General features: G+C 34.5%; 1 protein-coding gene across 6 annotated transcripts; it reads left to right on the top strand.

Moving 5' to 3' along the window:
- Positions 1-13429: 13429 nt before the first annotated feature.
- On the top strand, positions 13430-70816 carry LOC117329520 (transcription factor 7-like 2). Of its 6 annotated transcripts, none has more exons than XM_033887536.1 (11): positions 13430-13670; positions 13802-13865; positions 40792-40883; positions 54081-54204; positions 59783-59870; positions 62564-62767; positions 63157-63334; positions 63883-64045; positions 64524-64596; positions 65498-65574; positions 66739-67028. In XM_033887536.1, exons 1-11 carry the CDS (start codon positions 13527-13529, stop codon positions 66789-66791), a joined length of 1260 nt encoding a protein of 419 aa, XP_033743427.1. In that variant the 5' UTR covers positions 13430-13526; the 3' UTR covers positions 66792-67028. The 6 variants fall into 6 exon arrangements, with proteins under 6 accessions (XP_033743427.1, XP_033743419.1, XP_033743433.1 ...); XM_033887528.1 differs by lacking the exon at positions 63883-64045 and adding an exon at positions 63682-63844; XM_033887542.1 differs by having other exon boundaries at positions 65498-65564; positions 66739-66976.
- Positions 70817-72089: the final 1273 nt, after the last annotated feature.

Raw genomic sequence — 72089 nt, 5'->3', positions numbered from 1 at the left:
TCTTTTTCTGATTTGACAAATCAAAACACTGCTTACAAACGACAATGGGGGAAAATTGAGATGTTATATGACGTCATAATGCAAGACAGAATACATTTCGTCTCGTTTTGGCGTACATTTGAGAGCCGTTGACATGGGACCGTAATGAATTCCGGGAGAGACTGAGCTGCCTCGGCCAATTGGGCATGTTGTCTTAGATCTACTAGGCCTATAATATCGTCGAGTGTTGACGTTGTGGTATATTTGGCCATGTTGTCTGAGGTTTCCTATAATATCGTCGAGTGTTGACGTTGTGGTATATTTGGTCATGTTGCCTTAGATTTCCTATAATATCGTCGAGTGTTGACGTTGTGGTATATTTGGTCATGTTGTCTAAGGTTTCCTATAATATCGTCGAGTGTTGACGTTGTGGTATATTTAGGCCATGTTGTCCTAGATCTACTATAATATCGTCGAGTGTTGACGTTGTGGTATATTTGGCCATGTTGTCTAAGGTTTCCCTATAATATCGTCGAGTGTTGACGTTGTGGTATAATTAGGCCATGTTGTCTGAGGTTTCCTATAATATCGTCGAGTGTTGACGTTGTGGTATATTTGGCCATGTTGTCTAAGGTTTCCTATAATATCGTCGAGTGTTGACGTTGTGGTATAATTAGCCATGTTGCCTTAGATTTCCTATAATATCGTCGAGTGTTGACGTTGTGGTATATTTGGCCATGTTGTCTAAGGTTTCCTATAATATCGTCGAGTGTTGACGTTGTGGTATATTTTGCCATGTTGTCTAAGGTTCCCTATAATATCGTCGAGTGTTGACATTGTGGTATAATTGGCCATGTTGTCGGAGGTTTCCTATAATATCGTCGAGTGTTGACGTTGTGGTATATTTGGCCATGTTGTCTAAGGTTCCTATAATATCGTCGAGTGTTGACGTTGTGGTATATTTGGCCATGTTGTCTAAGGTTTCCTATAATATCGTCGAGTGTTGACGTTGTGGTATATTTGGCCATGTTATCTAAGGTTTCCTATAATATTGTCGAGTGTTGACGTTGTGGTATAATTAGCCATGTTGTCTAAGGTTTTTCTATAATATCGTCGAGTGTTGACATTGTGTTTATTTGGCCATGTTGTCTTAGGTTTCCTATAATATTGTCGAGTGTTGACATTGTGGTATAATTAGCCATGTTGTCTAAGGTTTCCTATAATATCGTCGAGTGTTGACGTTGTGGTATATTTGGCCATGTTGTCTAAGGTTTCCTATAAATATTTGGTCATGTTGTCTTAGAGATCCCACAGTTGTGTATTGACGTTTTGTTAGATATCTGATACTATTCGACAGTTGATATGACTGGTGATGGAAATTGACAGTTGATATGACTGGTGATGGAAATCGACAGTTGATATGACTGGTGATGGAAATCGACAGTTGATATGGCTGGTAATGAAAATCGACAGTTGATATGACTGGTGATGGAAATCGACAGTTGATATGACTGGTGATGGAAATCGACAGTTGATATGACTGGTGATGGAAATCGACAGTTGATATGACTGGTGATGGAAATCGACAGTTGATATGACTGGTGATGGAAATCGACAGTTGATATGACTGGTGATGGAAATCGACAGTTGATATGACTGGTGATGAAATCGACAGTTGATATGACTGGTGATGGAAATGTATGTGTCTGCTATGTTTATGATATATCAGGAGTATGCATGTTAATTATCTGAGAAATGAAGATACGTATAAAGATGGCTAGTTTTAGAGTAATCGTAATGTAACGTAGTGTGTGATCGCACTGAAAATAGTCGCTAACACTGAGCCCAGTCTGTCGTTATATATCATATACATAGATTTCATTTATTTTACTTTTTGCTGCATATAATGTCAATATACATACATATATCATCGTTTTTTTCTTGGATTTCCCAGAGACATATAATATATATGTCCCTGGATTTCCATAACTCCAGAAGAAACATATATAACACATGTTTCTGATTCAGGTCCTTTCATCACTGGTCAATAGATAAGCTGTATAATACAGTTAAAATCATATTTAGGATTATGATGTTTCTTTCACTAAATTCATATTAATCATAATTATATCTATTGACTTTTGTGTTGTAAATCATTTTAGCAATCCTTTGTTCCCCTTGTTTAATAGCAAGGTGGTAATATCTGTATTTCATATAATTGTTATTTATTTTAAAAATTGATATTCGTCTCTCCTTGTTATAACATGTGATAGCTAAACGTTCGGCTGCTTTATACTCTATACGTATCTCTTATAGTTACCTGTTATACTTACCTGTGGATTATCTGTTGTAACCATGTTTCATTTTTGCATTCATAACATTCACTCAACTATGCAGCAATTAAGCTATGTTTGGCTACTTGTGTAATTATATGATGCGTAATATAGCTTTATCTGTTCTTAATTCATTCAAACATTTAGCTATGCTATTTTTCCTGCTTTATCACATGATGTGCAATATTCAAATTTTCAGCTGTTTTATCCTGCATTCGTGACAATTATTTTTAATACATACATCTACTGAGTTATATAACCACCCTTTTCATATGTATGCTATGTAATACCAAACTGTTTAAAGGAATTACAAGTCTTCAGCTGTTTAACTTCTTATGCACTCTTTATTTTATTTTATTTATTTTTTAAAGTTTGGGCAATATAATTGAAATATTTATGATTTATTCATTCCAACGTCTAGCTATTATATATAAACATAAGTTACTTTATGTACTCTAAAATGCGAACATAAGTTAGGATATATGTTTAATTCATGCTATTCAAACGTTAAGCTGTGATTTGTAAACATTATTTGGTAATATTGTGTATTATGTAATGTAAACAAAAGTTAAATTATGTACTTATGTAATGTAAACATAAGTTGAATTATGTTCTATGTAATGTAAACATAAGTTGAATTATGTTCTATGTAATGTAAACATAAGTTAAATTATGTTCTATGTAATGTAAACATAAGTTGAATTATGTTCTATGTAATGTAAACATAAGTTGAATTATGTTCTATGTAATGTAAACATAAGTTAAATTATGTACTTATATAATGTAAACATAAGTTGAATTATGTTCTATGTAATGTAAACATAAGTTGAATTATGTTCTATGTAATGTAAACATAAGTTGAATTATGTTCTATGTAATGTAAACATAAGTTAAATTATGTACTTATTTAATGTAAACATAAGTTGAATTATGTTCTATGTAATGTAAACATAAGTTGAATTATGTTCTATGTAATGTAAACATAAGTTAAATCATGTTCTATGCAATGTAAGCATAAGTTGTATAATTTATGTTACACAAACATTTATCTGTTATATGTAAAGTTGCATTATGCATAATTTGTATCATTGATATGTTTAGCTATGCCGTTTCATTTCGGTTCATGTCATGCGGAATATTACAATCTATAGCTTAGATTTATCTCTTTTATTAATATGACATCGTAATACATGTATTAATTACAAGTCATCCGTCTAATTATATCATTTCAACACTCAAACAATACGTTTATCATCAACATGTATGCCGACTTCGTTTATCTCTGTTGATGTCGCATTAATGTCATATGTTTTATTTACATATCCGTCTAATTATGTTTTGTTGCCCCATAATTATCATCCTGTATATGTTTTATTTATGAATCCGTCGGATTAGTTAGTTATGTGTTATTCATGTATTCATGTCATCACGTAACATAAATTGTAATGTTTTGTGTACTATTTATTGTTCCAATTTATTATGTATGGTTATCCCATGACTTTTATCATTTTATATGTATTGTTTTATATGTATTGTTTTATATGTATTGTTTTATATTCTTTTACTTGTGGTGTACTATAATATCATTACGTCTGTATGCCTTATCTATGCATCTATCTGCTTAATCATAAAAAAGCTGACTGTTTCTAAGTCAAAAGTATTCAAAATTTTCAAATAGTATCATTGATTTTTTTCATTCTAATGAAATTCTAGCCATTCATAGTCTAAGCAACAAAGTTCTTGGATAATACTTGAAATAATAGGATAAGCGAGGATACCTTTCATAATCTTTTCTCGTCTCCGAAGGAAAATCTCAGCGCAATATAATCTGTAATCTTTGTCAACGATATTCTCTGTATATCAGTATCTTTATTCGGGGTATTGTCTATTAATATAAACAATTACCTTTCTTTATTATCTTCTCTGTGCAATACAATGTTTATCTTACTTTGGGATATTTTCTGTGTAACATAATTAGTCTCATCACGTACCATCTTTTCTGTGTACCCTAATGTATTATTTTTCTTTGAGATCTCCTTTGTGTAACATAATTTATTATCCGGGTGATATTCTCTGTGTAACATAATTTATCATCTGGGTGATATTCTCTGTGTGACATAATTTATCATCTGAGTGATATTCTCTTTGTAACATAATTTATCATCTGGGTGATATTCTCTGTGTAACACAATTTATCATCTGGGTGATATTCTCTGTGTAACATAATTTATCATCTGGGTGATATTCTCTGTGTAACATAATTTATCATCTGGGTGATATTCTCTGTGTAATCTAACTTATTATCCTTGTCTACCATATTCTCTGTGTAACACAATTTATTACCTGGGTGATATTCTCTGTGTAACATAATTTATGATCCTTGTCTACCATATTCTCTGTGTAATATAATTTATTATCTTTATTAAGGATAGAAATAAACTTGTGTATATTTGGTATGCTGTTGTAGAAAACACTAGTCAATACATCACTGTGTATATTGGAAAAGTTTAAATTACATTTAAAACATTATTCAATTTTCTATTTCTTGCTAAATTAGTATGAGTGTTATCGTAAAATACAATGTGTAAAGACTCGGTTCCAAATAGTGTTTTATATCAATATATAAAATAGTATCAATACAGTAGCATTAGTAAAGTAGTAATCCGCGCTAGTTATTTTGAACAATAAATAATTAGTCCAGTACTACAAGTACACAACGCGACGATTTAACGCCATGTCTGGAGACCAAACGTTTAAGCACAAGTTTCGACTTTCCACACAGAAAAGCCTGCTACGGTATATTGTTCATTCTTTTTATCTGTATAAAGTTGTAGTGTATGAAGTGGTAATAAATATGTGTTTGAAGAACGTTGAGTCATAGGACTTCTCGATGTGATTGTCTTTGAAACATTCGACAATATTACTTTCATGTTTGACTGGTGTTAAATGTGACGTAACACAGGCTTCCTGACAGGATATCATATTAACACGACAAATCGTCATGCAATGAACGAAATATTATTTTGACCGACTCTGAATATGTTCGCTTTGTAAACTTCCATAACATTTCGATAACGAACACTTTCATCACAACTATTATACATGAAAATGTATTTAAGTTACTTTTATTGTAGGCACAAGTTATTACATCAATTTTAATCTCCGCCATATTTTTACACAGTAAAAATTATCAGACTTAATTACATAACAATACATCAGACATAATAACATAACAATTATCAGACATAATAACACGATAACAATACGTCAGACATAATAACATAACAATACGTCAGACATAATAACATAACAATACGTCAGACATAATAACATAACAATACGTCAGACATAATAACATAACAATACGTCAGACATAATAACATAACAATACGTCAGACATAATAACATAACAATACGTCAGACATAATAACATAACAATACGTCAGACATGATAATATAACAATACGTCAGACATAATAACATAACAATTATCAGACATAATAACATGATAACAATATGTTAGACATAATAATATAACAATACATCTGGTATGATAACATGATAACAATATATCAGACATAATAATATAATAATATACAATATTCATAAAATAATCTACCTTGTGAATAATTGATATCATCGATATAATACTGTTCACTCAGTAAAATAATATACCAATGTTCTCTCAGTAAAATAATACACCAATGTTCACTCAGTAAAATAATATACCAATGTTCTCTCAGTAAAATAATACAACAATGTTCTCTCAGTAAAATAATACAACAATGTTCTCTCAGTAAAATAATACAACAATGTTCTCTCTGTAAAATAATACACCAATGTTCTCTCTGTAAAATAATACACCAATGTTCTCTCTGTAAAATAATACACCAATGTTCTCTCTGTGAAATACACCAATGTTCTCTCAGTAAAATAATACACCAATGTTCTCTCTGTAAAATAATACACCAATGTTATCTAAGTAAAATAATACACCAATGTTCTCTCTGTAAAATAATACACCAATGTTCTCTCAGTAAAATAATACACCAATGTTCTCTCTGTGAAATACACCAATGTTCTCTCTGTAAAATAATACACCAATGTTCTCTCAGTAAAATAATACACCAATGTTCTCTCTGTGAAATACACCAATGTTCTCTCAGTAAAATAATACACCAATGTTCTCTCTGTGAAATACACCAATGTTCTCTCAGTAAAATAATACACCAATGTTCTCTCTGTAAAATAATACACCAATGTTCTCTCAGTAAAATAATACACCAATGTTCTCTCTGTGAAATACACCAATGTTCTCTCTGTGAAATAATACACCAATGTTATCTCTGTGAAATACACCAATGTTATCTTAGTAAAATAATACACCAATGTTCTCTCTGTGAAATACACCAATGTTATCTTAGTAAAATAATACACCAATGTTCTCTCAGTAAAATAATACACCAATGTTCTCTTAGTAAAATAATACACCAATGTTCTCTCAGTGAACTAATTCACCAGTGTTCTCTCAGTAAAATAATACACCAATGTTCCCTCTGTGAAATACACCAATGTTCTCTCAGAAAAATAGTACATCAATTGCATCTTTGTAAAGCAATACATGTATAGCAATATTCTCTAGGGTAAAATGATACAGCATTGTTCTCTCAGATACATCAATGTTCTCTGAGGAAAATGATATATCAATGTATTTGACAAATATTACATCATCATTCTATTAAACTATTTACGAATGTTCTCTTACAAATATTCTCTTATATGTGTTGCATTATACAAAATAGATCAACGTTCTCTCATAAACAGTATATTTTAGTGTTCCTTGTAGAAATTACATTAATATTCTCTTATAAACTGTACATCAGTGTTCCCTTTTAATAATAAATCAATGTCCTCTTTAAAATAAAACATATTTGTCTCCTTCAATTAAAACAACATAGTTTCTTATAAATGATCAGTTAATATTTTCTTTTATATAAACATCATTGGTCCCTTTCATATAAAACATAAGTGTTCCCTTTCCAATAAAACATCAGTGTTCACCTTTAAATAAAAACATCAGTTCCTGTTACATCAAACATCATTGTGTCCTTTTATATCAAACATCATTTCCTTTATATCATTGTTTCCTTTTAAACAAAATTTTATTGTTCCTTTTAGATAAAAAATGTTCCTTTTCAAATAAAACACCATTGTCTCTTTTCAAATAAAACACCATTGTCTCTTTTCAAATAAAACACCATTGTTCCCTTTCAAATGAGACATCGTTGTTCCGTTTTAAACAAAACGCCATTGTATCCTTTCAAACAAAACATCATTGTTCCCTTTTAAATATAACATCATTGTTTCCTTTCAACAAGACATCATTGTTCCATTTTAAATAAACTATCATTGTTCCATTTCAAACAAAAAATAATTGTTCCGTTTCAAATAAAACATTGTTTCCTTTTAAATAAAACATCGTTGTTTCCATTCAAACAAAACATCATTGTTCCCTTTCAAACAAAACATCATTGTACCCTTTCAAACAAAACATCATTGTTCCCTTTCAAACAAAACATCATTGTTCCCTTTCAAACAAAACATCATTGTTCCCTTATATCAATTGTTTCCCCTTTTAAATAAAACATCAGTGTTCCATTATAAAAACATCAGTGTTCACCTTTAAATAAAAACATAAGTTCCTGTTACATCAAACATCATTGTTCCCTTTTATGTAAAACATAATTTCCCTTTATATCATTTTTTCCTTTTAAACAAAACATGATTGTTCCCTTTTAAACAAAACATTATTGTTCCTTTACATAAATATTTCCTTTTCAATAAAACATCGGTGTTCCCCTTTGAATAACACACAATTATTTCTAAATATAACATCATTGTTCCCTTTTAAATAAAACATCAGTGTCTCCTATAAAGGATAAGACAATATCCCCTTATAAACAAAACATGATTATCCCTGATGAATAGCATACATACAATTATCTTGTAAATTATATGCTAAATTTCTACAAGCCACTTACAAAAATACGTAGTGTTCCTCTAATATAACAATTAACATAGCGATCACACAAATTATGGTACAGTTTGTGCTTGTTTCTGAATCCTTCATGTTGTATATAATGTATGTACAATATCAATTTACAATAATAAAATAAAGTTTAAATTAATTTATGGTCGTGATACACACTAAACATTGTTACTTACATCAACCTACAATTTTCTGTCAATTACACAAATCTTTTTTTTTCAAACTAACTTTGGAACACTCTTCATATATTATTGTTCAGGTCCAAGAATGAAGTCATAATAAAACTGGAGTTATCATAATTACGTAATTCCAAATACATGTTCATTAAAAAAGTTTTCTTGCTCATAGAACTTAATTGCAATAAAAAGTCGAAAAATAACAATTAGCATTACTAACAACAGAATATATAGAATTTTCCAAAACATAAATAAAACAAATAATTTTTATCAACAATAATTACCTCTGTATGCATTATACAGCTAATGAAAATAATCTGAATGTTTACTGTATATATTAAAAACCTTAAGGAATTATCAGAAAACAATCGCTTGAAAGTGACATTGATATAGCCAAAGACTTTATAAAAAAGAAATACATTTGTAGGTAATAATAAATGTTATTAAATTTTAAATGTCACGACAAGATTGTGTTTCCCTATATTAACAATGATAATTAAACGCCCATTCCTGCTGCACGTCAGTCATGCAGAACCGACACGCTTTTAGAAATTATCAATTTAGCAATACTAAGATGAGTAAATAATATATATTAGAGAATATTTATTTATGCTGGTACTAGGTCTATGTTGAATGACCTTCGTCTAGTAGTTTGTGTTCCAGTCCATATTGTAACTGTACCTATGATGTAGACATCATGTTTTACATTGAGTCGTTATCCCTTCTCCAGTATAACCAAGAGTGTGTAACAGATAAAGTACATAAACAGTACTGGTCTGGTGTCCCCAGCCGTAGACTTTAATTGTTGAAGAAGGCATTTAAGATAATTAAATATAAATAATGTTTTTTTATGTCGGCGAATCAAAATCAGTCTTTGTACATCCGTAGCCGTTATAAAAGGTGATATTTCGGGGTCTAATGCGACCCAGTGTTCGTCTCTCATTTGATATTACAACATGTGTTTTTCATATTGTTTTATGAATTAGCTGTTCACGCCTCCGTTTCCTACTCGGCAGGCGTGGGAAGCGACCAGGCTGGCTATCATTTGAACGTGTGTATTTCTAGTAGTCATCATACAAGTATTTTAAGCACATCGCATAGATGTGACTAAAGAAATCTCATTGTCCAGAATATTATAAAATATATCCAAGGTTTTGGAGATTAAAATTGGACTACGATATTAATTGGTATAGGATATTTTAAATGATAACTGTAATACATTTAATAGGTTTTTATATACGTACAAATTACACGCAGTTATCGGCGTTAATCAATCCTGGTTTGGGCGATGTGTCACCATGAAGTGAACTTGATTAACCGAGAATGAGGGAGTGGTCTTTATTACACATTGTCCGGTCAAGTCGCTTTATAAAAGCGCCGTCGAGAGGCTTCCTCTGTCTAGATGTGTAGTATAGGGTGTGATACCTCTTCATCTGTTAACTTATAGTATCACGTGATATCCACTTAGACGACGAGTTTTACGATGTTATCGATGAAAATTATGCGATCTTTTTGCGCTCACATCCTTTAATATATGCTTTGTGCCTTATCCTCGTTATTGGCAATAAAAGTAAAACTATCTAAATTGAATATATGATTTGTCGACATTACTAGGTTCTTAGACTGTATCACTGGTCACATCAGTGACATTAATAGCGCGGCGAGATGCACGGGGCGTTACAAGCGACAAAGAGATGCTCTCAGAGTTTGTGTCGGTTACATTGTATTCAACAACATTCACCACATTCACGTTATCTAAGCGACATAAACTGTAATGATGCTGTCTGAAGAAGAAGTACCCCGTGTAAGATACATTACTTGGCTACTAGTGCTCAGCATCAGTCATGCAAGCATGGTGTGTAGAGTTCCACCCGACCGAGTGTCGATGCTACAACTAACCAACTCTGCCTCGGGCTAGCTTCATGCGATCCCACCTGCACAAGGCCATTATGTTACTTAGGAACTCATTTTCCGGGTAATAAACATTCTATTCCAAATTACAGATTAAAATTCTTCGCTTTAGAAAATATAAATACGATTGCAATGAGGACGCCAAAGGCAGTCTACCGTAACTTGGAAGATCATACACAGTATATTCGAGAACATCAAAGGCGAAATCTCGGAAAAGGATATTGTGACGGCGGTTTGTGATACATGTATGTCGAACTGACTAGATTAAAACATAAACGCCCCTTTTCTTACTTGTTCTTTAAAAACTTATTTCGATGATTAACTGCGAGATACCTCGGATTAAAAAGAACAAAGCTGACAAGGACAAATTTATTGGAAATCAACCATATTAATATATATTAGAATTAACAAATTATAACATTATTAAATTAAAATTTTGTTTCAATAACTTTTGCAAGAAAAAAGACTTTTATCTTCATTACATATTTTTAGTGAAATTATTTATTAAGTTTCAAATAATCGATTGAATTAAATATATATAAATATGTGCGATAATTATAATAACATGCTTGAATTTAAATTATGATGTACCTCCCCCAATCGTGGGACACATCTCCCGATAATGTCTCATTATATATCCCTGGTGTCTGGTCTTTATACCACGGCTAATTGGTTGTAATATATACCAACAAGGTGAGTAAGTGGACAGGAATGCCCCGAGCTGGTCAGCCCCCGTCACCGACTCCTCTTCAAGATAATTAAAACCCACAGGTAAGATTCAATATTGACCCTTTCAATGGACTGTCTTGTGTGTGAATACGCGCCAATTAAATACCTTGTAAAATAGTTGTGGACGAATATAAGGAGGAAATTAAACAGTAATAAACTTACTACATAGGTATCTGATATATAAGACAATCTACTCCGTTATAAAAATTGACATTCAATCCAGATTTCGAAGTTTAAAATATTAATACAATCACAATAATAGTAATATAATAATTAATGATAATAATGATAATAAGTCTAAATATATCCGGTGAATTCTCGGTCCCAGAATAAATGAATGACCATGTCTGATGTTGTCGGACAGGTGCGATACATACGACGATACGGTTAAACCGTGTGATTGTCCTCGGGTTATGAAACTATAAATCACGCGCTAGTAAGAAGGAACTCGGAGACAATGACTCATAACCATATCACGAATGTCAAAACTTAATTTGTACCCACAGTGACATAACCCCACCATAACTAGCGACTAGTAACACAAACTCTCTGGTATTAATATCAAATAGCTGTTAGTGCGTATTTAAAACAAATTTATGTGGAAGAGACAGAAAATAAAAAAAACCAAGATAATTATTTCAAGAAAGAAACAAATCAAATTTAAAGAAGACAATAAATAAATGATGTAATTAAACGGAAAAATAAATGTTTTAAAATTTATATGATAAAGTTTCTAGAGCTTTTCAGAACTTATCAATCCACGTTTCTTTATTGGCGAGCGTTCAATAATTTGATCATTTATTTGGCGCAACTACACATTCGATTCTATATATTAATCTGAAATGTGTTGCAGAAATAATTTAGAAAGGCAATTATAAAAAATGACCAAGTAAAACAGACTATGAACAAGCTCTCTGGTTTCAACTGAGAAACCAAAATGAAGAGATGCAGTGCTAGTGGACATGCAGTCAAAGTGTTCGGATAACTTACCGGCGAAAATATATAATATCTGCCATTGTTCACAAGCTTATGATATCATGTCTTTCTTTTAAAGCCAATGTAGATCTCTTGTGACCGAGGGTGGCGAGAAAAACCTATTTTGCAGGTCATATCCACTAGGTGGCGATAGCTACAAAGGGAAATGGAGTGTAAACAAATCTAGACTCATTGCTCAGCCTGTACTGCCATATAAGGTATCACAAAGGCTTGCCGACAGATCAAAGGAAGCCGACAAATACTTGTTCTATATGGAAATTACTAATTCCCAATATAGCGCACATTGATGAAATACACAGGTTCGATGCTATGATTTCTACCGCTTGTTTCAAGAAGAGATTGAAGCTAGTAAAAAGACAATATGTGCCATAGGAACGAATTTCTCTTCCAACCCACTTGACCTTTGCAAGCGGGCCGGTCTATCGGATCGCTGAGATTCGAGATAGGCGGCAACATCAAAGGGGTCCTAGTTAAAAACATTATAGTCGAGACGCATAACAGGAATGTTTTAACCGTTGCTGCTTGTCCTAACTCTGGTGGATTTCAGTTAAAACAAACAGACTAAAATTGATTTAACGATAAATGATTAAATTATTCTTAGCTGTGGCTGCAATATAAACTTCAATAAAAAGACGATGTATAAAGAATGGCCTAAGACACATTAAAAACATAGAATTTTTCTCTCTCTCTCTCTCTCTCTTTTTAATTTGTATTCTATTTATATTCCTAGGTTCGGTGATTGCAAATCTATTCTATAAATGATACATTTACTAGCTCTTCGGAAAGACAACATTATCATAAATGTGAAAAAGCAAATCATGATATTGTAAATGTAATCATATTACAAAAATGTAATACTACCACATCCTTTTTATACGACTTGCACGCATTTACTCCTTCAGATGTTGTTTTCCAACATCAAAGGGAAGGCTTCTAAAGGAAAAATCCTCTGTGGTGTCCTACATTTTTTAAAATGTAAATATTGGCATTGTGATCCGCCGTTTTCGTTAATTATACAGTGTTAGGCCACTTCAATGGTGGCATCGCGTAGTATTGAATCTCTAAAATTTTACCCTTACGTTATATCACTCCTCATAAATCCAGAAAATATATAAATTTGTGGAAATTCATCGACATTTTATTGATATACCGCCCTCTGGCGGGCCTCATTGTGCCTGGAACCTTTTTGTAACGACGTTTTTGATTGGTCGGCTGGTTAAGTGCTTGCTGCCAATTGGGCGCTTCCCATCTGAATGTCTTCACAGAGAGTATATTCATGGCGGATTCAAAACGTGTGTGTGAGAGACAGTACATCAAAAAGTAAAGGATTGGATTGTATTTTGTGTTTTTACAATGCCGCATGTGAACTCTGGCGGCTCCGAAGACTTTTTCTCGAACGATGAAGTGAAAGTTTATAAAGATGAAGGCGAGGAAGAAAAGAGATCGTCCGAAAATTTATCTGAGGATAAACTGGGTTTGGTTACCGAAACGGAGGAGGTAGGTACTTGTGTTTAGTTTAATTAGGGCATCAATAGGCACTCTGGCCTGTTGGATTCCTCTATGTCGTTTAGTATATGCCACCATCGTGGCATGGACAATTCCGTGACTAATATGTCTGTCCATTTCAGGGCAAAAACAATAACCTTGGTGGCAGCTACGCTGGGAACGACAAGGAGGGTGTGCGAGAGGACGGTAAGTTTTCAAATTCATGTCGCTTGCTGGTCACCACTGACCACTAGGTCACGGAGTTTTAACACCAGCTTTTTCTGTTTGATTTGGATTTACCGGGATTCATTCTGGCTATTTCTGTATCGTCTGTGAGGTAAGGAGATCGTGAAACGGGACCTGTTTATGTCGTGTGTATAGGAAGTGATCGAGTGTGTAAAATTATGCACCTTTTGTTGTGGGGTCCTTTGTGTCCTCATAAGCATATGAATGGCCCAGTGGCCCGGTTGACATGCCTTCGCTTCACAAAGGACTTGAATGCTATCGTATGACAAATGTGTCGGTATTTATCTTCCAATTCGAAGAAGTTTTCCTTTGAATTTATCATTATTTAATGATACCTTATGGAATTGTTGTAATAAACGTCTTGTTGCCTGTGTGGATATTTTTAGTAACAGAAATCTGGCCAAATGTGCAGAGGCAGTGGTCAGCGATACATGTGCTAAGGATCCAGTTTGAATTTGAATAGCAGCCTAAGGATTGGATTACAGGATGGCATCATTATCTACTGACCCTGAAGGATACAGACTGTTTGAAGTAATCACTGCTTGAGCAAGCAACCAGTCTGCAGAACAAGAATCGCCTGGTCACCTTTCATCTTTGATCAATGTGCATTAAAGATGTAAATTTACAGTTTTAATTATAATAAATCAGATAATCATCCCCACGACCCAGCATATAAGTTTTACCAGTACTTGGGGGAATTAATTCAAATATTATATGCTGATATACACAAGCAGATAAAAGATAGAAAAATACACATATCGCTTACAATATCTAGTAAAACAGTAGTCGAAATATAAATAAACAGAAGAATCAACACATTAATTGATGGTCATTTTTAAGTTCCATTAAAATAAGTAATAAAAAAGTCATGCCTGACACAGTATTGTTTACATAGTTTTTGGAGATCAATATCACTTCATTATAGTGTAGATGTTATTTGATAACTATATCTTTATCCCTCTTTATTTATTCCTCATTGTTTTAAGAAGTTACATGTATTTATGAGTGTGACTGACAAATCATATTGATACAAATGTATGAATATTTTTCCTTTTACCAATATTTTTATCACTGTAGATTTATTATTTAATGGAAATATCAAACTTAACTGTGACATGTGTAGAATAATTAGGACTTTATTAAATCGCTCTCCACTATGCATACGAATATTGCCACCATATAATATCCTACAGCCTAAAATGACATTACATGAATATAACTTATGAATGGTATCCTAGATATAAGAGTTCTTACAGTCTACTTTTCCTAGTTCTAATAAAATACATTTTGTGTAAATAGACAAATTAGTATGGAGTTGAAAAGATAAGTTTGATCGATAAAAACTAAGGTATTGGTCCTAATTATATTGAGCACATAGTGATATTTTCAATGTAGCCAATGGTTTAACACTGTCAGTGATATATTTTGTCAGATATTCCCCCCATTGTAAGCGAATCAGACTTAGAGACAGATTCAAATCTATTTATTGTCCTCATTTTGAGGTGTGTTAGGTGTTTGTATACATCAAAGGTATGGTGAATTCAGAATGATCAGTCTCACTTAAACAGGGTGTATAATGGCCTCAGATTATCTGTCTTGTACAATCAACAGCCACTTTGGTAGATAAAAAGAGATAATAGTTAAGAAGATGACAGAATATTTTTGCACTGAAAATACATAGTTTTGCAAGGTAAATATGATTTCAAATTCAATCTGATATTTTGTGAAATAGTTGTCACATAGTCCTAGATTAAGAAGTATATAGGTACAAATGCAATGGTAATGCTGAAGTTTTCAGGTGAATGTGTTATGATGATATTTATGTTTGGATATATTTTTTAAACAGAAATGTTTGGGCATGCATGGATGATAAATAAGGGTCATCTGGATATGTTAAAATGTGGTAGTAATTAGGAGAAATATAAAGAGCAGTAGGACACCAAGTAGGCAGCAATTGATACAAATATACCAATGTTAAACATACTAAGAAAATGGGAAACAAATCTTGTAAATGGTCTATACTGTTTGTATTGGTTCAAAATGTTTTACGGAAAGTGAACATTTTCACAGACTGATAATATAGTAATTAACTGGAATACTCAATAGTTTATTCCTGGTCTCTTGTGGTTTTGCAATATTGATGTGCTGATGATGACACCATGAAATTGTGACATCACAATTGAAGAAAAACCAAAGCCTTAAATAAAATTCATGTAATAGATATCATGGCAGAGTTTAGGTAATCACATGATAGACATGAAAAGCTATGTACATGTGAGACAAAAATAAACACAACTAAAGACAAGTTTAGACTTTAAACACAGTTTTTATGATTTCACATTCTTGTAAAGCCAAGGTCATATAAAGACAGTGTTTACATATGATGGGGCCACTATGATTTTAAAAGTGCGATCACACTGAAATGCTGTACTGGGACAAAGGACACATTATACTGGTGCTATTCTAACTTTTTTTTGACACAAATGTTAATTGGAGAGCTATAGGTACCAATAATAAAGATTTTTGTTTGCCTTATTCATTGGACACAACCAGTGTCTTCTTCATATAGACAGATGTTCAACATGAAGGCCAAAAGACAGGTGTTCCTAAGAAAGGCAATAGAAAATAGAAAGGTTGTTTAGGAATAGAAAGAGCAGATCTGAAAATGATCAATCATTGAGCAGATAAGTGTAGACAATGGTGTGAAAGTTAAAGCAAATGTAGACAACAACACACACAAATTAGGACAAGTGTAGACATTAATTAGACAAGAAGCAAACACAAGTTACGAGAATTGTGGATATGGCAAATAAGCAGCAAATTATTAAATTGTAGACTAAACAAATCAGGACAACTGGAGATAACACAAACTAGGAGACATGGAAAGAACACAAATAAGGACAAGTGAGGCAAAACATAAATTAGGACATATGGAGACAACACAAATTAGGACAAGTGAGGCAAAACATAAATTAGGACATATGGAGACAACACAAATTAGGACACGTGAGGCAAATCATAAATAAGGACAAATGGAGACAACACAAATTAGGGCATATCGAGACAACACAAATTAGTGTGGACAATGATAAGCACAAGTTAGGACAATTTTTTAATCATAGATACAAATTAGGCCTAGTGTAGACAGCAACAAACAATTGGAAAAGATTAGACAACAAAAAGAAATAAGGGATAATTCTTGGTCATTCATTTTATGAGAAAATTAAAGGATTTCATAGAGAAAGTAAGCGGGATTTTACTTTAAATAACAGCACATTCTAATAATTCCAATGAGATTTTCAACAAGACATCCTGGGTATCCTCTTATATCTCACCCCAGAGTGAGTCCTCAAAATTTGGACAATTGTTGACAAATAATGGGTGTGGACAACCAGATAAAATATTAGGAAAGTGTATAGCCATAGCTATGGGACTTGTGTAGACACAAGTGAGGGCACAGATTTATCTATAAAGTAAACACAGGACACAGACACTTCATGCAACTTAGGAATAAGGACACAATAAACACATGTTAGGACACATTTGGAAATTTACATGCCTACAAAAAGTACTATGTCTGACAGTGGTGGAACAAAAAATTGTCATCACACAGGAAATGACATTATCTTATTATGTAATTGTTTTAAAAAAATCAGTGTTTTTATTTACATTGGTTATTATGTTTTAATTTTCATTCCGTGATGTGCGAGGCAAAAATAATATTATGTGTGTGTAGTTTGACATGTATGCAGCACATCAGTTGTTTACCAGCCCTGTATACCAAATAGCATAGCTATCTTGATTTTAACTTTTGCAACATCAAATGAACCATGAAAACAATTATATCAAAAGGTGGTTTAAATTCTACCGTCTGATAAAATCTCTGCATTAGTCTTTGTTTTAAATGTGACACTTATCAATGACTTTAAAAGCCATGCGTATTTCAATTCTTGTGAGATATTCAGAGGGAAACCATTCAATTTCCTATTTATTTCAAACTTTTTTTTTTTTTATCAAAATTAGAAAAATATCTTAAGTGTTGAAAAGCACAGGAACTGGTAGCATAATTTGTGATGCTGTTAACTTATGACACTATGCTTCACAACAAGAAAACACCATTTTGATTGGTCTGTTCAATGCAGTTTTAATGTTTCATCACAGTGATGATATATGATATACTTTTTGAAGAATCACATTGTACCTATTATTTTTTGTTAACATAAATAGGACAGGACACCATTTTGATTATAAATAAATGCTTTTTGGAAATGTTGCTTAGGTAGATAAATGCTACAGAAAATATGCAGTATTTTTGTAAAGATAAGGTATGCATATATTTTGTATGTAAAAATCCATATGTGGTGTGTTAGTATAATGGTAGCAGACCTGGACACCTGTACTTACACATCTGGAGGCCACTAATCAGCCACTGGCTCTACTGCCTGGCCTGATATTACATTGCTAATCAAACTTTCCTCCAGCATCTTATTACTTAATGTATTATATCCCTTTTACTGAAGAAAGAAGTGGCAAGTTGAAATATTTATCATCTGACGTAACCTATGTAACATGAAACTCCATAGCCTCTGCAATAGGCCATGATAATTAACACTCAAGATAGCAGTATACTTTCAGGAGTCCAAAACAAGATAAGTTACCCAGCTGGTTCACTAAACCTAAACTCAGCTGTACTTTGAATGGTTTGCTTTGTCTTTTTGTATGATGAATATTGATGATGTAATACCCATTATAAAGGTAATTGACACTTTATATTATAATACCGTTATACTTTAATAGTAAAACAGTAAGATTTCGCCTATATTCTACCTATTATAGACAAAGGATAGGAATTGTTGATGTATATAATGTATATATTTATACATTCTAACAATGTAAATGACAAACATTCTGTTAGAATCTAGTTTACATATACAAGATTGGGTTAAATTAGGTTGTATTTATAATGATTTCTCACCAATTAGAATAAGTTTTCAGACATGTTAAAAAAATGTATCAGACACATTGAGAATATCATAAGAAACATTTACAATGGGGGAAGTGACATGGCGATTAAGTAAGAAATTAGATTTATCCCTACAGTCTTTGATCAAGTGATACTGCCTTGCTGTACCTAAACATCAAAGGGACTTGAGAGTTGGTTCCCAGGCTGTTTCTCAGAGCAATAGCAGCACACTGAGTTTGAAGTAGTAAGGGTAGATCATTAAACAAAAAAATGACCACACAAAATCAAGTTATACACCTGATGCATAGTCATTGAAATCTATTTTTTATACAGTTTTACTTTATTGCCAATAATAACTTCGATTTCATGCCATACTGTTTGTTTACCAACCACATGTTCACATTCAACTATAAAGTGAAAAAATTATCTCTTCCATATCATGTGCATACATTGTTGAGTTTTATTGGTATGAATAATAATTAAACATTTGTTAATGTAGAATATTTATGAACGGTAAATTGTCTTTGATAAATTCATTAATGTATTGTAATGAACAGAATAAGTACTTGTGAATGTGTTGTTTTGGGCAACAATAAATAAAGTTGTTTTAGGACGACCAGCATTAAAACAATGGTGACCTTTAAACTCTGATGATGTAGTCGTTTAATAAGGACATCTATGATCCTCTACTCCTGTAGTTGTTATTTAGGATGACATATAAACTCTGATATAATCGTTTTAGGGCAAATTCTAAATCCTGCTGTAGTTGTTATTAAGATGACCTGTAAATCTAGTCTCATTATCATCAGTAGACTGTAGATATTATTTAGGATGACCTGTAAATGTAGACTAGATATTATTTAGGATGACCTGTAAATGTAGACTGTATATATTATTTAGGATGACTAGTAAATGTAGACTAGATATTATTTAGGATGACTTGTAAATGTAGCCTGTAGATATTATTTAGGATGACCTGTAAATGTAGACTAGATATTATTTAGGATGACCCATAAATGTAGCCTGTAGATATTATTTAGGATGACCTGTAAATGGAGACTGTAGATATTATTTAGGATGACCTGTAAATGTAGACTGTAGATATTATTTAGGATGACCCATAAATGTAGCCTGTAGATATTATTTAGGATGACCTGTAAATGTAGCCTGTAGATATTATTTAGGATGACTAGTAAATGTAGACTGTAGATATTATTTAGGATGACCTGTAAATGTAGTCTGTAGATATTATTTAGGATGACTAGTAAATGTAGACTAGATATTATTTAGGATGACCTGTAAATGTAGACTGTAGATATTATTTAGGATGACCTGTAAATGTAGACTATAGATATTATTTAGGATGACCTGTAAATGTAGACTATAGATATTATTTAGGATGACCTGTAAATGTAGCCTGTAGATATTATTTAGGATGACCTGTAAATGTAGACTAGATATTATTTAGGATGACCTGTAAATGTAGACTGTAGATATTATTTAGGATGACCTGTAAATCTAGTGTGTAGATATTATTTAGGATGACCAATAAATGTAGCCTGTAGATATTATTTAGGATGACCTGTAAATGTAGACTAGATATTATTTAGGATGACCTGTAAATGTAGACTGTAGATATTATTTAGGATGACCTGTAAATGTAGCCTGTAGATATTATTTAGGATGACCTGTAAATGTAGCCTGTAGATATTATTTAGGATGACCTGTAAATGTAGCCTGTAGATATTATTTAGGATGACCTGTAAATGTAGACTGTAGATATTATTTAGGATGACCTGTAAATGTAGACTGTAGATATTATTTAGGATGACCTGTAATGTAGACTGTAGATATTATTTAGGATGACTAGTAAATGTAGACTGTAGATATTACCTTAGGATGACCTGTAAATGTAGACTGTAGATATGATTTAGGATGACCTGTAAATGTAGACTGTAGATATGATTTAGGATGACTGGTAAACACTGATGCATGCCTTATTGATTGATGTGGTACTTCATGTAATGGCAATGTGATTAATTACAGAAGTGTTGCCTTCTGTGATATGTACCCAATGTAAATACATGTATAGTTTTTGTCTCGCCTAAGTCGCGAAAGTCAGACTATACTGCTACTTTTCTGGCAGCAGCATCAGCCTTGTCAACATTTCACCTTTAGAGTTCTGCTTTTAGATTTCTTGCTCAATAAGTAAAAACACAACTTTAACCAAACTTGGTACATCATTAGATCACAAAATGGACATCTCAACAAACCCTACATTTACAGCATATATCATCCAGAATGTTTCGTCCAGTGACACTGGAAATTATGGATGTTGGGAATCTGAACTTTAAAGTTTTGTGTTTAGCTCAGTTTCTCAAAATTGTAGCACAGCTATTTCAACACACCTTGTAGATTAGACTAGATAAGCTTAGCTGAATTTTGGGAATTAGTGATTTGGTATATTTGTCAATATTTTTGCAGTGCATCAAAATATACACATGTCTATACATATCATATATGGGTGGTTCAATACTATCGAATTATCATTGTGGAAGTTAAGTTACCAGAGTTGTTGGTTTTAGAAAAAAAAAACAAGTCAAATTTTAGTGAATTTTGGAGTTTGCTAAAAATTACTGACAGCCAGGCAAATAAGACATAAAGACAAATTATTCTTGTTATTTCTAAAACGTCATGTTGATCAAGATACATTTATACTATTGAGAGGAAGGTAAAATCATGCGGGATGTTGAATGTAAGATGCTTTTAGTGGGTATATTATGGGAAATTGTGTCTGGTAGAGTGTAACATTATACATCAAACTATCGATATATTGGGATTGTTTCTGTCTGGATTGGATTAATTGATGGTAAATTCATAAACAAAATTAGATAATAATCACCAATAGTGTGTTGAGCTACAATAGTTTCAATTGTCATGGTCTTTGGATGATTTAATCAGTAGCAGGACTAGCCCATCCTGTACTGTTGATTAAGAGCAATGATAATTCAGTCGCTATCACAATGCTTAGTTGCATATATACATACATAGTGTCAAGTGCGGTAATCCATGCAGATTTACTGTCGGTTGTGTGTGTGCGTTTTACCTCTAGCTGACAATATGGCAGCTTACAACACATGAGAGATGAAAATTATTTAATATTCTTTAAAAATGGGAGATGATATAGACAAGAAAATGATATTTATTTCTTTAAAGTTGCATATGCAAGATTAGTGTTCAGCAAGTTCTTGATTTTTATTGATGATAGATGACTTTCTGCCTTGTTAACAACTAGAGTCAGTTATAAGGGAGGTTATTAAAGGAAAGAAATTAAATCCATATAATGTTCTAGAAATAAGTATCTTGGCTGCACAAAAACATGCTGTTTTTGGTGCAGAACTGCAAATATTCGTCACTTCAGATAAAAGGAAGTCAAACAATTTGAATACACAGATGAAGACAAATTCAAAATGGGCTAAGTAAACAAAATGGATGACACATGACAGAGAGAAGTAAAGCGGATCTACGCCTATGGGTATATTTTGGATTTTAAGATATGAAAGATCAAGTAAGAAAAACATGGATCTTATATTATGAACAGATTGAACACATACTTGCTAAATATATACCTGTTACTATGACACTTTGTGTATTGTTTATTTCAAATGTTATGTTTGAAATGAATGGCATTTCATTCTACATGACTTAGATTCAGTCATTCTTTTTCCTTTTTTTACTCATTCTTCATCAACTTCTATATTCTTTATTTCTATTTTATCATTAAAAGATGTGATTTCACAAAAGAAAATTGATCAGGCTAATGCATGGTTAATGTAGAAGTATTAAAAATGGCAAATACATCACAATTTTATCTGAAAATGGTCACAAACTGATAATAAGTAAGTTGCTTTCAACCGATTATCGATTCTAATTTTGCAACCAATTCCAACACTTACTAATAATGATAATGCAGGACACAAAACTACTTCTTACAAATGAACCAACAGTCAATTGCCATATAAGCTAATTGCAATACTACATTCTGTATAGTAAGTCACAATAGCTTTAGCAAGTGTACCCCTATAGTAAAAGTATTGCCAAAAAAAAAAAAATAGGCTACAGTGGCTGTCCCAACACTTTTTCACTAGCCCTTCACCTTAGGGTCGCGAGTTTGAAACCTATGTGGGGCAGTTGCAGGGTACTGACATTAGACCGGTTGTTTTTCTCCGGTTGCTCCGCCTTTCCTCCACCTCCAAAACCTAGTATATCTGTACATCCTTAAATGATCCTGGCTGTTAATAGGACGTTACAAAAAATAAATAAAATATTGCAATAGTGAAAAATCTCTGCCATAGTCAGGCTTATAAAAAATATAACCTATGAGCTGAAGTGTGTAGCGTTGTGAATAATCTGTTTATATATTGTATTAGGTGTTGCCTGGGATGGTTGTTAGTCATCATATTCAGAGCAAGCTGTTTTATCCAAAAAGTGTGGTGCTGAAAATGACCGAGGCAATCATCTGGTTTATCCTAAGAAAGATATTCATCTCCATACCCTTTATCCTTGGAATCAGATATATTGATGTTTTGCTAGAAATTGATAAGTAGCTGATTGAGTCCCATTGCAGATCATGGATGATTTTCAACTTAAAATTAGCTGTATGGCTGTATCTTCTACAGACCAGATCGCTTGATAACTTTTTGTGATTTCTAATATTGAACAATGCATGTCAACCTCTGTAATAAATATATATACGGTATGTCTTCTGTATTGTGATAACATAGATGATGATGGGCATGACAGTATACAATAAAAAAAGCCTGCTGCTGTGATGGTATGACAGTTGGTCGTCTGGGATTGTGTATATTTAACACAGAGTACATTTGTTGGTTGAAGAAAGAATCACTTACACTTTACACTTTTATCTTGTTGTGTCATGAAAAAGTTCAGTGAGTGAAAATGATACATCTGCGTACATGATTAGATGATAGGCAGTATGTTTTAATCTTCTGTCAGAAACTGTGTTATTTAGTTGTTTAAAGAATTACTCTTGTTCTGGTATAATGCTGTGGTGATATTAGTGTAGGTAAGATTGCCTAGATTCTACATAGTCAACCTTCCTCGTTAATGCATGCTCTTTGAAACAGCACAGGTCCTGATGGAGTGATTGACTTGTAGATCGGGAGTAGATGCTCATTAGGAAGTTGACGGGGCTTACTTCTAGATTGTGGTTATGAAGAGAGACATAAAATTACCATAGTGGTTCATAAAAAAAAATCTGTTTTTCCTTGCATTTTACTAGCTATAGTTGTATAAGTACAAATTTGGTGTTTTGTATATGCCCACAGGGAATAAATTTCTTTCAAGATGCTGTACAAACTTTGGTAGAAAAATCACAGAATGATACCATTTTGATGTGCCTGTATGTGTTTAGGTGAACAGGTTTATTGTGTGAGGTGGCTCCAAGGCCCTGACTCCTGGCCAGCTTATCAAAGTAGCAGATAGCCTAACAGGACTGATAAACTATCACTGTTCCTCAAAGAACATGTGCAGTCATTGAATACTGGTATAATTGAGGTAAAGTCCTGTAGATCTCTCTTCAAATTACAATAAATGTCATCATTGCTACACTTTTTTCATGTGCCAGAAATTAAAAACTTAAAAATGCACAATGACCTATGTGGGATTGGGTAAATGTTTATTTGTTGTATAGTATTCTACCTTGGTAATAGGAGATGACATGATGAGGATCATGATCAGTTGAACTAGTCGGATATTTATAGTAATGTAATAATTCTGTGACTGATGTCTAGTCTGTTAAAGTGAGAGAATGCATCATATCATCACATGGTATATTATGATCAGAAGGTTTACCACCATAACCCTTGAAAGGACAATTATGTAGTGGTTTAAGCATGTTGAGCCTGCGACCTCTGTTGGGGTCAAATTGTTCATAAACTGATGACAATATATGAGGACCTGCGTCTAGGAGGGCTTGTCTGGGTGACAGTACATGTGATAGAAATAATGGTGTGTGTCAGTTGGGGTCAGTTTGTATTCTCTTGCTCCTGGGGCAGATATGGTGTGATCACATGACAGGTCCAAATAACCAGGACTTTAATCTTTAATACAAATATTACAGCCATTTTTTATTTGTAATGGTGGGCTATTTATGCAGACTTATGACTGTGCTGAGGTGCACGACATTAATCAGATGGGGACTGGTAATTTCATTAGAGTCCTTTGATGACTAGTTCTAAGCATTAGCTAACTTCCTTTGGTGGTATAGCCTAGCATAGAACCGTGGTTTTGATGTTTCTTGTTGGCAATTAAAAAATTGGGAATTTTTCACTGCAAAAGATCTTTTGGCCTGTGAATAAAGATCAAAAGATATTTTGAGTTTGTTTTTAATGTGGTCCCATGTAGATCTATATAAACTTGGTAGATGGAAGTTGACTAATCAGCTGGTCAGATATTTGACTCACTCTTAGCCAGTTTGTCTCCTCGTCTTTCTGTGTTCCTAACAACAGAAAAAGCTGAAGGCTTTCCACAAAAAGTTAGAACTAGATCAATCATGTAGAGTTTATTGGGATTAGATCTACAAGAAAAGGTCTTAATTAACAATAATTACCAACATTAAAAAGAACTCAAAGACCAAAAGATATATTGAATTATGCATCCCCTTGATCTTGGCCTGTGCCGGAATTTGCATGATAATGGCGATGGTTTGGTTGTGTTTCTGAGTTTGGTTTGATGTTATGTTGTTACATGTTCTCAGTAGTCTTTTGTCCTGTTTGATGTTTGTGCAACATCCATATCATCTCTCTGGTATTGTCTGCAGTCACAGGCTGGTCTGGCAGGGGGAGGAGTCTGCTCTAATCAGCCAGGGTATATGCTTACCAGTGATTCCACCTAACCTGTCTTAACTACTAGGTAGGCACTAGTTAGTACGGCCGACGGGAGTGCCCTGTTGTCCACCACATTGGGTAACCCTTAGTTTTACACTGGAAGTTTTAGTTTTGTACTAGCAGTATCCAGGTAAGAGACCAGAGGATTTCCTATATATTTACATGGCCAGGTAAGTCCATAGCTGATGTGATGTAAACGAGCAGTCATTTTATTGAATTCATCAGCCCCACTCAGCTGTACATCACCTCTGCATGTTGTGTGCTGTCATTGGATGTCGGAATTATCAAGAAAACTTAATTAGTATTCAGCTCATTATGTTTTCATTATTTAAAAATACATAAAAGTGAATTTTAAATTTTCTTAATGAAATAAAGGTGGTTTATCCAGGGAAGTAATGATTTTGATAACAGTTGGTCGTTCATTTTTTCCATCAGCAGGTTTAGACATTAAAACCATGGCCTGGGTTATGTCATGTGGTCGGTGAGAGTGTTTCAATGAATTTATGAAGTTGTAATCAAGATTTGAAGTTTACAGGTTAAGGAAATGTATTGGCAATAAATGGATTTTTTGGGTAGTTTATCGAAAATTGTCAATTTGTGAATGTGGTATTTTTATATTGGATATTTGGTGATATTAATTGAAATGGAATTGGTATTGTGTTAGTTGTCATTGTAGGACCTGTGAAGACCTGCAATATTATCAATTGGAAACAGATTTATCTAGATGAGAAGAAAAAAATTAGAATGTTTTTTTAGTTGCTCTTTCAGGATTTAAAACTCTTTTACCTTAAAGGTCCATTTTATCACCATAGCACAATAATATCCTTTTAGTATTTGAGCGATAATATTTCTGAGGCTAGGCAGTGCTGTGATAAGGTGGCAAGATTAAATACTTGCCTCACATTTTGTGATATAATCTCATCATAAAATGTAAATGTAATTGAAGTGGGAACACATTAGGATTGAATTAAATACACTAAATGCCTGTGCTGGTGCAGCTTTGGCAAAACACTCCTCTGCTACCATTATTTAAATTAATTTAGATAACCGCTATGATTTTACGCTGGCGATACAATCGTAGGATATAGATTTTTTTCACATTATTGTGACAGAAATATAATAAAATAGAATAGCCATTGAATAGAGTCTTTCTTGCAAATACATGTTTAAGTTGGTGAGAGGATGAAGGGCAGAATTATCTTGATTTAAAGTGTGGAGACTACTTGTAGGCATTAAACTGAATTGAGTAAACATTCGGTATTTTAACTAAATATGAATGCAAATCACAAAATTTTCAAAAGATTAAAGATACAATTATATCTGATGAAATTCACTGAAGATTCAACATCACCCTCAAACCAACAAAACAATCCCATTATGAGCTATAGGTCAAAGGTCAAGTAAAACAAAGACAATAGCATCTGGGTCATTGAGAGGTTTGTTATGATCTGGTGGTCAGTACAAGTGACCCCTTGACCTGCATATTTGTCTTGTGTTACCCTTAGGGTCGATAAAGTCACATCAAAGATTTAGGTAAGCTATACTGCCCTTCCATATTACTTGGTCAGTCAGCTGTAAAATTGTATATTATTATTTTTACTACCTGGTAGGTTACTGTTTGGGAAATTATTTTTTTTATGATAAAAGATAACGTTTGTGAAAGCAGTTGGATTTTTTTTGTTGGAAAATAGAAAACATACATTGACATACCAGTATATATCGTTTGGTGATTTGGTCCAAATGTTGTGAGTTTTAGGCCAGGGTAAACGCCACTAGTATGTTGCTTGTAATTTGCCATGTTTGTGTGGTTTTTATCAAATTAATTATCTTATAAGTTTTTAGGCACATTGATCTAGTTTTAAGACATAATATATACTGTCTAATTATTGAAATTAATTTCATTGTAACATACTTGCAGGTGCCACTCGGATATGAAGCATCAACTTAAGTAGTTCTATCATGCCAAGTAAAAATAAAGCTACTGAAATTGCTTCAAAAGAATCCCCTCCCCCAACATGAAATACATTAATCATCATAACGGATTGCCTTAAATTACTAATATATTCCATCAGTAAGAAGTTTGACTAGCTGTTGCAATTGGCTACATGTAAAAAGTCATTTAGATAAGTTTTGATGGCACCTAAATCTGTGCACCTGATATTGGTTATTGGTGGACAGGGGTGATATAAGTAGGACCGGAGTATGGTATCCCTGGCATGAGGTCGACTGCTTATGTAGGGTATAATGACATATGTGTCCAATACTTGTCTCCTATTTATATGAGCTTTCCCTACAGAAATACTAAAAGTTAAGAAGCAAGTATTAATTTCTTTTTCTACAATTGTCGTGAGGATTGCTGGTTGGAAATGCCCTTGGTAGGATAATATTTGTGTACATTAATGAAGCTGGAGTAGGTTAGTGGAGAGTATAGCACTGAACATTAATTTGGTTGTGATGAGAAAAGTTGGTCTGGGTTAAGCTTTAATATTGTCAACATATGTTGTAGGGGATTGTATGATTACAAGCAAACAGGTGCCGACCCACATTAATTATGATCAAGATTTCATACTTTTGTGTATATACACTCATATATAAATTCTCATTAATTCTCACTAGAAATGTTTAAAAATATTGTGTAGACCTTACAGCATGTTCTAAAACAACTGCGGTTTCCTGATTTTTGAGATAATAAATTAAAAAGACTCACTATTCAAAATTTTACATATATACAATTGTATTTTCCTGATATTTAAGTTAAGTGAAGAAGCCAGTCAATATATAATTGTGTCTTCATGATAACTGAATTAATAAATTGACTAGCCGGTTGATATATAATTGTGTTTTCCTGATAATTGAATTAATAAATGAAATAGCCAGTCAATATACAAATGTGTTTTCTGCATGTTAGTATAATAAATGAAATAGCCAGTCAATATACAAATGTGTTTTCCTGATATTTGAATTAATAAATGAAATAGCCAGCCAATATACAAACATGCTTTCCTGGTATTTGAGGTAATAAATGAATTAGCCAGTCAATATACAAACCTGTTTTCCTGGTATTTGAGAAAATAAATGAAATTACAAATGTGTTTTTCTGTATTTGAATTCATAAATGAAATAGCCAGTCAACATACAATTTTGTTTTCTTGATATTTATCTCAAATGAGACCAAGTTGTAAAGTTTTGCTTTTAGATGGGATGCTCAAAAAGTGAACCGTAAGTCAAATTAAACCAAACTTAGTATATAGTTAGATCACATATTGGACATCTCAACACACCATACATTTACAGAATATCTTCCAAAATGTATTGTCTAGTGACTCTGGAAATTAGGGATGCTGAGAATCTCGACTTCATTATTCACAATTTTACATCATTTCACCAAAAATTGTCAATTGGATTATTCTAAGGAGAGAAAAAAGGAAGAAATATTAAATCAATACAAACTCTATGCCTAGCTAGAAATAAGTCGTCCAGACACCTAAAAACTGTTCTTAACTAGAAATAAGTCGTCCAGACACCTAAAAACTGTTCCTAGCTAGAATTAAGCCGTCCAGACATTTAAATACTGTTGAAATTTGTTTCTGTTTAGAAATCATAACCTACATACAGGATTTGATTTTGGTTGTAAGTTGATTTGAATTTGGTTGTAAGTTAATCATCAATTAGTTTTGTTGAGTGTTATATAATGAACAGTTGACTACCAATCGGAATGTCTAATGAACCAAATACAACATGGGATAGATTAATGTTTGGATAATTTCTTTTTTAAATCAATGATCAGATTAAAAAATGATAAAGCAAAAAAAAATTATTAGATTAATAAGATAAATAAAGTTATTGAAATTGAATTAACAAAATTATATAGAAAAACAGTGTGAAGGGTTTAGGTGATTCTCATATCCAGTATGTTGATTAGAAGAGAGATATATATATAGGTTAGTTTATCATCACTGAAAACTTTCCTGGTCTTACAAGGAGTGGTGTAGTGACAGTCCTGTTCAAATGAGACCTTTAAGTAATGTATAACAATCCATTATGATTTCTCTACCCGCTTACACAAATACTTGATATAACAACTAACACTCGGGAAAGAATTCCTCTAAAACAAAGCATTAAGAGACCAGCCTACATCCTGTTGTTGATTCAGTTGTACCGCCATAATTATTGTCTTAAATCATCAGGCAAACTTGATGACGAAATTACTAATATTAATTTAAGAATAAGTGAAAGGTGTGCTGTAAAAACTGTTTTATTTATGAAATGTATGAATATAAAGCCCGTGGGAGCCAGTTTGATAGGTCTATTGTACTTATTGTAATCCAGAGAACCTGGATTAGAGCTGCTGAAATGTATTGTTATAATTAGTAGATATATATTGACAAATGTGAAGGGCAGGTTCTAAACACTTGCCTAGCAAAGAGATATTAATTAAAAGGCAGGAAATGTTTATCAGACCAGTTATTTCAAAGTCCAATTTTACACTTAAAAATCTTCTCTTAAACATAATCACAAGAGTTAAGAATGTTAGATTGACTTAACTTTAGAAAATAAATATTTTGGAATCCCTAGGTGAAATCATTGATATTGTAAAGGTATGATATATATATGATGTGTGTTACCTAAGGATAATCCGAGGATGAAAGTTTGTAATCAGCTTACTGTAACTATCATCTTGATCTCTCTTACACAAGTATCTGTTTTAAATGTATACAGGAGATATAAAAAGGTCTGATTTAAACGTATACAGGGGATATTAAAACTGAAGTGAGGGTTGAAGTGAAATGTATAATTTCTATTGGGGTGAGTCATTCAGTGTGCGATAAACATTGATGATATAGATTGTTGAGTATTTAGATTGGCCAGGTAGGATTTTACCTGGGCCATGTCCGCCACAGGTACAGGCCCCCAGAGAGTGGCTGAGGCGCTGGGGCAAAGTTGACCTGCCTGCTTAGGTGCTGACAATAGACAAAGGTTTATACCTTTACCTGATACTGCTGGTCTTTGATGTGGGTGAGTGAACAAATACACCACCATGCATTTTGTGTAAGGGGATATTATACTCACAGATACAGAACCAACACTGACTAACTCTACCTGTTGCTTGCTTTCCTTTGAAGTTCATTTTCAAGGAAAGTTGGGTGTGCATTTGGGTAAATTAAACCCTTAACTGGGCACCTATAATGTGCAGAACTTTTTACATGTGTCAGTAATGAGATTTTAAACAGGTACAAGTTTCTAAGGAAGTCGTAGTAATTTTGTCAATTTGATCCTCTTTACAGGTCTACATGTTTTTGATCTGTTTTGTTGCTTTATTTCAATGTTAAATGTTTAAATTAGTCGCTCGGTCCACACATGAACAAGTATAATTGATTGTAATGGAGAAGGAAACAAAAAAAATTATAACCATTTGAAATAATAATCTTGATGAATTCTTATTATCAGCATTGCTGTTATACTTCATTTGTATTGAAGTTGAAGTTAAAAGTTAAAGAGTAAATGAGCAGAAAATATTTAAAAAGACCGCTAGTATTTAGATAGGATTGAAGTGTGGGCTGTAGCGAAGTACTGTGTGAACTAAGAGAGTTGACATAGCTTATAGAGTGGAGGTGATAGGTAGCAATGTACTGTAGGCTTCCTCAGGTCTCACATAGCTAAATAGAGCACTCAGTGACACTCATTAATATAAAATGTCACTTTAAGCTTCATATCTGTAATGAAATATTTAAAAAAAATATTTGGAGGGTATAAATAGATTTTTTTAGGAAGGCCTAAAAAGTTTCATGTTTCCTGACTAAAACTAAACTAGATTTTTAGGTTTTGTAATATTTCTGTTCTGGACATTTTATTTTTTTCTTGCTTTAATGTCAAAATAAACCTACTTATAGGGGATACTGCAAATTTAACATATTTATAAAGCAAAAATATCAATAGTTTCATCAACAACCTAAAAGTGGTGGGCCGATGATCAAAAATATTTGAAAATTATTCTGTGGTTTCTGTATTAAAAATATTGATAACAAAGGCTAAGACATGTAATAAATGTAATTGGGATGTACATAAATTTTCTACAAAATGTTGGTTTTTAGAAAACCGCTTATTATCCATACGCAATTTTGATTTTCCTATTATTGATTCTGAAATTGAAACCGATTTCCATCACAAAAACCTACCTATAAAGTTAGCATTGAAAATGTCCTGAACATTTGTTTTTTGGGATTATCATTCTGTGAATTGCTTGGTCATTTTGAGCCAGGGTGTCCATGTAGTAGCTGGAGGCTACCTCAAATACTTGAGGGCTATCACATGCAATTCAGACAAATTAGGATAAAGTTTCTTTTCTAAAGACAGCGCAGACTGTTTCCTGAGAATCACAAATGGAATGCATATGGTTACTGAGTGTCAAACATTGCACCTCGAACCATTACTTGAAATAACGTAGTCTGATACTGATTAATTGTCCTGAACACTTGTAAATCAGATGTTTTAAACATAAATTTTAATTTTAGAGGTAATTTATTTCTAGGTTGCCATAATAAACACCATACATATAGAAAGCCTGTGATGTCCCATACCATTGTCTACATTTAAAATAAACCTCTTTATTTAATTAGACACTCAGTTATCTCAGGTATTTGGAATGATATTACCGTGTATGTAAGTTGAATTCGCTTTTGAACATTTCCAAGTTCAACAAAATATAGGCAGAAGTATTGAACAAAAAGTAACTGTAGTACTTCACAAAATGTAATTAAACTGTAACAGAAAACATAATGATGGCTTTCCTATCTGTACCTGTACAATTTGTAAAAAGTTTTTTTTGAGGTCAAAGGTCTGGATCAACAGATCAGAGTGCATAACAACAGCATTATTTAGACAAATCTAAAAGGCAAGTGTCTGAAGAGCAAAGCATTTTTTGTATTCACCAAAAGCCTTGGAAGTTGTTCACAAATTAATGTTGAGAGACTTTCCTTCCAGCTCATTACAGATTATGATTGCATAGTAGAAAGCTTAAGGGTCAAGTGTAAGCAATAACACTGTGTGAAAATGAGTGGTGTTAAAACTACATCTCCTAGAAGTTTGTACAATCCGAGTTTGTATGAAGCTCCTTCAGAAAATAACTAAGTTTATAAGATTTAGTTGGCTGTGAGTTTGAAATGTGATATTTGAATGCTAGAGTAGATACAGGCACGTGTCATTTCAAAGTTTATTTCAAAACTTATTAAAATGTTGTGGTTTTGAGTTAATGCTTGTTAATTCATGGCTCTTGTTAATGTGAGTTTGGTGCAAATTACATATTTCAGGAATATATGCAAGTAAAACGTGTGCCTGTCATTAAACATTTTAAAGTACTTGATCCAACTTAAAGTACATGAGATTACCCCTGGTTATATAGACTGTACTAGATAAATAGTTATATAGACTGTACTAGATAAATAGTTATATAGACTGTACTAGATAAATAGTTATATAGACTGTACTAGATAAATAGTTATATAGACTGTACTAGATAAATAGTTATATAGACTGTACTAGATAAATAGGTATTGATCAATTTAGGGTACAGGTTGACTAGTGGAACTCCACTATAGAATTGTTTACATATTGTTCTTGTTGACGAAGAAATCCCAAAAACTGTTGACAATATAATGAAAAAAAATAAAGGTTGTATTCCCTATATAATTGGACACGGATATGTAAGGGGTATATACCTACCTCACCCCATTGACAGTCGGGTCAGGTGTTGGTATGACAGTATGGTCAGGTGTGGGTATGACAGTCTGGTCAGGTGTGGGTATGACAGTCTGGTCAGGTGTTGGTAGCTGACAGTCTGGTCAGGTGTGGGTATGACAGTCTGGTCAGGTGTTGGTAGCTGACAGTCTGGTCAGGTGTGGGTATGACAGTATGGTCAGGTGTTGGTAGCTGACAGTCTGGTCAGGTGTGGGTATGACAGTCGGGTCAGGTGTTGGTATGACAGTATGGTCAGGTGTGGGTATGACAGTCTGGTCAGGTGTGGGTATGACAGTCTGGTCAGGTGTTGGTAGCTGACAGTCTGGTCAGGTGTGGGTATGACAGTATGGTCAGGTGTGGGTAGCTGACAGTATGGTCAGGTGTGGGTATGACAGTATGGTCAGGTGTGGGTATGACAGTCTGGTCAGGTGTGGGTATGACAGTCTGGTCAGGTGTGGGTATGACAGTATGGTCAGGTGTGGGTAGCTGACAGTATGGTCAGGTGTGGGTAGCTATGTCAGAATTATGACATTGAGGGCCTGGTGGTATGGTGGTTGTATGACATGTAGGACATTGAGTGTACAGATATTGATTGTTGTAGATCCACTAACTACTGATCATGAGAAATAAGAGTGGATGAGTGAGGTCTTTTAGTGCTAAACGGCCAATATGCCTGGTAACACCGACCTTGTCATGGATCATACCACCTACACATTACAGGAGAAAACAGCCCATTACATCACCTCATTCTAGTACCTTGCTTAGGGTTTTAACAGATTTAAAGTTTTAATTGCTTTAATTTTCACTCAAAATCAAAAGAAAAAATACCTCATATTTTCCGCTTGGAAAATTATCTGAAAAACTAAATTGTCAAAAAAATTGTGCCAGAGTACATTAAAGCATTGTCACTGCTTCTATACTTCCCAAATATGGGATGGGAGACCTTGGTAAGTGTTGTAGATTCTCCAAAAGATTCACAGGATAAAATGGCATGGAATGCTGCTAACAACCGTTAAGACAGTATTAATTGGTAATGTATATAATGCTTACTAACATTGGGGAGTCGCTGATAGACATAATAACATTTGTACTTCTAAAAGGTCACGCTGAATTATTTATTTGAGCTACAGCCTTCATAATTGATGAGATTGATTCTAAAGATGGTGATTAAATTCCACTCTTTCAACTCAAAGGTAGCTTACATTTTAATTTCATCATCATGAAAGATTAATATGTGTTTCTAGACATTGACACAACATGATAGTTTGTGGAATCTCTGTTGACTTTGATAGTGCCAGGCATATACAAACAAACAACAAATGGTAACAACTTACAATCACACAGGCTATCTAAATATTTCCTAAGTTAATTTTCAGGTGGAAAACTATTTAAGCAATCAATTTTATTTTTTGAAGAATAATGTAAAAGTTTGTGATGTTAGTAATGAAAGGGCTGAATCTGTGGGCTGGCTGAGGAGGCTGGAGAGGCAGCAGCAGTTGCAATGGAGAGAGATTGTGCGCCCCTTTTCTACATTGTGGTCCTCTTTCATCTTTCCTTTGATGTTTGAGTCAGTAGCTTCAAATGGGGCAACATCTGAAAAAGTTGGCAACTCAAGTGGTGGTAGTTCAGATGTGCAGTTTAAATTTTACCATTGATATGAAACATAGGAGGATTTTGTCATCTTAGACTGAATTTTGTGTTGGTGAGGTGGAGCAGGACTGGTGGAGGACGCAGACTTTTATTGTTGTAATTAGGCTAGGAGTCGTGGCAGCCTTTGATGTCTCCACTTTAGTCTTGTTATAACTCTGTCTGATGGGAGAGGTAAGATAAGCTCTACTCACTAATATAGCCTAGTTTTTCCCTCTTAATATGTAATCATTCAAGTAGAGTGTCAAAAGATAAAAAGTTTTAAAGTTTTCAAACCATTGACTTTTGAAAAATCACTCATCCATAGAAAGCAATAGTCTTAAATGGATGGATTAAAAAAAAAAAAAAAAATGACAGCAGTGAAATGGTGATAGGTTATATAAGGTATTTTTCACAGTTTATCACAGTATTGACATGTGTGATACTTGTGGATACATGTGTTCTGACAGCCGAGGAAAATGTTCATAGCTGAGTGGAGTCTTTGTTTCTACTCAAACTAGTTCACTTTATGGTCATTTGCGGAGGGATAGTCATGTGATTGGGAGTCACTTTTGTCACCAGATCTTGCAGGGAGTTGGCTAAATGTCAGGTGCTTGGTGCCCATTGATTTTTAGTGGAGCTACAGAGGGCAGACTGTCGCCCCCTTCGTTTTTGATGTTGTGCATGTGAAGCATCAACTAGGAAAATCCTAATAGGTTAGTTTGATAAAAAAAAATGATTTGATGTTATTGCTATGACAACTTCACTATAAATAGAGAAGGGTATGAGTTTTACTAATTTGGCACAATTAATTAGATTTTATATCATGTACCCTTTGATATCAGCCTATATATTTTAGAAGATGTGTAATGTGTTATTTTGTCCATTCAAAATACAATTATGTATAATTTAAATTTGTCTGTCAGTCTATATAGTGGGTCTTTCTCACATCAATGTACGTGTCAGGGCCGTCTTTTTGTAGTAAAATAAAGGTCAGCTTTTGAAGAGGCACACTCCGACGCACTAAATTTGGTTATTCATTTAGGAAACTAGTTTTTAGAGACATCCATGGCATCATGCAGCACATCACAGTATCACCACATAGACTCTGGCTGTATGATTTAATTTATAGAACAAAAAAGAAATACAGGTGAATTTTTACAATGTGCTAATGGCTTTTAAAACTTGCATAATATTTAGAATATTATTTTTTTTATAAATTGTTTATCAGTAAGTGTTCCCAATGAGGTGATGAAAATGGATATTTTCACTTTTGTACCAGGGTCGTATAAAACCTTAATGTTCTATAATAATTTTGCCGAAAACAATCTTTTCTGCTTTTTTTATATTGTGAAAAACTGTATTTGCATGTTTAAAATAATAATAATTAAAAAAAAAGAAGTAAAATATGACTCAATGAAAAAATGAAATATCAACAAGGTAATTAATTCATTTCTAATATCAGAATGTAAATGTTTTGTTTTGGTGTTGATATAACGAGCTATGAATCACCCGATATATGCATATTTAAAAGATATATTATTGTTAATTTGATTATTAAAACAATTAATGTTCATATAAGGTATCGCACATAAAAAGAAATTATGAAAACCATCCACATCATGGTGACTGACATTATATTGGTAATACATTTGTAAAGTGGGTATGAAGGTTCATGGCTCTGGTCTCCATTGAGATGAATTAGATATAGTGAGTGTTGGTGAGCCTATAATATCGGAGAAGGCTGATGAGGAGGAGGAGGAGGCTTTGGGGTGGACAGGGTGAAATCCACTAACCATGACAGCCATTAACCTTGTGAATATTGATCCAGGCTGCTAATTGTTTATTGTTCTCCTTATAACATGAAAAGGACAATTATGTCATAGATAATGGCTAGATTAGGTGAAGGCAAGCTCAGCTTTTCATCCTTTTTGAATAACTTTAATAACAGCACATGTTAGACAGTTCTTTAACTTGATAAACGTATTTTATTAACGGTATCTAAATTTCAAACACAAACAAATAAGGTTTTAATTACCAATTTATAGATGAAGAGAATTCTTCAAATTTGTAATTGATTAATCATTTTCTGGTATCTTTGCATCGTCATATTGAAAAGACAAAAACTATTAATTCTAAATTATTGTATTCTATACTTTTGTTTTTAAAAAAACCCATGAAATTCTTTCTAGAAATTGGTATTCACATATGACAACTCTTGATGGACATGCTACACAAGGGAAATACTATCTATACAAATGGCACTATTTACTTGTAGGTAAAAAATATACATACGATAGAATTTAATTATTTAACTCCTTAAATAAATTATAAATACAGTGCTGTTTGAAGACTGACAACAACCTGGCTAAAAAATGCTTTCAAATTTATAATGATAGTGTTAAAATGACATTTCAGAGAAAAAAAATGAAATCAACATTTTCGTTCTTTTTTTTCACATTTCAGTAGTACACAGAATTTATGTATTTCATAATGAATAGGAGTGTTAAAAAGTTATGGTGATGTTGGTGCTTATGAATATTCCAACACCTGAAAACTTCTTGTACAAGCAGATGAAAAATGATAAGGTCTATGATGTTAAATGCAAATTGCTGTCCAGATCGTTTATGATATAAGTCATTTTTACATCACTTCATTTTGTGTTCAGTCAATAATTCATATATGAATATATGTACATAGTAAATAGTGTTCTTTGTTTTGCCATAAATATCTTTAATTAGCATGAAATGACAACTGAAGAGAATAGAGATTACCAAAAGTTTAGGAAGTGCTAGAGTAATAGAAGAATTAATAATAGATTATCCAGAGTTACTGACTCTGAAAATACTAGAGTAATGGAAATCATTATTAGACTACAGGGTATTAGTGACTCATTCAGGAACTGCTACAGTAATAGAAGAATTAGATTACTAAGTCTTCTTGAATCATTTAGGAAGAGGTAGAGTAATAGAATTAGAACTCTGGAAGTGCTATTGTAATAGAAGAATAAGATTACCTGGTATCTGTGACTCCATTAGGAAGTGCTTGTGTAATAGAATTAGATAAATCACGAGTTGTTGGCCTCCTAAGAAGCGATTACCTAGAATTACTAACTAGTGAGGAAGTCGTACATCAGTAAAGATTATCCAGATTTGGCTCTTTGTGGCCCTTATTTTACTGGGGCCAGATTACATAAAAAGGTGCATCATAATTTGCAGGGCAGCAGTGGTGTATCTGACAAGTTGTGGGCAGTAGCATCAAGATCAATAGCCCTGGTTAGCCATGGAAAATCATTACACAGTACCAGCGCTATATTAACTGACCTATCGATCGGCACATTACTGTATGATTTTTAACAATCATCACAGGGTAATTAGCTGTACATCGTCAATGGAGCTGCTGCTCCTTATAGATTGTGGTGTAGATCAAACCCTTACATCAAAGCCGCCACAACTCGTCTTTAACAAGGCATGATATGTGCATGTAAATTCTACTTTGCAACTTCCAATACAAGTTTTGTTGATTTGATAAAAAAAAAAGATATTCACAATAGTCTAGCTTGTGGAAGTAACTGGCAATTCATCAGGGCCGACTGTTTACATAATAAGCTATGTACAATTTTAGTCCATTTATGTGTGGCTGATAGGCTAGCTAGATTTTTGAGCCAGCACAGTTTGAAACAAGCCCTCTGCATGTTTGTCCTCTGTAAAGGGACTTTCATCTCAACAGTTCAAACGACCTATGGGAAGGGGAGGGTTGTAACTATGGCAACGCTTAACATTTCCCCCTTTTTTAGCAGTTCGAAATCATTGTAAATTGGCTTTGATGAATTTCCAGCATGCTTTAAAAAGTCAATTGGAAGCTGCGGTATTGATTTAATGAAGAAAATTTTATTGAAAGAACAATTTCATCATATTGGAATTTGGTTTATTTTTCCTTATAATATATGTCCAATGATGTTGTGTATAGTTGAATGTAAATATTTTTTTCAAAGCATCCACAATGGATGTACCGAATTATATGCAAATTTAATTATTTAAATCCTCATTATTATGTATCCAAAATTCATTAAGTTTTCATATACATATTGCTGTGTATCTAGTCAAAAAATATGAGAAACAAAATAATGTTTTTTATAATAGTAGTTTATTTTAACAAGTTGAGTGGAAAGGTGTTGCGACTCCAATGTGATGTCACTGCTATATATAGATAGGGATCATTTAAATGAACAATAGTAAATGTCTTCATTGTTGTACAGATGAATAAGTGTTTAATCTCCAATTAGTATTTTTCTGTGGATGTTACTATTTGTATGAACACATAGTTGAATTAATGATAATGTAAAATATATCTGGAATGAATGTACCATATATGAAGGGATGCTAGTAGAGAGAAGGAAATAATATTATTACTAAGGGCAATAATTACAGCTTATGTCAGCTATATAACACAATTTGTAGATTATTTATTGACATTTCATCGAGATTATTGGTGAATTTTAGTGCTGAATTTTAAATAAAAAAATTGTGTAGATGTTTACCTGCATGTGTGAAAATGTGATTATGTTTACCTGTGTGACTATGGTATACCTGGAGATGTTAGTTTACCTGTGTGTAGATGTTTACCTGTGTGAGTGTTTACTATGGTATAGATGCATGTCCCTGTGTATTTGATGAAATATAGTTTTAATGACACAAAGTGTCTCATAAGCCAGTAATGGCTGGATGTTGATATAGTTTTATGTATTTTGAAAAGTTGTAATTGATATGTGTATATTTTAACATGTGACACTATAATAAAATATTTTATTGATTTTGATTTTTGGTATACCTGGAGATGTTAGTTTACCTGTGTGTAGATGTTTACCTGTGTCAGTGTTGACTAAGGTATACATGTGGATGTTAGTTTACCTGTGTGAAGATACTTACCTGTGTGAGTGTTGACCAAGGTATACCTAGCTGTAGATGTTGGTTTACCTGTGTGTAGATGTTTACCTGTGGGAGTGTTGACCAAGGTATACCTGTAGATGTAAGTTTACCTGTGTGTAGATGCACCTATCTGTGCTGACAGGCTAAAGCTGGTGCTGCTGTGTTTTACCTGTAGAATACCTGGGACTTGACAGGTTATAAGGAAACTGTCTGCCCTCTGTTGTGTTAATATGTGTGTACAAGTTGTTGAATTAGTGGTTGTAAAACTTGATAATGGTGTGATTGAAATATCGGGTAATCAGACCCAGTCATTATTTGAACATTTCGTGTACATGTGACTGGATCAAGCAATCAAGTGACACTGATACACTGGGGCACACACACACTGGCCCAGCTGTATAGCCAATCCCCACACACAACTGTTTGTGTTAATTAGCATTGTTTAGTCACACTTTAATAAGCTGTACAAACACCTTTTGTAATGTGTAATGTACTCCGCTATTTCTGTACTTTAATAAAACCATTTTGACAATTTGATACTATGGTAAACAACATAGTGATATGAAGGAATGCAAGTCATTTCACTAGCTTTCATTTAGAATTAGAATAAGAAATTTTCAATTACTTTGATATTTTTTAAAACTGGTAATTGTTGTAGCAATAAATAATTTCCAAATAATAGAATTGTGATGTTGTAGCTCATGTGTGATTTTTTTTTGATTTTTCAGGTAAAGGTGGGAACCAGGGACAAGAAAGAAATGCAGGTGGATTTGGGTACCCAGTACCTTACCAACCATACCCCAACGGCACAAACAATTTGGTAAGTAGCCACTACTGCAGGAGGCAAGTGATCAAAGGGGCACAACTCCTGCAAGTGATGTGTGTACCTTCTAACTGCTGTATGCCTACCTTCTCCCACTTTTTTTTTTAACTTTTAGAATTCCTATTTAGTGATTCCAGTGTATGTTTGACAGAAAGGTCAGGTTGTCAATGTGATTGTGAGTCCCAGGAAATGGCAGTATAAAATGGCTGATGATAAAGTGGGCCCAATTCAGGTACCTTCTGGGATAGGACATGAAACATTCCAAGCCATCTTGTTAACAAAATGACATCTTATTGAATTGGGAGGTTTTTAAATAACATATCATTCTGTCTATATTTCGTTTGTCATAGTATCATGCATGTAAAAGTTTAGCCACCACTAATCTTAAGGTCACACTATTTAGCCACCATTAATTTGGATGTCACACTATTTAGCCATAACTAATTTGGATGTCACACTATTTAGCCACCATTAATTTGGATGTCACACTATTTAGCCACAACTAATTTGGATGTCACACTATTTAGCCACCAATAACCTAGAGGTCACACTATTTAGCCACCACTAATCTGCTATTTAGCCTCCACTAATCTGGAGGTCACACTATTTAGCCACCACTAATCTGCTATTTAGCCACCAATAACCTGGAGGTCACACTATTTAGTCACCACTAATCTGGATATCACACTACTTAGCCACCACTGATCTGAATATTGTACTAGCCATCACTTGTCATATTGCCTACAATCAAGCAATGATTTATTAGAAATATATCCTATATAACATTGTCACATTGTAGACTGAAAGCATTTCAATGTTCTGTTAATTAGATGTCTATTTCTCACAGTAAATTATACTGACTTTTTCCCCCCTATAATATGTCGTCCTGTAGGCCCTCACTTAGACACTTATTGTATATTAATGGATTGTATAAGACTTATTTCCCTTTTTATTCACCACCATCCTGATGGCTCAAACAAGATGGGTGGTATAGGACTTGTCCCCCTTTCTATACCCGATAGTCTATCACGACAACACAAACTATCGCATGACTCCCACTATTGTGAGCCATTGTAGTTGAACAGTGGGGTTTGAGTGTCATTATCTGGCTATTATGCAAGTATGTTATTTAGAATGTTCATTTGCATCCTAATGTTAGGGAGTTGATAGGGAGTTGATGTTAATGTGACAAATGTAGAAATCATTCATACAAAATACATAATGTAGAAGGCTGTATGTCCTGACATCGCTAGCAAGCTGTGGTCTCCGACAGTGGCCACAAAACTATCAAGAAAAACTACCAGCTGTAAATATCTTCATAAAAACAGTTTTACAGATTTGACAGAAACATAATCTGAGCCAAGTATCATTGTAGATAGAGTGTAACAGGGAAAACAAGTTGATGAGTACATAGCATAGTCCGTTATGTAAAGTTCTTATGTTTCATTTACAGTTCTGTGGGTATAATACATGTTTTGGAGAAAGTCAAGATAAATCAGTGTTTGTTTTCATTCTTATTCAGTGTCTTAGGGGAATTTGTTTCTATAGTAAAAATGTCACGAAGTCTTTGCTAAATGTACTTGCTTTGCTTATTGTTTTTCTTTTTTCTTTTTCTTTTTTTTTTTTTGATAAATCTTACTCTGGTTTGTTCCCGAATGGTAATTTCATGTAGATAAAAGTGTCCTTTAGTTAACTCTCATCATTTTATTGACCAAGATGGTGGACTAGAATGTTCTATTAAAAGTGTTGGTCATCAATCTAAATTTACCATGTCCATTGACATGTGACTGGTGGTGTACAGATTTCATTTTCCTTAGGCTTTGTTCCTAAAAAAATAAATTCAATAAATACATGAATTATTTCGTTTTCTTAGATCCTTACAACACTTAACACTGTAAATACTACTGGAAATTTCCTTTTTTCTGTCAACATTAGTACGGCCTGGTATGATGACATGCTTATAGGCTAACAGAAGGCCCTCTTGATTACTTTCATCATTTATGTACAAAAGGTGTACAATTATAATCAGTAAAAGTCATTCATATTTGTGTACTACACTTTTGAATGTAGGTAATATTATTTCAGACTTAAGAACATTGGTTTCTGAACAATGTGCCTTTGAAACTTCTGCGATCATCATTGTAATTATGGTGTAATAATCATGAAGTGTGGTTCATCACTTGACACCATCAGCCATAGGTTTTACACTGATTTTCCTGTATCTAAGATACATGAATCATTGCTTTCAAAAATAGAAAACCACATAGAGGGTTGACAACATAGAGAGATGACACTTTTTATGGTTATCCAAATAGTTACAGTGAAAACTATGATATGAAGAGGTGATTGTCGGTGAAAAGGTGAGTCATTTCTAACCTTACCCTGGTGAGATGAGACTACTACCTTTCACAGTAGGAGCAGGATAAGCACCTGTACTTCTTGACATTTTTGCTGACAATAACCATGTGTGTTCTGATTGTTGTCTAGAGCCAGTGAGCAATGCTATATTGTTATTTACCAATGGTACAAGTTTGGCATGTAAGCCACTTGAACCTTTCCTACAACTCTTCATGTCAGCCTTTCAATTTCTGGTGCCAGGTTCCTAACCCAACATACATGTGCGAAATAAGGAAAATTGTAGCATGCAAATATTTTTTTACAACAAGAGCGTAAAATATAGGTGTCAATAGAAAATGGAAGACCCTATACAGTAACTATAATAATACATTTTAGTTATAAATACAAAGGTGTGAACAAAATGATAATGGCAGTAGTGCTACTGTACAAAAATGTTAATTGAAATTTTACCTATTCAGAATGAATAAACATGACAATAATACCTAAAGAATCATTTCCATTTATTATCAACACCACAGTCAAATAAGTTTATTCCCATCTGATGAATTATTAGTTATGTGTAATCAATTTACTTAAGCCTCCGTAGGATTAAAACTCGCACTCGCATCTTGATAAAAATTTATTGAAAGACTAACCCATTAGCCCACTCGGCTATAGTAACCTTTTATAAAATGTGTGAATATTAGATATATAAAATTGTAACAGCCGTGACTCACTACCGTGTATTATTGGCACGAGCGTGGGTTATTAGAAAATAATACATGGTTTTAAACCAATCAAAACTGGTGTTACATAGCAAACATGGTAGAATCTGTTATAATATTATACATAGTGTCACTTCAGTCCCACATCCTGATGTAACAAGTAGGGCCAGCTCACTACCACAAGCTGATGTACTAGATAGAGTAGGGCCAGGTCACTCCAAAAAACATGTACTGGAGTGGTGCCAGCTCACTACCACATCCTGATGTGACAAGTAGGGCTTGCTCACTACCACATCCTGATGTGACAAGTAGGGCCAGCTCACTCCCACAAGCTGATGTACTAGATAGAGTAGGGCCAGCTCACTCCAAAAAACATGTACTGAAGTGGTGCCAGCTCACTACCACATCCTGATGTAACAAGTAGGGCCAGCTCACTACCACAAGCTGATGTACTAGATAGAGTAGTGGCAGCTCACTCCAAAAAACATGTACTGAAGTGGTGCCAGCTCACTACCACATCGTGATGTACTAGATAGAGTAGTGGCAGCTCACTCCAAAAAACATGTACTGAAGTGGTGCCAGCTCACTACCACATCCTGATGTGACAAGTAGGGCCAGCTCACTACCACATCCTGATGTACTAGATAGAGTAGTGGCAGCTCATTCCAAAAAAAACATGTACTGGAGTGGTGCCAGCTCACTACCACATCCTGATGTGACAAGTAGGGCCAGCTCACTACCACATCCTGATGTACTAGATATAGTAGTGGCAGCTCATTCCAAAAAAACATGTACTGGAGTGGTGCCAGCTCACTACCAAATCCTGATGTGACAAGTAGGGCCAGCTCACTCCCACAAGCTGATGTACTAGATAGAGTAGTGGCAGCTCACTCCCACATCCTGATGTGCTACCTTAGTGGCAGCTCACTCCAACATCCTGATGTAATAAATTAGTGCCAGCTCACTCCCACATCCTGGTGTGCTGCAGTGGTGCCAGTTCACTCCCTCATTCTGATGTAATACATTAGTGCCAGCTCACTCCCACATATTGATGTAATACATTAGTGCCAGCTCACTCCCACATCCTGATGTAATACATTAGAGCCAGCTCACTCCCACATCCTGGTGTGCTGCAGTGGTGCCAGTTCACTCCCTCATTCTGATGTAATACATTAGTGCCAGCTCACTCCCACATATTGATGTAATACATTAGTGCCAGCTCACTCCCACATCCTGATGTGCTGCAGTGGTGCCAGTTCAATCCCTCATTCTGATGTAATACATTAGTGCCAGCTCACTCCAACATCCCGATGTACTGGTCAAACCAGATCACACTTAAAACAAATGAAAACATTTAAGTCACTATACAAATAATCAATCAATAATTGTTATCTAAATATCTTGAAATTAAACTTTTCATGTCTTTTTAGTGTGTGTGAAACAAAAATTGAATGAGTGATTCAAGGTTAACTTGCCTTAATTTGTTAGAATGAAGTTAATGTATGGGGTTTTTCTTAACCACAAATACCAGGGGAATTAAATTTCTGCTTTATAAGAAGTTGAGACATGATTGCCATCTTTATGCTGTTTGGTTCTCCTAAACTTTCATTTTCTCCTGAATCTCTTGGAACTGTTCAGGTCGCTATTGAAAAAACGGTATAATGTGATAGAAGCAACAAAAGCACCAATTTGTGTTATCAGTTGGGGGAAGTGATCACTCTTCAGTAGAATGAGTCCGCATGTTGACATGATGGATGCTGACCCATCCGGCTATCAGCAAAGAGGCGGGTATAATCTATATTAAAATTTGTTGTAGAAAAGAAAAAATCTATCCAGTCCATGAGTATTTCAAACTATTCTACTTTATAACACCATAAAAGTGAGCAGAAAATGTTGGATAAAAGCTAGGGCAGACAAATGTTCTTCACATGGGTGCAGTTGGCACTTAAACCTATAAAGTCAAGTCCCAATGGGCAGATCATCAAATAGGGAAAAAGAGATAGACACTTTTTGCAATGCCATGATTCTTCGATTAGAAATAAAGAAACTTGAGACAATCTTTCATTGTAAGTTTAGGATAGTTTTTACTTTGATTTGGGATTTAAAATTGAATACCGTATGTGTCCCAGCCTATTGGAAAGCAAGTCATCATATTGGCGTTCCAAATGTGTTAGCACCAATATACCATCACATATTGCCTCGCTGGGTGGATACACTGAGATCTTAGTTCATACCGGTACTTTGTACAACACTCCATATTTTACAAACAGTACAAATATGAAGTATCAAATTATTTTCCCACTGTCTCAAAATAAGATATATATATAAATATTTTGGATATCATCCAAAATGTGTTCAATGTTATTTAAGTGCTGTTCGACTAGCAGGGCTGGGCATTGTTAACCTATACTGACACTAAACAAATAGAACATTGTTGCTAATCATTAGGAAAACTGCAAATTATCTAGATTGTTTAAGTTCACCTAGCCTGCAGGTGAGCTTATCCCACAGAGCATCATCTTTTGTCAGTCAATATTTTCTAAATGAACCATGCAATGTGGAGCAAAATATTTTTGCTAATAGCTTCTTTTATTATAATTCCTTATACACTTTGTGGGGGAAAATAACCTTCTCTTTGTTGGACATCAGCGAACATTCAGCAAAGTCATGACAAAGTTCTTAATCACTGCATCATTCTCTTTGTCAGTAGATGGAAATTTGTCGAAAAATGGACTTACTCAAGTTATGGTTGGATCAATAAGTGAGAGAAGAAACTTTCATAAATTTAAATAGGTTTTAAACGTTAATATGAATAAATAAAAAAAAAGAAAGAATTTGCTGAGTTATGGTTGGATCAATAAGTGAGAGAAGAAACTTTCATAAATTTAAATAGCTTTTAAACGTTAATATAAATAAATAAAAAAAAAAGAATAAGAACTTGCTGTATTACCTAACAGCTTAGTAAAGGGGAGATAACTACAAAAATTGCTATATTAATTATTGGCTTAGGAAAGGGAGATAACTACAAAAAAATTCTATATTACTTAATTGCTTAGTAAAGGGGAGATAATTACATCATACAATAGGTGAGTTTATAGTATTAATTAGAAATGTTATATTGGTAGTGACTAGGTACTTTTATAATTCTATGGAGAACAGTGATGCATAACATCTTAACGGTTTACATTAGTTTCTACTATAGTAAGTACTAGGAATGTCCATATCTGTTGAGATATCTAATATAATAAATACTATATAAACACATACAGCCAGTGTCCTGAACCTTACCCAGAGGAGAGTCTGGCTTTGATTAACTTTGATTGATCAACTCTGTAAACACTGCCTAGATAAGTAATTGTAAATTAATAGCTGTGAATTAATCCATTAGGCATTGATTGGTCTGGCGGGACAAGTAGGGGTTGTAGGTGGGCTGTCCTGTTGACATGACCTTATAATGTGGGTACAAGATGAAGATTTAGTGGGGGATCGCACACAGACAACTATATCTTGTCTACTGATAGCTCCCCTGCAGAACTTATTCCTGTAGTCAATAAACTGTACAACTTGAATAGGAATTATTCCAGTGTTAACCTGAGGACTAGAGGAAGTGTGTTCAAATCTAGGGGAACAATAACCATTTAAAAATTATCAATGGTCTTAAGATAGAAATACCAAGTTCTTCAATTGAATTGAATGACAAGTTTGTATTGTGTGAGCATGCCCTGAGTCTATGCTTATTTGGCTGTGCAAGACTGATGATATCTTGCCTTATGTGTATATGGTCGTGTGAGTGGGCCTGGTCCATTCATACTTTCTGCTCATCCTTTTCTGCGGGACCAATTGTGTTTTAGCCCGCCATACAAACAACACAAGCAGGGCTGTTTTACTATCAATCTGTCAAGTGTCATAGCCTAGCAACTGACATGATATATTGGCTGAGCCGTCAGTGAGGGTCAGGGTCAGCTATCTCAAACTACTTAGTATAGACTGGCAATCATAGCACACACACATACACACACCGTCCTCAGTGTAGGTACCCACACAGACCTGCCATGTGCTTACTCCAGTAGTGTACCTGTACCCACGGACAACTACATGTGTATGTGTGGGAAGGTGCCACATGTGATTCACACATACACACAGTAGTACTACAGGGTGGAATTGTTCTGAGGCGTGTCTATCGGCCAGTGTTATTGTGGGAGATACAGCAGAGGATTGTGTGCACCCTGGGGACCGGGTCAGCATGTGGAGTGATGTGGGACCGCCCCACCCTACCCATCACCTCTGCTACCTCCTCACCCTCCTCCTCTCCCTGCTGTTCATCCTCCGTATCTTCATCTACCACCACCCTGCATAGACCCATACCTCTACCCTTAAGTGTTGCTCAGGACAAGGACTGGCTACTCATTCGTACAAAGATGCCTGTCTGCATCTGGCCTGATACCTGTCTCTTGGGATGTGCCCTTAATGATGTTGGTCTCCCGGTAAGTCACCTACATCAAAAACAATTTTTGGGAGAATTTTATTTTGCAAATACTATTGTGATTACTATTTTTTCATCAAATTTTTAGAACATTCAGCTATATCTTAGAATTTTTGCCTTTAATATTTAAAATTTCTACTTGTTTTTGGATTGGTTTTTTTTAGTGTTTTAGAATATGAATAATGATTTTGTGGAAAATATTTCTACATTCTTCATAAATGTCATTTTATTTGTAGGTATTATCTTAATATTTCTTAGAACTTAGTTTTTCTTATAAAAAGAAATAATTTAGAAACTGCACATTTCAATACCTTTTCTAAAAGAATTAACGAATTTGTCTCTGCTGATGATGTGTTTAATGAATTATAGTTTTATTTTTCTATAAGACTTGTAATTTATTTCATGTCATTGTCATCTGTTAATTGTAGGAGACATTTGAGATTTGTTGGGTAATTTTGTGAGGACTGTGAGTGTGTGTGGCTCACTTGTCAGTCTAGAAATCTTATCTTGTGATCAGATGCTGATTGCTTTGTCAGCCTGCACAACAGCCACTAATTCCTGCTACTCTTACCTACCTTTATCTTAGGGATAGAATGTCTTCTTAATAGTCAACCTATCATAGTTTTTCTTCTCTTGAATAAATGGCCAGAAAATTTAGAAGTTGAGTTAGGGAGGGTAAATGAGATTTTTGTCACCTGATCTAAAGCCCGGGGAGCTATCAGGACAACAAGTGTCAGTGGTAATTGTGTTTGGCAACCAACATTGTGATATATCCCTCAGTGTCATGAAAGTATTTATGCTTCCATAGGCGCTGGCTGACATGACAAGCATTATTGACTTTAAACTCATTGTCCGAGGATTTTTCTAGGGCACCAGGTATTTAACACTCATTTCCGGGTGTTTTTGGAGTCCGAGGGGTTATCTCTCTTGCTTTACTTGCCTGTAAAAAATAATTCCACTGCTCTAAATATCTTAAAACAAAGCCAGACTTGTCCTAAAATATCAGGCACATAGATAACATTAATAAAATGTGCCTTAATCAAGCCACACTGCCTAATAAAATTAAGTGCAAGTTCATATTTGTATCTGATCTTGAATGGGCCCCTGCACTCATTTTCTGTGATGGACGTGTGTCACAGTGGAAGAGTCCAAGTGGTAGGGAGGAGCAGCTTGGCTATTGGGTCATAACCAGGCCATTATTGGTGTTAAAGATCAATTTGTTTTTACTTATTGTGTCATGATGGTGTTGTATTGGACTTTTGCCATCCAAACTGATGTACTGAAGTAGATAATGAGTATTTTTGGAGCTTTGTTTTGCCTGCACGGTAGCCTGCCTTACACATTGGCCGACGGTCCCAACTGCCAACAGAATTTCATTTTTGTCATGCTCACTGAGGCTGACATCAAACATCAATATACTACCCAATGCTTTCATGATTAATGATTAAACTACCAGTGGAAAACCCTTGCATAAAACTTAACATACTTTATAGGTTTTAGCAATATACATATTTGAAACGGTTTGATCAACTGTTTATTTATTCATGAAATGTAGTTATACATCAGGAAAGGTCACACATCATAGGGAAGGTTGGTGTATTTGTTAAACATAGTAATAAAATGAGACTTGGTGAAAATATTCTCCCAAAAGTATAAATGATACCCTGCCATCATTGTATGGGGAGGGGGTACCAGGTACATGGCTGTGGCATTTCACATCAGTGGATCATCTGATGCCAAACTCCTTCTCCACATTGATCCCCTCCTGCTATCTGACACTTCTGTAGAGGCCCCACCACAGGGGCAGATGTCTGCTAAATAAATAATTTTTCTGAATATTTTATTTCATCAAATTGAGTTTGTAAACAATCAATAACTCAAAAAGTTGATTTTGTCTGAACTTTAAGATTCTCTAGTCCATATAATGAACAGTTTTGTAAAAGTCTGACCGCTGTGTAAAATGGGTTCTGGTGTGTGGGGTGTGAGCCATTCTGGTGGTTAATGAAGAAGAAAATTCAAACATTGAATGTAGAATCTTGACACCTCTGTGTGTCAGAATGTTTGTGGGGAGGGGGAGCCTGTTCACTCCACATATGGCCAGCAAGTGGGAGGCTTTTCCTTGTATTGTTTTCCCACCCACAGTGATTGGAGCCAAAAATGGTGCAAGTAGTAACAATTAACTCCTAGAAAATTTTGTTGAGGTTATTTAATGATTTTGAGCTCAGAATATTAATAAATTAATATAATTGTGACACACTGTAAATATATATATAAGAAGTTACTTAAAGTTTATTATTTGATATTTCATACATTGATTATTGAAATGGGTTTGAATGCATGGAGTTAGTAAAATCTGTCCAGTGCAATCACTCGGTGAATATTTCTGACACTAATGCATGAAGTATGTTTTAAATAAAAGAATACAAGATTTTTCCAAAAAGCTTCTTTTCTAGACAAAAAACATTTGATAGGGAAGGTAAAAAGTTCTACATGTCTGACAGCAACAGATAAACGGCTATTAAACATGCTTTATGTATTTTAACACTTTTTATTTTGCTTTTTCAACTTTTCCCCTTTCTGTTCAAAATGACAAATGGGGCTATCCATTATGACTGTCTGTGGTCGGTGGCCCTAGTGTAAGATACCACGGTTTATCTGTGACTTTTACACAGGTCAGTATGTTGGACTGTGAAATTTAAAGCCCTGTTATCATTTCCCTGAAATCATATGATGCAATATGGTAAATGTACTCTGTTGTATGTTGTTCCCAGTTTGTGAGGATAGCAATGAAAAGTGCCAGGGGTGAGGGGATAGTGTTGGGGCAGACTCCCAGGAGACTCGCCATTCCACCACCAAACATGGCCGTGGTATGATAAGCATAATCTAGAGGAAAGCTTTTGTCTCCAACTTCGTAATAAATGTGATGTTCTACACTATTGTTATGTTGAGCTACAAATTAACAGCCTTTGAGCTTTATCCTGAACATTAATCATGGATTGTCTAGTATATTGATAGGTCTGTCCAATACTCCACATGAATTGTCCTTTGGTATATTGATAGGTTTGTCCAGGACTATACTGCCCCCTGTCTCTAGAATATTGAAATTATCAATAAAACCTAAATAAATACCTATCCAATAATACCAATACATACACTGTTCCGAGGATCATACCTATCCGATAATACCAATACATACACTGTTCCGAGGATCATACCTGTCTGATAATACTAATAGATACACTGTTTCGAGGATCATACCTATCCAATAATACCAATACATACACTGTTCCGAGGATCATACCTGTCCGATAATACCAATACATACACTGTTCCGAGGATCATACCTGTCAGATAATACTAATACATACACTGTTCCGAGGATCATACCTATCCAATAATACCAATACATACACTGTTCCGAGGATCATACCTGTCCGATAATACCAATGCATACACTGTTCTAAGGATCATACCTGTCCGATAATACCAATACATACACTGTTCCGAGGATCATGCCTGTCCGATAATACCAAAACATACACTGTTCCAATGATCATGCCTGTCAAGACCCGCCCTAATGATATTGATATGTTTCAAGGTCTATATGTCCTACTGTCATCAATACACTGTTCTAGGTATCTTGTCATCAATATGTTTTTCTAGTGCTATCAGAACAGTTTATTGGGATCCAGACATCGGGATCCAAAGGTTCATTATCCTCATCCTGATAGCCTCCACATGGTATCATCCTTTTTAGGGCCAGCATTCATTGCTAACTAAATAATGAATTAGGTTCAAATATTGTCAGGGATTGATTAATGTACAAACATGAAAATTCAATGGTATTATATTACAAGAGTAATGAAGGTTGGAATGTGCCATTCAGAGTCATTGAGTGAGGTAGCTGTCTGCCTATGGCCTCCATTGTCAGCCCACCCATTTGGGTGATGCTCAACATATCAAACTCAATCATTCATTGTAAATTCTTAAACACAAATATCTTTTACAAAGGACCAAGGAAGTTTTTATTTAGATTTCCCTTTCTTTTAAGTACAAACTGATGAAGCAGCAGTTATATTGTTCATTTTCAAATCATTGCTATACCAAATCTTAAAAAAATTAAATGAATTCTATTTGTCACATTTTCTAAATGCTGTCATTGTATTATTGGTGTTTATCCACTGCTTTTTGGTGAGATGATTGTGGGTGTATATGGCTGTCTGAGGACGTAATGATTGAAGAGAAACCCTAGTCTGCACTAGTTAAGTCTGTCCAATGTTTATTTCATTTCTCTCAACAATTGCTTCACGTCTTAAAATGGCAATTTATTTTACATAAAAATTAGCAGTGAAAAGGTGGAACAAATGAACCAAAATGTATGGATAAATATGCCGAACTTAATGCTTGACCAAATATCTCATAAATTAGGGCATTATTCAGGTGTGTGTTAATCGCGCGGAAAGATGAGTGGGGGTTGAGTACACCTCGTTACACCACAATCCTATCGTGATGACCAGCCCTGATAAACACACGTAGTCTTTGGGGAAAAAATCTTTAGGTTTTATTTATTTCGGCCGACTGATTCATACATCATTTTAGTGTTGTACTCTTTGTTTGATTTGTGACATATGCAAGACAAAATACTAGGATGTTTTTTTAGGCTTGTACATAGTTTATTGTGGTGTCAAACATGAGGTTCAGCCCAGGTTTAAAAACAAAAAATTGAAGACAAATGAACTGCATACCAATAAATTCTTTACTATTAAAGTGACAAAATAGCATTCAAGTAGTAAATATGTTTTCATTGGAAAATACAAAATAAATGTAGTTGTTTGTATACAGCGAGTTTTTAAGGACTTTTGGTTGTGTTTTAGGATTTCTTGAATACAGATTTGTCTTGTTCTATAAAAAGTAAATATTTATTGATACAGGAAACTTTTAAAAACTTTGAGTACTCAGAGTTTTAAAAATATTGTTGGTATCTTTGAGAGGGCTGATCAACGTCTACTATTTTTATTGAAATACATGATAGATATTCTTGTGATGTTTAGCGTCGTAGAAGTGAATATCTACATCTGTATTTGAATACCAGTAACCAGTGATTTTTGCTGTATAGGAATTACGCTATGAAAATTTACAATGCAAATTAATTGGGATTCAAACTCGGGCTACTTTAATGTGATATATTACAGGGATTGAATTCTGATACAATAAAAAGGATGTAACCTTATATTTTTTATATTTATATAAATTGCATAAACTTATGAATATTTATTATATCACTGGCGATAAGGAAGCCCTTGAATGATTAGGAATCCAACTTGATTGAAGTTATTGATAGATTTTATATATGTATCACAAATACTGATTTGTTGTTATTGCAGTATCCTGTATATTTCTATAAATTCTTATTCATTTCCATTTTCTTTTTCTTTTCAATTAATCTATATTTATCACGATTTCAACTTTAAATACTGAAAACTTCATAATTTTTTTTTAATTTTAGAGTTTTCTATTGATTTATAGTCCAAACCACTGTTGCATTGCAAGAGTATTGCTACTGTTGTAAGGTTAAATCTGACACAATATATCTTTATTCGAATTTTGTTTACAAGAGTTTTTGGTAATTTATTTGATTTTGTTTTTCAGGGGAGTAAAGTTTCCATGGTACAGCCTCCCCTTCCGGGGTTTGTGATGTACAACGGTGAACACCTATCACAACCTCCTCCGGCTCATATGGGTATACCTCCAATGCACATAGATCCAAAGACAGGTAACAACCACAACACAAATATCAACAACCACAATACAAATATCAACAACCACAACACAAATATCAACAATCACAATACAAATATCAACAACCACAATACAAATATCAACAATCACAATACAAATATCAACAACCACAACACAAATATCAACAACCACAATACAAATATCAACAACCACAACACAAATATCAACAACCACAATACAAATATCAACAACCACAATAACTAACAACCACAACACAAATATCAACAACCACAATACAAATATCAACAACCACAACACAAATATCAACAATCACAATACAAATATCAACAACCACAACACAAATATCAACAACCACAATACAAATATCAACAACCACAACACAAATATCAACAACCACAATACAAACATCAACAACCACAACACAAATATCAACAACCACAATACAAATATCAACAACCACAACACAAATATCAACAACCACAACACAAATATCAACAACCACAACACAAATATCAACAACCACAACACAAATATCAACAACCACAATACAAATATCAACAACCACAACACAAATATCAACAACCACAATACAAATATCAACAACCACAATACAAATATCAACAACCACAATACAAATATCAACAACCACAACACAAATATCAACAATCACAATACAAATATCAACAATCACAATACAAATATCAACAACCACAATACAAATATCAACAACCACAACACAAATATCTACAACTACAATACAAATATCAACAATCACAATACAAATATCAACAACCACAACACAAATATCAACAACCACAACACAAATATCAACAACCACAATACAAATATCAACAACCACAATACAAATATCAATAACCACAATACAAGTATCAGATCTGTCCAATTTCTGTCAAAACTCTAAAAAATGAAAGAGGATTTGATTACCCAGAGCGTAATTTAAATATATATTTCCTCGCCCCAAAACTCCAAAATATTGGCAGTCAAAATAAACAACATTGCACATGGTGTGCACACAATTAATCTATATGATCAAAAGAATTCTTTCAGAATAACTTTTTGCAAATGTTTTGCTAAGGATGTATGATTTATTACAAGATGATGTTTGTGAAAAACATGTTCTGTTAGAAGTTTGTAGTAGTTTAGAAAACTCATTGTATCCTTCTATAGTTAGGTATAACATTGATGAGCTTTATCTCGTGGCCGTAGTCAGTCTGATTAATTAAATCATTAATTAGAACGGTATTTGCACCCTACATACAGCAGATATAAAATGTTTTGTTTAATTCTGGGAAATAGTCTGTATGTACAGAGAAGATATGCATGCGAGTAGAAGGTATATATGGTACTGTGGTGGTAGTATAACAGGGTACATCCTCATGTTGTAGTGTGTTAGCTCTTATCCATCATGTATGAGTTACTTGGCTGTAGTACCCAGCTACCTTGGGTTAATGGGTGCACACCCTACTTTCTCTTGTATTATCTGCAAATACATTATAAATGATCAAAGTCTATCATTACACTACTTGCCACCTACAAGTATCAATTGGTACAGTAGTTGTTTAACACTGGAGAAATACTAACACCAGCTTAAACGCATTGTAAGGTAAGTCAGAAAAAGATTTTCTGCTTAAAATGAAATTACTGTTTTCAGTTTTGACAGTAGAAATCATTGTTATCATATGGGATGATCTCAGTGTTAAACAGGATGTAAATGTTCTACAGGTTCTTATAGAAACATAATTGTTTGATCACATGATAACTTGTACACTTGAGGCCAAAATAATAGATGATGGGTAGGAATGGTTCTGAAGGACAACAGACAGACAGGTTTTCAGTTTATAGACAGACAGGTACTAAAGTTCTAGAAAGGACAAACAGATACTTAAATTCTAGAAAGTACAAACAGATACTTAGATTCTAGAAAGGACAAACAGATACTTAGCTTCTAGAAAGGACAAACAGATACTTAAATTCTAGAAAGTACAAACAGATACTTCGATTCTAGAAAGGACAAACAGATACTTCGATTCTAGAAAGGACAAACAGATACTTCGATTCTAGAAAGGACAAACAGATACTTAGATTCTAGAAAGGACAAACAATAGGCAGAAAGGTACTAAGGTTCTGGAAAGGACAAAGAAAAAGACAAGATTATGGAACTAAAAAATGAATAGACAAGGTTTCTGAACACCATAAACATTTATAAAGACAAGGTTTTAGGGTGAATAGAAAAGGTTTATTAGAAGGTACTTTTAACACTGCGGAACGAGAATGACATTTGTCATGATAGACCACCATGAGGAGTACTATATAGAAAGTGGACAAGGATTAGGTGTGTCTTGTCGAATGTGGCAGCTACACAAATGTACTCAAGTGAATCATGTACTCTAGATGTTGAGCTTGTACAAATAAAATAAAAGTGTGAAAATAAATTTATTCATTGTAGCATAGCTAAAAAAATAATATGATTTAGTCCTTGTGTAAGATTTAATGGGGAAGAAGCTCGTGACAATTATTCTTTAGTTATTAGCTTGTCATCTGTCTGCACCTGAATGGAAATAATCTCATGTGACAGGAGAAAAAGGTAATTTAGATGTGATAGAGATAGGTGGTGTGAGAGATAGGCTGTGTGAGAAATGGGTGGTGTGAGAGATGGGTGGTGTGAGAGATAGGTGGAGTGTGAGAGATAGGTGGTGTGAGAGGTGGATGATTTGAGAGATAGGTGGTGGTGTAAAATATAGATGGTGTGAGAGATGATTTGTGTGAGAAGTAGGTGTTTGAGAAATAGTTGGTGTGAAAGGTAGGGCTTGTGAGAGATGGGTGGTGTGAGAGGTGGGTGATTGGAGAGATAGATGGTGTGAGAAGTATACAATGTGAGAGATAGGTGGTTTGAGAGATAGGTGGTGTGAGAGATAGGTGGAGTGTGAGAGGTGGGTGATTTGAGAGATAGGTGGTGTGAGAGATAGGTGGTGTGTGAAGTGGGTGATTTGAGAGATAGGTGGTGGTGTGAAATAGGTGGTGTAAAATATAGATGGTGTGAGAGATGATTTGTGTGAGAAGTAGGTGTTTGAGAGATAGGTGGTGTGAAAGGTAGGGCTTGTGAGAGATAGGTGTTGAGAGATAGGTGGTGTGAAAGGTAGGGCGTGTGAGAGATGGGTGGTGTTAGGTGGTGTTGAGAGATATGTAGTGCGTGGGATTGGTAGTGTGTGACATTGTCCAGTGCTGTATTTGACAGATAGATCAGAGGAGATGCTACAAAGTTGAGGGAACTTGTTCTCAGATATTGCTGTATGATAGATTGTTAACATCTTTATCTGATAGGCATATCAAAACTAAACACACAGAGGTAGATACAGAGTGTGTTGACTTATCACAATGACTTGTCAAATCATCGTTTAATGTATAATTGCTCTGGCTCACAATTGATTTCTGTTGTTGTACATCAACATAATGACGTGTTGCAACACTGCCTTTCCTATAGCCATGTTAATAAAAAATTCAACAGGAACAAATGCTAATGGCATATTCTGCCACATTTATAAATACAACACAGAAAAAATCCTTGACAGACAATAAGCAGGCAATATTTTTGTGATGATGATTCAGGGTAAGGTGGTAACAGTTCCTCCTATACAAGTGTCTCAATGACCCTGACACATTGTGGTTACAGTAGTGTCCTCAATGACCACTTGAGAGCTACTTGGCCATATCCTTCCGAGGGAATCCCACACTTAAAGTACTACACCATGACCAAATCATTCACGCTTCCTCCAAAACTAACATCTTCATGTGATTATCATCACATGGCTTCCCAGAAGTACAGGGTATTTGATATAAAAAAGGAAAAGAAAGAAAAAGAGAGAAACAACATTTTTCTTGTCTATTGGGATGACTTCCTTGTGTCATAAAATTACTATGAGGTTTGATACAGTTGATCAGATCAAGGGAATTTGATAATTATTGTTTTTTTGTGTGTTTCAAACAACTGTTTTAACTCTGATCATTTACAGAATTCTACTTTATCACATAATTAATCTGCTATCCAGTGAATAAATCCATGATGTATTTGTGCATATATCACAAGTGTAATATACCCTGGAGTGTTTGTCATTTGCTGCTCCAGTCAGATTGTGACATCATAAGTATGGACATTGACATGACGTCATAATTGTAAATGGCCTAACAAAAAGGATGTCACCTTTCAATTAAGTCCCCCACTTTAAACCTGTCCAAATGTAAGTGTTATGTGATAAAACGTATCCAAGGCATGCAAGAATAAAAACATCTAAGACTTGTTTCATAATATCTCATCTGAGATGAAAACTCTGTTAAGATTGTATAGGATATCGACAGAGAATTATGATAATTTAAAGGAATACAAAATGTTTTACCATGAATTTAACAGTAGTATTTTTAATTACATAACATGTACTGCTAACATTTCAGTTTGCATAGTATAACAATTGCCTCACAGTTTTCCGAAAAATTATTGTATTTTTATAAAAAAAAATTAATGTATTTTCATTAAAAATTTCCGTAGGAACTAGATATCTGTTTGACAAGTATGTGTATGATGCATCACTACCAATACCAAGTAGACTAGGTCTTTATGGGATATTCAACAAATATTGACACCAAGGTTTATGTAACATTTGTTTCAAGTCTGCCCGAGAAAACATGTCACCATCTGAAAGACAATTACCATAAAACATGAGAGTGATTGGAATCGGGTTAGGGTGTTAAGTTCCCCAAACCTGAACATCGTGTAAATTATCTTCTTTTATTTAAATTATCTGCTTAAGTTTTTTGGAATTGGTGAAAAATTATGGAGGAGAATCCTGCTGTTTTGCGTAATCAGCTGCCTGTGCATGCGTGCATGCCAGTGAGCCTTAGAGATTAGTGTCGGTTATATACTGCAGACTTCTCCAAAGTGCTATCCAGGGGCTGTGCATGGTCCCATTTATCTACACATTTGGCCCAAGTGCCGCTTAATTCAATTTTACATCGCAAGATATTTCCTTTCTCTTATCATGCTTTGACAGCTTAGAAAATCTGATTGGATTGAAATAGCCAGAAGATTTTGAATGACTTCTATGTATTGAATTCCTAGACATTTTTTTTTTAAATAGAGAAATTGACATACATTAACACATAAATAAATCTTTGATACAAATATTTTGAAGTTTGAATTTCTTGAATACACTTTCTAATTTCATCTGTTCAAATAGTAAAACATGTGGCACTATGCAGTATTTTTTTCAGGAAGATTCCATCATAAATAAAAGCTAGTAATAGTATTTTCCATGTTAAGTTCCATGGTTTAAACCACTATGGCTAATATGAGATAACAGTCTGGTACACTGAACGGCTTTCATTGAAATAACATTATATTGTATTTAGAGGATGCTGCTTTGTATGTAGAAGACAATGAAAACCTTTTACTGAAATAAAGATCCAATTGAATTTTGAAATATAAGTTTTATATCCAATTGAATTCTGGAAATAACAATTTTATTAATTTAATTTTAATAAATATTTCATTGCTAAAATGTTCTGAACATTTCTTTCAGGGTTACCCAGACCACCAATGTATGCTTACCCAACCCCCTCACAGTTCCCACCCAGTTTATATGGTCCAGACCTGTCTCAAGTGCAATGGTAAGTTGTGACCTCATTATAGTACTTTTCTCTCATTCAAGTTAAAGAAGGAATTATTGGGAACATTTAGTGACCATAGTGTTGAGACCATAGGAATAGGGCCAGTAAAACAATGGTCCAGTAAGTGTTATGGTGGGGTTTATGGGATAGACTGAGTGGGGAGAGGGATACTGCTGCTGACACAAAGCTGGTGACCATCTGTTTAGGAGGACAGGTTTCTCTGTCACCACTCAGACACTTGGTTGTAATTTACAATCACCACTCCTTTTTTATAGACTCTTCACCCTTTCTGTACCACTTGGTCCCAGCCCATCTCCGGCTGCTGAGATCATTCTCTCTATGTTATGTTGAGAGTCTTAAGACACATTTATTGAACATTGCAGTTTCAAGTCATTGAATGGCTTTATTGTTTTACTGTCTTCACAGCTAGAATAGAAATTTGTTTTGTCAAAGGTTAGTTCTCTTTCATGATCAGTTCACCAGACTGGTTGTGTATGTTCCATGGTCCCAGGGTACTGCCACCTTAGATGTGGCCAGACAGTGGTTGTGTATGTTCCATGGTCCCAGGGTACTGCCACCTTAGATGTGGCCAGACACTGGTTGTGTATGACTGATATGGTGGCCAGACAGTGGTTGTGTATGTCTGATGTGGTGGCCAGACAGTGGTTGTGTATGACTGATATGGTGGCCAGACAGTGGTTGTGTATGACTGATGTGGTGGCCAGACAGTGGTTGTGTATGACTGATGTGGTGGCCAGACAGTGGTTGTGTATGACTGATGTGGTGGCCAGACAGTGGTTGTGTATGACTGATGTGGTGGCCAGACAGTGGTTGTGTATGACTGATATGGTGGCCAGACAGTGGTTGTGTATGACTGATGTGGTGGCCAGACAGTGGTTGTGTATGACTGATGTGGTGGCCAGACAGTGGTTGTGTATGACTGATGTGGTGGCCAGACAGTGGTTGTGTATGACTGATATGGTGGCCAGACAGTGGTTGTGTATGACTGATATGGTGGCCAGACAGTGGTTGTGTATGACTGATGTGGTGGCCAGACAGTGGTTGTGTATGACTGATATGGTGACCAGACAGTAGTTGTGTATGCCTCAGATGTGGTGGCCAGACAGTAATTGTTCTGTTCCTTAGTCTTAAGATACAAGTTTGCTGCTGATGTAACAGATCTGACCATCTAATGATGTTCATCAGACCTTTGTTGATTCTACAACAAATGGTTTGATGATTGAGTGCCATATTGTGGGATGTCAGGCAGGTCAGGCTGGGTCTGGCCACAAAAAGGGATAGGGATCAGGTAGTCTCCGTAAGTCCTGGCTTAAAAGCAACACATACCTTTGGTACAGGTCTGCATACCATAATTAGCAATTAGCATCCCCCACACATGCTTTGTAGAGTCAAATATTCTTCTTTGTCCTTCATTCAAAAGCAAACATGAAGGCATTTATCTGTACTCAATCTTTTTGGTTTCCTTTATTCTTGTCCAAAGTGTCCTACTTATTAGTTTGTGTGTTATGTCTCGGCCAGAGCCCTCTCTCACCCACTGTTGGTAGATGTACTAATCTCAGGCATGTATTGCCTTTGTGCTGGTCTCCCTTCACTTACCAACCCTCTGAATTTATTAATCTGTTTCATTTTATGAGAGATGGGAAGTAATTGGTGGAGAAAGAGAATTTTCTTTTGATCCTTTGTTAGTTATTGCTTGGAATCTCTTGGGAAATTTTGTTCAACTTTTCCTCTTTGTTCATTGTGTTGTTTAGGTTTCTGACATGATGTACATGTTCAGAGCTTGTCCCCACTACATATATGTACTGCTGTGAGAGAATTATAAATTAGCTACTAGTTAATATGTTGTATCATTTCTTACATCTTTTAACAAGGTATTGGGTAATATGAATATTGATTTAGTTACAACTGGTAATTACAGGGCACAAAGGCCCACTGTACACGATATGCCTGAGAGAAATATAATTACATGTGTCCGTCTTTTGTGTGCTTTTCTATTTGGAAAAAAAAATCGAATTTATACTTTGTGGTCATTTTATCATTCTTTGATGATAAAGTATAGTTAAAAGACTCATTGATCCTTTAAATATAGTGATAATTAGATTTCCAAAGAAAAATGCTTTTCATGTGCTAATTTTTTGGTGTTTCATATTCATTGAACATATTGACAGTAAACAATATCGGTAACAGATAATTATGAACAGAGGCCCTGGTTTGGTAATTTAAAACTGAAATATTTTAAAAGTTGAAATATTTGTGAAATTGTATATTTCTTCATACATTTGGTTAAACTAATTAAAAATAAAAAGAAATATATTCTACTAGTCGATATGTTGAATCATCAAGCTTAAAAATCTTTGAAAATGTTAAAAACAGCATTTATTTCTAGGGATTATCTGTGCTTTATTAGTTAAATAGATGTAAAACTACAAAGTCAGACTTGTATGATGTTTTCTTACCAAAGGCTTTATCAAAAGAAAGTATGAAACGTACTTTAAAATACATAATAAAAGGATTTCTGAAATGTCTACAAATATAAATACTACACTGTTATACAAAATGGTATAAACTTATATGCTAATAAATATTAGTGTAGACCTATAATTTATAGTGTTGTTGTAATGTTGTAATAGTTTTGTATTTGTATTCTAATATGCTGTAATTGTTTATTCCAGGCCAAGACAAGGGTACCCCATCTCCTCAGGTGCCTTCACCGGGGCATACCCACCTACATTATTAAACTCAAGTGCATTATCACGGTTTGGTCACCCCGGCCTATTCCCACCCCCAGGCATTTCCCACCCTGGTATGCCTCACCCCACCTTAATGTCACCAGCCAACAAACAGGATGGGGGACAGCAACCCCACGGCCAAGACAGGTAAGCTGGCATCCTACCCAACCATGGTCATTTATAGTGGTGTAGCTTATAAGGAGTTAACCACATTCTGTAGTACAATACTAGCAAGTCCTGCCTCAGCACTCCTGCGTTGGTTTACTACCAATATATGGTTGCAAGCCATTAACCTTATCTTGTTCTGTACTTTCAAAACATTGACACTTCCCCAATAACTCTTTCATATTTTACTGTTAAAATGATGTTGCCACCCGAGTAACAATATCTTGTTTTACTGTCAAAAAATAAACACTACCCGAGTAATCCTACCTTGTTTTACTGTTAAAATATTGCTTCTGTCTGAGTAACCCTCTCTTGTTTTACTGTTAAAATATTGCTTCCATCTGAGTAACCCTCTCTTGTTTTACTGTCAGAATGCATGACCAAGGGGGCAGTGGCCACAGTCAGCGAGAAGAACAAGAAAAGAAGAAACCTCATATAAAGAAACCTCTTAATGCCTTTATGTTATTTATGAAAGAGCAACGGGCCAAAGTGGTAGCAGAATGTACATTAAAAGAATCTGCAGCAATAAACCAAATTTTAGGTAGAAAGGTAAGTTTACAGGCATGTGATTGAAGGGAAATAACTCTGCTTGAACTCTAGTAAACATTTATTTAAGGAGGTTGAGTAGATAACAGGAGTAGAAAAGTGAATATGCTCATTTGCATACTGGATGGTTTGTTGGGCATGAATCATACTGGATATGTAAGTATCTATGTATGCCTAAAACTGTCCATATTACAGATTTCTGATTTCTGTATTTTTCTACAGCCTTAATCAGTTTAATTTGAGTTCTACATAAATTTAAACAAGTTCTCAAAGAGAAAATGGCAAAATATGTTGATACACTTAAAATGTAGGATGATTGGTATCACGTAATTGTGCTTTCCTGATTTCAGTGGCATGCACTTGATAGGTCAGAACAAACTAAATATTATGAAATGGCAAGGAAAGAAAAAGAACTTCATTTACAACTGTATCCCGGCTGGAGTGCTAGGGATAACTATGCTGCACACACTAAGAAAAAGAGGAAAAAGAGAGACCCCCAATCAGGCGGTGCAGGTAGGTTTATTATTTATTTGTCTTTTTCTCGTTTTCAGTGGCATGCACTAGATAAGTCAGAGCAATCTAAATATTATGAAATGGCACGGAAAGAAAAAGAGCTACATTTACAGTTGTACCCAGGGTGGAGTGCTCGTGATAACTTTGCTCAACATTCTAAGAAAAAGCGGAAAAAGAAACAGAATCATGCAACGAACCAAGGTATGTAGCGTTAGTCTACATAGAGCAAGGCTGCTTGGACAGACAACTCCAGGCTAGACCAGTCTGATGTCTTTAAGATCTGACCCTGTAATACACTGTATATAGACTGGCAACAATTAATTATTTACACATGAAAGGCTGAACACTGGCGCCATAAACCCTAATTATACATCTCTAAACTACTAACAAAGCTATAGATGTTCTATAAGCAGCCTTGCTGGTACAGCTAGGTCTGGACTGTGTCGCCATTTCTTACTAATCATTCATGTGTAACAGATACAACAGCATTGTGTACATTAAAGCCGGCATTGTAATGAAGTTGGATATGTTACTGTAGCATGATTACCAAACCAAGAATCTTGGATGATTTGGGTCAATAAGTGTAGCACTGATTCTGATTTGATATATATGCTTGTCTACATTCTCTAATGTTAATGTTTTCCTTCAAGATTTACTAAATGCAAATTCTTCTTTTCAGATTGTACGATTGCAAAAAAGTGTCGAGCGCGTTATGGTCTAGAGCAGCAGGGACAGTGGTGTAAGCCTTGTCGGTAAGTACCTGTCAAAGTGCACAGAGACGTGGCTAATGCAGAAAAGTGTCATTCCTCATAGCCACAGTTTCTACTTTAGGCAATTTTCAAATGAGACACCAGTAAACTGACCAGTATCGTTTGACACATATGTTCAGTTTGTAATTGACCATACAAAAATATTTTGATGCAGGTTTTTATGGATCCTTAAATATTTTAAGGGTCATTTGGAAAATGGAGTATTTATTTAATATGATTGGACATTTGTGTGCCATAGCTGAAGTTTCCGTGATGCAGGGCGGTGGTTATTGATTTTCTAGGTCCTATCTTGTCTACCATGTTTTGTGATACTGACAGTTAAACAAATCCAAACTTGCTATCACAGTGTTGGAGTGAAAACCTGACAACTACATTGACTCTAACACTTTTTCATTTGCTGACATATCATTTATAACACAGGCTCTCTGCACAATCTTGATCTTCGAAACATATGGTAAATGTCACCGTTTTCAAATTAAACAGCGATAAGTCCTATTTTGATGTTGTATTGACTGTTGCTACGTTACAGAATTTTTTCTCTACGGTTATTGTGTATAAGTTGAGAGGTAAAAGTACACTTGTGTTGTGACACAGTATCAGTGGAGTGTCTCGTTTGAAATGCCACACTTTATCAGTATTAAGTAAAAGGCATGCTGGAATCAGATCATTTGCATGTTGTACATTATTTGGGGCCTACACATGTAGACTCCCGTGTATCGTTGATTTGTTTTTACAGAGAGAACCAGTAACTAGTGGTCCCGGCAGAGTGAGGGACCAAGGATTGGGGATGACATCTGACATCCCTGTGTACAGTTCCTATAATTTGTACTACAACTTTAAAATCCGACAACTTTTCTGCAATGGCCATCTTGTCTCATTTCAGATCAATGCATGAACAATCGTGTGATCATGATCAGACTGCTGATATAAAACCGACAATCTCCACAGAGGTATCGTCAGGTATACCATTTGACCTGCACGTACGCTGATGCAGCTCGCATGCTACATATACTATGCAGTCTGCCTTGCCATTAATGCTTATTTTCTTATCCTAGCTGCAGCTGGCTGGATTCAGCAATTTACACTCGTTACTGCATAATATTCAGTTTTGTTTGCCTTAAAATTATTTTGCATGTTGCCATAGCAACAAATAAAGGCATATTCCCAAGCAACACTGGAGCATGCCACCCAAGCCACAGGGAGCTTTGTTTTGAGTTCAATTGACAAATACTACTTTATTTGCTTGTTTCAACTGAATTCAGTGTTTCTTTCAGCTTTGCTTGATTTTATTTGCTAAACTGGTGATAATCACTATTGTATCTGTAATGTACAGTAAGCATGCTTCATTTTGTCTGGCTTGTTCTTCCTGATGCCACACAACCAATCACCTAATTATTCAAAAACAAATCAAATTTCTTAAAAAAGAATGCATAGATACACCATTCATTAACTATTAGTGATTACCAAACTATAGCATGGGATTTTGACTGGATTTTCTGTTTTGTTTTGGTTTTGACGTTTTAATTTAGCTTTAAAAAAAAGCAAGCAAAACAGATGAATTGTGATGCATGAGAGTTGAATGCCCGAGTTGATACCTAACAGCTATATACTGACCTAGTATACAGGGGTAGTCTGGTACACATTGCTTATATGGCAGTGCCCTGGTAGTGGCTACCGCTTATATATACACAAACACATTATCCTTGTATAGCTAACTGCATCTTGTAAACACAGCTTTTCTCTGATTCTTTTTGAGTTTTTTTTTTTTTTTTTTGCTTTACATTTGCTTTTAGACTTTTTTTGACAAACCTTAGACTAGTGTTTGATGTTAACCCTTTTTTCTCTTAAAATTCATGTAATTTCTGTAAATTAAAGCAATTCTCAAATTATTTCCTTTCGTGAGATGTTTTTTTTATAATAGTAATGTAATGTATACATATCACAATGTTGCAACTGTACCATAAACAAATCTTCTAGATCTCCAGTACACTGTATATATGCTGATAGTCATAAGAATCCAAGTATATTGATGCTGTAGTTCAAAGTTTGTTACTCTTTTGTAGAATTTTTGTTGTTGAATCCTATAGATTTTATCTAATACATATCTTGACCTGTATATTTCAGAAGAAAAAAGAAATGTATTAGATACATGCTCGAAGATGGAGTCGAATACGTAACTGACGGGGAAGATGGTCCAATGAGCGACGACGTGACCACAGGAGACTCTGTGCATGACAGTGACTCCATGGTAGGGAGTCCGTTACTTTCAGTAACAAGTGATGATGCATTTTCTACGCCATCAAAGTCTTTCTGCCAAAACTCGCCACCGTCCTGTTTGGACCTCGGGGACCAAGGCGAGGACCTGGACTTGACATTAAAGCCTGTTGATGATGGTGTTGTAAGGGAGCCCCTGCATCCCCAGTCACTTAACCTAAATGACAGTCGGCGGTACGGCCTAGACGGAGACCTAAACGTCACACTGACTATGTGTACAAGCCCAGTCAAACCAGTGCCTACAGCAGTATACCTATCCTCTAGCAGTCAATAGGTGGGATCAAGTCTTCATTCTCATTGATCATGTATCACTTTGTGTTATTGTACATAGGAACATGTAGATGCAAGTGTACAGCATAATACCGAGATCTCATACTATTGATGTCACTATAATTGGTACTGTATTCCCTTCATTAGTCATCTAGCCCCGGAGTTGTTACATTTGTGCGTGTGGAGGAGGGGTGGCTGTTGTGTGATGGACCCTCCATGGCCACTGCTGTGCAGGGGCAAACTTTAAAGGAGTGGTGTATCACTGATCGGCAAAACGGCCAGTACCGTTGTGGATTTCCTTTACGTCAGAACCACACTTCTGGTGACCATTATATGGCACAACAAACAGGACGCCAAAGCATGTCTGTCGGGCTATTGATAGATATGGTGATCACAGTTGCCATGGTTACAAAATATTTATACCACCCAGGATCGCGAAATGAAATGACATTGCTAAGCTGTGTGGTTACTATAGTGATAGCCTTCAGGAAGTTGAGAACTCTCATTTTTATGATAAAAGGTGTACGAAAGATTTTTTTTTTTTTTTTTTTTTTTTACAAATATATACTTGTGAAACAGTTATTTTATTGTTAAAAAGTCTACAATATGCGAAAGTTTTTAAAAGTATTTATAGGTATACAAATTTTAGTGATTTTAGAACTTTAGAATACATAATATATCAGTAATTGGTTGGTCTTTTTAAACAACAATATTATGTGAATTTTATCTGTTTTCTGGTATGTGTTCTGAAGGCTATATTGTACACAGAGGCAAATGTAACTCTCCCTCCCTTGTCTACACTGTTGTTGTGGTATTATTCATTGACAGTCATTATGTGTGGTAGGTGTTTTCACAATAATATTGTCATTCTGTCCTAGCCATATGTAGTAGTCTCATCTTTATCTCATCTTTCCTTCCTTGGAAATAAACCACTCCGTCTAGGAAGTGATGGAGTTGATCTCTGGGATAAGTGTGGTGAGCACCTAGAGTGTGTGTACCTGTGAAGTGTGATTGAGGTGTGTTTGAGTATTTGTGCAGATGAGTTAACGAGTATGGGACTGTGTCAGATTTTTATAAAGGTGCAAAAACTATATTCTTTTGTTGAACTTGTATAACCCAAAGTATGTGTGTGTGTGAACGTGTGCCAACTTTCTGCTAACACTGAATGTACTCCAGGATTAATGTTATCTGATCAGAGTTCACTAACAGGTTGTTGTTACAGTTTAAATAGCCATTTTCAGGAGTATATTATTATTGACTAAATATTTCTAAAATGTGAAAATTATATTTTCAAATTGATTCGGTTCTTCATGATTAAATATCCCTATTTGATATGTCCCTAGTCTCAGTGTAGTTGTAGAAGTGGATGGAGAAGTGTCTGTACGTGAGATATCGGTGTAAATGAAGCAAGCATGTATAAATGTCTTATACAACTGCCAGAACATTCATCATAGGACTCATGTGTATGGGTATCTAGCTTATTACAACATTGTCATTTATTGGTGCAAACTTTTCCTCTTTATTTTTTTTTTTTTTTAAATATTATTATAACAGTAAGATGTTATGTATGGTTATTTATTTGTATACATTTATTATACTGATAAACCTTAATGTGTATGTCGGGAAACGATCTGTGATGTAAGAGGTATCTTTCCTGTTGGGTGTAGAACTACATTGTATAACTAATTTCAGTGCCTACAAAAGATTTCACACATCTAAAAAAAAAAAAAACCACTGAAAACAGTTTGTCAAGTTTTGATAATTCTTTTTTCTTTTCCCTGGTAACTCTATCAAAATTAGTTAATATGACATAGTCCTTTCTAGAACAGGTGACATTAGACATCCATTCTTTGACTGAAGAACATTTCAGCCACAAGAAATCAACCAAGCCAAAGCAAAAATATTATATTTCTATCTTCTAAGTTAAGATCCCCAAGGGAGATATGTTAGTAACTTATTAAACACTTTGTAGTGTGAAGCTCAAACAAATGCCATTGATACCAACAAGGTATTAAAATGTTATTTTTTATCCCCAAATGAAAAATCAAAAATTTTCAGATTGGATGCAGAATTGTTTTTTTGTACAAACAAGGTATCCCTTTATATAAATAGATCTCTTACCATGCATCATTATCCTGGATTAAGTGTCTGCCCTTGGTTTCTGGTTGTAGATGTGTATTATGTGTACTGTGTTGTGTCTGATGTCATATGTGTGTGGAGAGCCGCTCATGTCAACTTTATATTTCATTGTTGGGTGTGAGGAGGATATTGTACATAAGATGGAGGAAATTGTATAATGCTCAGAGAACTATAGAACTACTATATAATGATTATTACACATGGTCAGAGATAGTAATGATATTTATGTGATAAATGAAGAAAATAATAATACATTGTGCCAGGAAGTTTTTTTTCTGCCTTTGTAAAATTGAGTGAATGTGTATGTGAATGTGAGTGAGAAGTTGTACATTGTTCAATTTGACATGATTAACAAGACACAAGCATAGCTTTCATTACTTAGTCCATTAAATGGTACTCACAAAGGAAATCTCACCAATTTATTTCATTAAATGAAATATAGGTCCACATACTGTGGTGTATTAACAAACGTTCTACATATAACATTGTGTCCATATAGAACCAAGGGGGGTAACTTTATCAGTTTGACAGAAGAGTGACACAGTCCAGTTGTGTTTTCAAACTCCTGAGTTTTGGCACTACATAGATTTCTTTCCCTTTGTTAAGTGTGTTCCCTTAATGCAATTTAGTGCTATTCTTACCACAATTGCTGGTAATCATGACACAAGTTTTGGGTCCAGGGTTCGAAATTTGGGCCACTTTATATATTTATTGGAACATGTGTTGAATCAAGGCAATATGTTTCTACTTGTAATTGATCAATATAGAGAAAGATAGATATAATGTTTTACATGGGAAAATACCAAAGAAAGAAACCTGAAAATCCCATACCAACTTACATATCGTAATTTTCTCCAATGAAATTGTTAGCGATTAATGGTTATAAGTCGCATATCTACAAAAGCGTTTCAGATACTACAAAACCTTTATTTTCCAAGACAAATGTTGTTTTAGATGGGTTGTATCAGATTATTTAAGTACCTGTAGACAAAGTTGGATATAATTACTTTTGTACAACTGATCTTTCTTGAAAAGAATGAATTTTATAAAACAAAAAATATGAAATTATTTTATGTAACTTTAAAAAAAAAAAAATCCATTTAATATCATTTTCAGTTTTGCTTTTCCAAAGATTTTTTTACTTTGTCAGCTGATAGTTGGCAGAGTAGCCGTGGTAACCAAGGCATTTATTTTGAATGCAATTTTTACCTGTATTTCTGTTTTATTTGTATGCATGATAGTATAAAGTTATTTTATTGGTGACATGTTGACACAGTATGTTGTCACCTGAGTTTGGTTCCAGTGGGAGTGGCCCGCTGATGGTGCTTTTTTTTCTTTTCTTTTTTTTCCTTTTTTTTTTTAATGAGACCAGCAGCCACTCAGCCCGACTTACTCTGTACACAGCTAAATTATGTCACTCTTGTTGTCGAGGTAATCAAGATGTCTTTTACAAATTGACCAGTGTATTTATGTGTTACAGCATTCTTGTTTCTGTAATAAACCTCAAGTTGAAACTAAACCTTTGTTTGGTTTATATGTATTTCATTATGTACAAAGACTTCATTTGACTGTATTTATCGGCAAACATGCCCCTGCCCACAATAATCAATTTATTAAAACAGTATGTGGTTTACAAACAAGTCTTCCCCTGACTTAATGCTAAATGTTTTTACTACAGGAGGGGCTTATTTGAGGATGATATTGAAAGCTGTTGGGAATCACTAATAAAACCTAAAATCAATTACATGTATTTTTAGTTTGCAAAGGGGATCTGGTCTCTGACGTTGGGTTACATGTGGTCAGCACACAAGTTTTACTGGACTACAGTGGGACATCTGGTCTCTGATGGTCAGCACACAAGTTTTATTGGACTACATGGGGGCATCTGGTCACGAATGGTCAGCACACAAGTTTTATTGGACTACAGGGGGACATCTAGTCACTGATGGTGGTTACATGTGGTCAGCACACAAGTTTTACTGGACTACAGTGGGACATCTGGTCTCTGATGGTCAGCACACAAGTTTTATTGGACTACATGGGGGCATCTGGTCACGAATGGTCAGCACACAAGTTTTATTGGACTACAGGGGGACATCTAGTCACTGATGGTCAGCACACAAGTTTTATTGGACTACAGGGGGACATCTGGTCACTGATGGTGGTTACATGTGGTCAGCACACAAGTTTTATTGGACTACAGGGGGACATCTAGTCACTGATGGTGGTTACATGTGGTCAGCACACAAGTTTTATTGGACTACATGGGGACATCTGGTCTCTGATGGTCAGCACACAAGTTTTATTGGACTACAGGGGGACATCTAGTCACTGATGGTCAGCACACAAGTTTTATTGGACTACAGGGGGACATCTGGTCACTGATGGTGGTAACATGTCGTCAGCACACAAGTTTTATTGGACTACAGGGGGACATCTGGTCTCTGATGGTCAGCACACAAGTTTTATTGGACTACAGGGGGACATCTAGTCACTGATGGTCAGCACACAAGTTTTATTGGACTACATTGGGACATCTGGTCTCTGATGGTGGTTACATGTGGTCAGCACCAAGTTTTGTTGGACTACATTGGGACATCTGGTCTCTGATGGTGGTTACATGTGGTCAGCACACAAGATTCTTTGGACTACAGGGGGACTTATTTGATAATAGAAAGTTGCCATTGCTTTGATTATAGTAAAACAAGAGATCCCTGAGGGATCTTGGCACCCACCATTGAATGATCTTTATAGGTTCCATGTCAGATTGATCTTCTCTCTATTTTTCCCTT

Source organism: Pecten maximus, chromosome 1 (assembly GCF_902652985.1).
Source record: "Pecten maximus chromosome 1, xPecMax1.1, whole genome shotgun sequence".
In the NCBI taxonomy this organism is placed as follows: Eukaryota; Metazoa; Mollusca; class Bivalvia; order Pectinida; family Pectinidae; genus Pecten; species Pecten maximus.
The sequence above is the reverse complement of the archived record's forward strand: the minus strand, read 5'-3'. Positions and strand labels throughout refer to the sequence as shown.

Bases quoted from the DNA above. Each gene is read 5' to 3' on its own strand.
- LOC117329520 (XM_033887512.1), top strand. From the start codon at position 13,527: ATGCCGCATGTGAACTCTGGCGGCTCCGAAGACTTTTTCTCGAACGAT. The intron at 59,871-62,563 runs GTAAGTTGTGAC...TGTTTATTCCAG, and splicing joins GACCTGTCTCAAGTGCAATG to GCCAAGACAAGGGTACCCCA. The intron at 64,597-66,738 runs GTAAGTACCTGT...TGTATATTTCAG, and splicing joins CAGTGGTGTAAGCCTTGTCG to AAGAAAAAAGAAATGTATTA.